This window comes from Pelophylax lessonae (genome assembly GCF_965119305.1).
Source record: "Pelophylax lessonae genome assembly, chromosome: 10".
In the NCBI taxonomy this organism is placed as follows: Eukaryota; Metazoa; Chordata; class Amphibia; order Anura; family Ranidae; genus Pelophylax; species Pelophylax lessonae.
In genome coordinates, this window is record NC_138777.1 from 174,438,334 (window position 1) to 174,510,422 (window position 72,089).

General features: G+C 44.9%; 2 protein-coding genes across 2 annotated transcripts; one reads left to right on the plus strand and one right to left on the minus strand.

Annotated features, from left to right (window-relative positions):
* Positions 1-4,223: 4,223 nt before the first annotated feature.
* Positions 4,224-43,042, plus strand: LOC309565342 (kelch domain-containing protein 1-like). The gene is made up of 11 exons (XM_082270257.1): positions 4,224-4,360; positions 12,303-12,488; positions 18,260-18,350; positions 21,377-21,566; positions 21,740-21,862; positions 22,246-22,433; positions 22,537-22,733; positions 24,965-25,056; positions 30,300-30,354; positions 39,899-39,996; positions 42,648-43,042. Exons 1-11 carry the CDS (start codon positions 4,296-4,298, stop codon positions 42,851-42,853), a joined length of 1,491 nt encoding a protein of 496 aa, XP_082126383.1. The 5' UTR covers positions 4,224-4,295; the 3' UTR covers positions 42,854-43,042.
* A 24,217-nt stretch (positions 43,043-67,259) lies between these two features.
* On the minus strand, positions 67,260-68,465 carry LOC309566012 (uncharacterized protein; the record flags this gene model as incomplete). Its single annotated transcript, XM_082271031.1, has 1 exon — positions 67,260-68,465. One exon carries the CDS (start codon positions 68,463-68,465, stop codon positions 67,260-67,262), a length of 1,206 nt encoding a protein of 401 aa, XP_082127157.1.
* Between the last annotated feature and the right edge of the window lie 3,624 nt (positions 68,466-72,089).

The window sequence follows — 72,089 nt, forward strand, 5'->3', positions numbered from 1 at the left end:
CTTTAATCACCTATCCGTATCTCTCAGCGTGTACGGATAGGAGGCAATGTAATTGGTCAGCACCGTCACATGGATGGAGCTGACCAGTCAGACTCTGTCTAGCCCATCCTGTCAGTGCTGGAGGAGAGAAATCCAGGAGGATTTGGAATCCTCGGACCGGTGACGCGGTGTCCAGGTGTCTGACAGCAGGGGAATGCGGGACTCTGGTACAGCGGGACTGGGGGGATTTTCTGTAAAGGTGAACTTACCCTTTAAACAATCTACAAAGTTGGCCAGAGCCAGTTCTTGAGGAAGTCTTTCCCACATTTCCACCTCTGTGAAGTAGCATTTCTGTGAAGGGTAAAGTGGTTTTAAAGGCACAAGGTGTTTTACCTTCATGTATTCTATGCATGAAGGTAAAAAACCTTCTGTATGCAGCAGCCCTCCCCCAAATACTTACCTGAACCCCCTCTCGATCCAGAGATGTCCACGAGAGCCTTGCTCCTCTGGGGACTCGCACTCCTGATTGGCTATTGTCAGCAGCGTTCAGTCACAGCCAGTGAGCCAATCAGGAGACGGGGGTGGGGGCCAAACAGCGGTTCTGTGTGTAAATGCACAAACAGAGCAGTGATTCGGCTCGGGTGCCCCCATAGCAAGCTGCTTGCTGTGGGGGCACCTGACAGGTGGGAGGAGCACCAGCGTGGGACCCAAGAAGAGGAGTATCCGGGCCATTCTGTGCAAAACCAACTGCACAGAGTAGGTAAGTACTCTATAACCTGTTTAATATTTTAATGAAATAAAAATGAAAGCTTTACAATCACTTTAAATCTCTTTTCCTCCAAATGTAATGAGTGCTCATTGTCCTCTGTAATGACCTGAAAGTTTTTAACTCTAGAGCAAGTTCACTTTATGGGCCACTTATATATTTATACATGCTGCCATTGGAAGATGTCCCCTATCCTGTTCTGGGGACAGCCCAAAATTTGAGATTTTCTTTTACCATGATCATTGATAAATAAGACAAACAGAGAGGGTGGATCTCCCTAACGGGGACACAGACAGCAATAAAAACTGACAGGTCCAATGATAAGGAAACACCGCTCAAGGTGTGAGTGCTGTAAGGCTCCTTTCACACGGGCTTTCCCATCCGGGCCGCCTGTCAGTTATTCAGGCGGACCTGATCGGATGCTCCATGCACCCCTATAGGGCAGCGGATGACATCTCTGCTGACACCCGCTGCTATCTGACCCGATCCTGTCCGTGAAATCCAGACGGATGGAAACCCTATTTTTCATCTGTCTGGAGGATCGGATGAAAATGGACAGGCGGTCTGTTTTCATCCAATCTCCCATAGAGGAGAGCGTGAATCTGACAGGTCTGTCTCTGCAAAGTAAGCTGAGACGGAGCTGTCGTCTGTCTGCTCAGCAGGGATCAGTGAATCGATCCCCGCTGAGCAAGATGGAGTCCGCGGGTGGGACCTTTCGCATGTGCTTTCCGCCCGGCGGACTCCGTTTTGCTCAGCGGGGATCGATCTGCAGATCCGCCGATCCCCACTGAGCAGGCAGATGACAGCTCCATCTCCCTGTCAGATCCCCGCTCTCCTCTGTGGGAGATCGGATGAAAAGGGACCGCCTGTCCGTTTTCATCCGATCCCACCTGTGACAGTACTCACCGTCACTGGAAGTTAAAGACAGAGGATTAATGGTTTGAATTGTTTCAGATGGGACGGTCATATTTGCCAGCCATATCTCCATATAGGAATATAAAGATTTATTCCCATTTGCCATGAAATCTGTTCTTCCTAAATGCTGTGTATATTACATATCTTTCAATGTCAGACAGGTTTTCCTTTTTTTGTGTATTGGGAGGGAATGTGGATTGCCCTTTCGCATTGTTAAGTGTTAATGACCTCCCATTGTTCTGTCTGTCTGCCTTAAGAGAAACTTATAGGTATGTTGATTGGATGCTAAGGGGTAGGGGGGATTGACCCACATTGTATATTTTTGTGTACACTGTATGAGAGTGTAAAGCTCTGTTCCTATTGGATTGTGAATATCACGTCCAGTCTTCTACAAGGTCCACCTGGGTGGTAACCTTGTGGGTGAAAACTTTATATAAGTCTGTTCAATAAAGAAGAAGGGAGTTAGTTCTTCACCCTCCATCTAGAGTCTTGTCTCTTATTGGGGGAATCTGCTGCAAGGGATTGCTATGGTCCTCCATACTCCCTTAGAGAATCACTAAGCTCTTGTAAGAGCTTGTGTAAGAGCTGCATGGAGCATCTAATCCGGTCCGCCTGAAAAACTGACAGACGGATCGGATCGGAAAGCCCGAGTGAAAGGGGCCTAAAGTCTAGTGTTGCTTCCAAAGCGGAGGAGCCCGCCCAGCTCACCCCTGAGATCAACAGGTAAAAATGGATGAATGGCTGCACACTCTGGAAGGATGCCAAAATCTTTATTGTAGTGATCAACAAATAAAAGCATATATAGCACAGCGAGCACCAGGAGATGAAAATGTTAACGCGTTTCACACGGATAACAGTGCTTCACCATATGATTAAGTGCTGGTGTTATGATTAAGCGGCTATCTGTGTGAAACGCGTTAACATTTTTATCTCCTGGTGCTCGCTGTGCTGTATATCCTTTTTTTTGTTGATCACTACAATAAAGATTTTGGCATCCTTCCAGACTGTGCAGCCATTCATCGATTTTTACCGGCTGCCCTTAAAAACTGACGGTGTTCTAACCCATCTCCCGTCTATCCAAAATAAATAAAAAAGTTTTGCCTTAAGGCCCCTTTCACACTTGTGCGACTTGGGACTACAAAGTCGCATGACAAGTCGTACTCCATGATTTTCAGTGAGCACCGTTCATATCTGTGCGACTTCAAAGTAGTCCCTGCACAACTCTGTTCCGACTTTGATGCCGTTTTGAGGTCCATAGACTTCAAGATTACACAGGCATTGCTTCAAGTCTAGTTGAAATTGCGTCAAAAAATTGCGGCAAAATCATTTGACTTTTAGGTCGCACAAGTGTGAAAGGGGCCTTATTTGTACCTTCAGTGAAAGCTGCACAAAAAAATTAGCAATAAAAAAACAAAATGAATGTTAGATGATATCAGGTGAGCACACAGAGCTGCATGCTGGTGATAATTGTATTAAAGCCTCACATAGGAGCGAATTGTCATGTGATTTGACAGGCCAAGTCGCATGACAAGTCGCAGCTTATTGCTGGCAATGGTCCCGTTAAAATCGGTGCGACGCCGACATTGTGAAGCCGCACCGATTTGCAAAAGTAGTTCCTGCACTACTTTGCCTTCATTCACATTAGAGGTGGGTTTGAAATTGTGCGAGTTCAGCTGAGCTCGCAGAATTTTAAACCTGCAATTCATTGTAAGTTCGGGGCGATTTGAAAAACATCTGTGTGGGGATCATGCACAGATGTCTGTTGAAATCGCTCCTAAATTTGCCAAAAGTAGTGCAGAAATGACTTTAGGAAATCGGTGCGACGCTGACAATGCCGGCAATAGGCTGCGATTTGACATGTCAAATCACCCTGATGTGAAGGGGGGCTTTTGCCGATTCCGGGTGCGACTTGGGCCCCTTTCACACTTGTACGACCTGAAAGTCGTGCAACTTTGACTTGAAGCAATGCCCGGGTAATCTTGAGGTCTTTGGACCTCAAATCGCATCAAAGTCAGACCAAAGTAGTGCAGGGACTACTTTGAAAATCACTGTGACTTTAAGTCCCACAGATATGAATGGTAGTCATTGGAAATCATGGGGTGCGATTTGTCATGCAACTTTGCAGTCCCAAGACAAGTCACACAAGTGTGAAAGAGGCCTCTGTGTGAACGAGGGCTCTGACATCTGTGCATGGAGTAGCAGCTGAAATTGCACTGACAAGCTACTTTGAAATCGCGCTACTTCAAGTAGCACAATTTTAAAGTAACATTAATTTGAACCAGGGCGGAAGGGATAGGGAGGGAGAAGTCCGCCGTGATTCCGATTTGCACCATTCCCATCCCTCTGACAGCCAACACACAGACTCCGTCCTCTTCCATTTCACTGTCAGGAAATCACACAGCGATCAGCTGACAAAGCGGACAGCCAACCACCGCTCTCCATTCCCCACATTACAAACAAGAGGCGTGCCTAAGAGGGAGCTCTGCGGGTGCTGATAGGGCAGCTGGGCGGAGACATGAAAATAATTAAACCATGTGGGCGTGGTCTGCGTGTGGCGGGTGTTTTGGGTGTTGGACAGTATGTAATCTGGCGGGAAGCTGTTTGCTGCACGGAGAGGCGGAACTATACGGAAGACATGGAGGGATTGCCGGAGTTCTACGTGCTGTGTAATACCTGCGACCCCCCCGTGAGGCTGCACCGGTAATAAGACATAATTGTTCCCGGGAGGGGGGAGGAGCCAAATATTCATAGCACCTGTGTGGGGGAATTATTCGTCTTGTGACGTCAGGAGGGGAGCAGGTGATGGCTCAGTATCATGAATCATTCTTATTAGGACATGGCTGCACCATGGATCAGTGTTACCGTAATGGGCACATGCTTGTTGTGCAGTTTGGGGCTCATTCACACAATCATGGGGCTGTACACTGCATAGATTAGGCTCGGTTTGCATCTCTGCGACTGGCATATGAATGCAAAATCATGCGCCTTTCTGACCGCTCTTTAGCAGAATCATACCATGCACCAGTTCAAAAAGGGTCAGCGAACCTTGGCACCCCAGATGTTTTGGAACTACATTTCCCAGAATGCTCAGCTGCACTACAGAGTGCAAGAGCCCCATGGGAAATGTAGTTCCAACACATCTGGGGTGCCAAGGTTCGCCGTCACCATGTTCGCACCCGCCTGAGCTATCACACCAAGAAGCGTTCATTGCAGACAGCCAATCATTACCACTTGACCTCTGGAAGATTTACCCCCCCCCCCCTCATCACTAGGCCATCTTTTGTCATATCGCACTTCGTTACTTAATTGCGCAGTCGTGCGATGATATACCCAAATAAGTCCCGGTTCACACTTCTGCGATGCGGGAATGCTGCGAATATGCAGCGTGTTCCCGCATCGCATCCGCACCCCTGGCAGTTCACACTGCCATATGTGATATGCAGGGGGTGTCAATTAAAAGTTAACGACACCCCCAGTTGCGATCGCATATCGCAGTGCGATCTAAGAGTTTGCACAGAATCTGATCACACTAGTGTGAACCACCATGCGATCCGATTCTGCTGCAGATAGAAAAAGAGTCAGGTGCGTGTTTAGTGCGATTGCAGTGCGAATTCAGCCATACAAACTGTATGGCTGAAATTTACACCACACAGACATCGCATGTAATTTAGGCGCAGTGTGCTCCCAAATCAAATTCGATCTCTGTGATCGCACTAATGGGAACCGGCACTAAATGTCCTTTTTTCCCAATAATAGGGCTTTTTTTTTTTTTTTTTTGGAGGAATTTGATCACCTCTGTTTTTTTTTTTGCACTATAAACAAAAAAAAGACCAATAATTAAAAACAAAACAATATTTTTTACTTTCTGCTATAAAACATCCAATAAAAATATTGAAAAAAAAATGCCTTCATCACTTTAGTCCCCTTTCACACCATCGGACCTATTGGGTCAACCTGTCTGTTTTTCAGGCGGACCCAATCCGGTCAACCATTGTCCTCTCTGGGGAGGCGGACTTGTGTCCGCTGACATCCAATCCGACAAAATCCGCTGAAAATGGACGTATAGCGATAAATTAGCCATCCGGCCAGCGGGTCGGATCGGATGAAAACACAGGATGTCTCCCCATAGAGGTCTGACAGGTCTATCTCTGCACAATGAATGGAGACGGACCTGTCATCCGCCTGCTCAGCGGGGAGCATCTGCCTGCTCAGCGGGGAGCAGCGGAGTCCATCAAAATGGATTTGTCCTGTGTGAAAGGGGCTTTAGGCCAATATGTATCCTGCTACAAAATTTTGTTAAAAATAAAAAATCCTAATGTATATTGACTGGTTTGCACAAAAGTTATAGTGTCTAAAAACACCAGGGTAGTTTTATTTATTTTTTTGACTAGTAATGGTGGCGATTATCGACTTATATTGGGACTGCGATGTTGCGGTGGACATTCTGACAGTAACTGACACTTCTGGGGGACCAGTGATGCTAAAAATATGCACTGTCACTTTATTAAAGACACTGGCTGGGAAGGGGTTAACATTAAGGTCGAGCAAAGGGTTAACTGTGTGCCTAGCCAGTGTTTTACTATACTGTGTGAGATGCTTTTACTGGGGGAAGACATGGAATTTATTCCCTGCTTTGGGACACAAATTCCATCCATTCCCTCCTGTCAGAACGGCGATCTATCTTGTTTATATAGGCAGATAGCCGTTCTGCCTAACTATTGGTGCTGTAGGGCATTGGGTACCACGCACCCGCCAATCAGCTTCTGCTGTGTGTAATCATAGCAGAAGCGAGCCCCCAGCAGTGCGCATTCGCACCCCCTACCCAGAAGGGTCCGATCACGTACAGTATTACCTTCGTTTGCATCCACAATTCGTTCCGGAAACATGCTTGTATATCAAAGCTAATTTCCCCATAAGAAATAATGGAAGCTCAGATGATTCGTTCCACAACTATTCATTCATATAAAAACTATTAAAGCAATACAAAATACAGTATAGTGTACTGTAAAAACAAAACAAATTAACCTGCACTTTGCAGCCCCCCTCCATGTACCATGATGACCAGGCTCCCAATCCACTGTTCCTTTTGTATAAAAAAAAAAAAAAAATTACAGTAAACTCAGAATGTGAAGAAATCTGGTGCAGTTCCAAAGCCGCTGGTGTATATGTACTGTACAGTAAAGCCGCTGGTGTATATGTACTGTACAGTAAAGCCGCTGGTGTATATGTACAGTAAAGCCGCTGGTGTATATGTACTGTACAGTAAAGCCGCTGGTGTATATGTACAGTAAAGCCGCTGGTGTATATGTACAGTAAAGCCGCTGGTGTATATGTACTGTACAGTAAAGCCGCTGGTGTATATGTACAGTAAAGCCGCTGGTGTATATGTACAGTAAAGCCGCTGGTGTATATGTACAGTAAAGCCGCTGGTGTATATGTACTGTACAGTAAAGCCGCTGGTGTATATGTACAGTAAAGCCGCTGGTGTATATGTACTGTATACGGGGGGGGGGGGCGGCTGGTGGCTCCCAGCGCTTCCTGCGGAACTCAGACACTCTGGAATTGTTGACTTCACTTCCGTGTGCTCCGAACGTGGGTTCAATCCGCTCACCCAGCTGGGACTGTCTCCGAGTTCTGCAGAAAGTGCTGGGAGCCACCAGCGCTCCCAGACCTCTGGCCACATACAGAACTGTAAACTGTACACCAGCGGCTTTACTGTACAGAAAACAACAATATCTCTCCTGCGCTCGAGTGGTATGCAAGAAGGTGAATCTTCTAGGCGGTTTTATGACACAAATGAAGTGGTCTTGCTGCCCCCCTCAGGACCAAGGGTATCCAAAAGGCACTACAAGAAAACAACAAGAGAAGGGCGCACCGACCTTGAGCATTACCACTTAAAAGTTTATTAAAATCAAAGAAGGGTAGCGTAGAGGGTCCTCCCTCGAAACGCGTAAGCCACATCAGGTTTTGAGGACGCCATCACGCTATCCAGCAGTAGAGAAGTGTCCTGGAAGCGAGCGGTGCCCATTTCCTATATGCTTGTTCATATGCTACGTTTGTGAGTATATTGTACGCTACCCTTCTTTGATTTTAATAAACTTTTAAGTGGTAATGCACAAGGTCGGTGCGCCCTTCTCTTGTTGTTTTCTTGCTTTACTGTACAGTACAGATACACCAGCGTATAGTGTGAGTGTAATTCTTTTTTTTTTAACATTTAAACTACTGCTCTTATATTGCTCGTATATCAAGACAGCGATCGCAAATCAAAGCAACATTGAAAAAAAAAATAAAAAAATTATTGAAAACCATGTTACTCTTAAACCAAGGTTTTGCTGTATTATGTGTGTGTGTGTATGTATGTATGTATGTATGTGTGTGTGTGTGTGTGTGTATATATATATGTATGTGTGATCTGGCGCACAGGTGCCACCCTGTAGGGGTAAAACTGCTATCCAAGACCGCAGACATCCAATACCTGTGGTTAGGAAAAGATAACCAGTCCTGGATGCATTCTGTCATTGCTTTGTACAGGCTGAGTGGCTGCAGCTGGTTGCACACACCTGTGATTTCTCTTGCAGGAAGTGGATGAATGACAGGCTGACAGCAGATGCATGTCATCGCACACATGGTGTGATTACAGATGAGTGGCCCTGAATGCAGACAGTTGGTATTCCAGGTAACTCATCTGTCCCTATCACACTATTTGGAAGTACATGTGGATAGGTGCGGCTGCTGTCAGCCTATCATTCACTTGTACATGATGAGCGACCAAAGGTACCTGCCAAAGAAGTATGCCTATCTGCATGGCCTCACGCATCCTTGTAAACGAGCCCCTACACCCATTGCAGTTATTTTATTTTTTTTTATTTTTCTTGTATAATAATTCTATGTGTAACACACTTGTAAAAATGCAACATGTCCTATTTTCATTCCCAGCACACCTTAACTCAGCGCACGAACTAAAACAATATAAAATTATCTGGTTAGCCTTCTCCTTGCATTAGGCATCATAGTCCAATGTTGCTGGTGTACACAAACACTTAAGTCAGTTTGGAAATATATTCACTGCCATTGCTGTCTTGGTTTTACCTGCTTCCTGTACGGCCATAGTACATAAACTGTAGGATGGGAGCAGTGCCGATGCTGGTGGACATACCCATACATCCTCCCACATCACCCCCCTCATGTGCACACTCTCTAGAGCAGGGCCTGACAAATTTGCTTTGAATCTAGGAGCAAGCTAAAATAGTTAGGAGCCAGTTTGTGTGCGATGTGTATCGCAATCGATGTTTTCATGCGTAGGTGCCCAATGCGCGCGTTTACATTTGTATGTGGTAGGCCTAAAAAAAAAATAAAAAAAATTTGGGCGGAGGATTTTATGTGCTTGGGTTAGAGCTGCACAATTAATCGTTAAAAAATCGCGATCTCGATTCTCCCCCCCTGACGATCTTAAACTGCATGTCCTCGATTCTTACTGAGCCGTTTTCTGCTCACTCACAGCTGTAAAAAAAAAAAAAAAAAGTCTTGGCAAATGTTTATCAACATTGTTAAAGCTGCTAGATAAGTATAAACAAAATGCTTTACAATGTATCTTTTCGTTCTTTAGATCAACGGAATGAACTTCCGGCTGTAAGGGAGAGCAGTTAAGGCCCTGTTCACATACGGGCGACGCGACCTGGAAGGTCGCGGTGCGAGCAGCGCGCCGCGACCTCGGAGCGGCCGCCACGGACTTCATAACATTGAAGTCTATGGCGGTCGCCTCCTGGTCGCCCCAAAGAAGCTCCGGACCCTTTTTCTAAGTCGGAGCGACTTGTGTCGCTCCTATTAGAACGGGTCCGAAGCTTCCCTATGGGAGGCGACCTGAGGCGACCAGGTCGCCTCACAGGTCGCCCTAGTGTGAACCGGGACTTAACCTCTTAAAGTATTTTTTGCTAGAAAATTACTTAGAACCTCCAAACATTGTATATACAAATCACCTGTCCAATACAGTCCCAACAGTGAAGCATGGTGGTGGCAGCATCATGCTGTGGGGGTGTTTTTCAGCTGCAGGGACAGGACGACTGGTTGCAATCGAGGGAAAGATGAATGCGGCCAAGTACAGGGATATTCTGGACAAAAACTCTCTCCAGAGTGCTCTGGACCTCAGACTGGGCCGAAGGTTTACCTTCCAACAAGACAATGACCCTAAGCACACAGCTAAAATAACGAAGGAGTGGCTTCACAACAACTCCGTGACTGTTCTTGAATGGCCCAGCCAGAGCCCTGACTTAAACCCAATTGAGCATCTCTGGAGAGACCTAAAAATGGCTGTCCACCAACGTTTACCATCCAACCTGACAGAACTGGAGAGGATCTGCAAGGAGGAATGGCAGAGGATCCCCAAATCCAGGTGTGAAAGACTTGTTGCATCTTTCCCAAAAAGACTCCTGGCTGTATTAGATCAAAAGGGGGCTTCTACTAAATACTGAGCAAAGGGTCTGAATACTTAGGACCATGTGATATTTCAGTTTTTCTTTTTTAATAAATCTGCAACAATGTCAACAATTCTGTGTTTTTCTGTCAGTATGGGGTGCTATGTGTACATTCATGAGGAAGAAGAATGAACTTAAATGATTTTAGCAAATGGCTGCAATATAACAAAGAGTGAAAAATGTAGGGGGTCTGAATACTTTCCGTACCCACTGTGTATATATATATATATTTGTAGCAGACTCTAGAGAATAAAATGGCGATCATTGCAATCTTTTATGTCACACGGTATTTGTGCAGAAGTCTTTCAAACGCAGTTTATATAATGTAAAAGATGATGTTGCGCCGAGAATCGTGATCTTTATTCTAAGCAAAAAAATCGTGATTCTCATTTTAGCCAGAATCGTGCAGCTCTAGCTTGGGTGTAACTTTCATTTTTCTGTTCACCAAATTATCTGTTTGGTGCGTGTGAGAAGGGTGACTGTATTGCTGGGTACACAGGATCCGAATATCAGCCGGTTCAGAAAGGGACCAGCTGACATTTGCACAGTGGGTACAGTTGCCTGTCCGACAAAAGACGGTCTCACGATCATCTGAACAGCACAGCCAATGGTTGATCAGTGTGTTCTTGGGGAGGTTGTGGTCATGAGATAGCTTGGAGAATCTCAGAAATTTGTGGGACTTAACCAACACTACACAACTATTAGAGTGCACCAGATTGTAGACGAGATTTACATCTGCCTGTCTGTATAGAGTCAGTAATATTTTTGTAAAATCCCACTCAACAGTATTGGCAGTAATGCAAGTCGTAATAATTGTTTCATGGCCTTGTTCTACCTCCAAATGGGAAGCTCTTTCCGCTTCCCTTCTCCACCAAACAAGGAGCTTGCTCTAGTTATCAAGTCACTGTGGGCATGATCTCTTGTTGTCTGGTGGATGCAGAAGGATACAAGTGTCTGCATAGTTTTTCAGTTGCTACATGTATCCTGATTGGGGAACTTTTAGTTTGTGTGATAATTTGCCAGCCTGCTGGTTGATTTCCTTTTCATCTTTATTTGGGTCACAATGGCAGAGAGAGTGACCAGTTACGTGAAGCAAAGGCAAGACAAGGTCAGAGACTTCAGGCTAGATGAAAAAGCAGCGGGTCTATGACCTGGATAAGCATGATCGGGCAAAGCAAGTGCCTGTTTTGGCATCACACATGACACTCTAAAGCAGTGGTCCTCAACTCCGGTCTTCAGGGCCCACTAACAGGCCAGATTTTAAGTATTACCTTGGGGAGATGTAGACTAGAATACTGCAATCACTGAGCAGCAAATTATATCACCTGGGATGTATTTCAGTTATCTTGCAAACCTGGTCTGTTAGTGGCCCCTGAGGACCACTGTTCTAGAGAAGGAGCGGTCTTAACCACCACAGGATGCGGATATGATATGATGTGATGTTCTGGGTGGCCAACCATACACCTACATGCCCTCCTTGTTGGCACCAGAAGCTCTTTCTGCCGCATCAGTACAAGGAGCAAAGGCCATGATAGCTCACACCTGGGCTAAGAGGAAAGGCCTTGGAAAAATGCATGAGTCTTCCAGAGCACCAAAGAGGAGGACTATGAAGGCATTGAGAAGGCCAAGCTAAATGGTACCACCTCACCCCAGACATGAGTGCCAGGACATAGGGATTCATTACTCTTGTTTGCTAGAAAACAGTCAAGCCTACTGATCAGTTAATGCAATTACTGTGTCCATTAGACCAGTGGTCCTCAACTCCGGTCCTCGGGGGCCCACTAACAGGCCAGGTTTGCAAGATAACTAAATTACATCACAGGTGATCTCATTTGCTGCTCAGTGATTGCAGTATTCTAGTCTGCATCTCCCCAAGGTAATACTTAAAATCTGGCCTGTTAGTGGGCCCCGAGGACCAGAGTTGAGGACCACTGCATTAGACTATAACAAGCATGCCCTATTGCAGTGATGGCAAACCTTGGCACCCCAGATATTTTGGAACTACATTTCCCATGATGTTCAACTACATTGCAGTGTGCATGAGCATCATGGGAAATATAGTTCCAAAACATCTGGGGTGCCAAGGTTCACCATCACTGCCCTATTGGGTAAAAAAATAAATAAGAATGCGTTTTTTGTTTTATTCTGTTTTTATCTTTCTATCTCTTCAGACTGCCATCTGATTCTCAAGAATCTTTCCAGCTTTCTGCACCAGTGTTGCCATCTATTTCTTCCCAGCTCTTGCTTTTCAGTGTTGGGGATTGGTCTGGATTGTCCCCTGATAGTAAATTTGAGGTCCAGCTGAAAGTACCTGGAGGTAAAAAGATCAGCTTGGGAACACTGTCCCGTGAATCTAGGTAAGTTGTACACCATTTAAATGTTTTCAGTGTTTGTTTTTTGTAATGTCCTGTATCAGATTAGCATTTATTACAAGAATTGTGTGAAAATATGTTAATGCAGGAAGAGAAGCAAAAAAGATTTTTAGATAGAAAAGCAGAATTTTATTTTAGCATGTTTTGTTTTCTACCTCTTCAGACTGTTATCTGCTTTTCAGACCTAGAGATAGGCTGTAGTAAATATAAAATGGTGCAGTTTGTTATTTGTGGAAAATGGTTATTGGTAAATTAGCGTGTGTTTTTTTTTTTTTTTTTTTTCCTTTTTTTATTTTGAAATCGTGTACTGCAGTTTTATTTAGTTTTTTTGCTATATTTACTGTCAAAATCGTTCACCTATACATACACAAGTATATGCAAACTAAGCTGGGATAGTTCTAAAGGTTTTGGCATTTACCATTGTGGAAGAGCTGTTTATGGAGTCATACAGTAGCCGTTAGACTACAAAATTATATACCACCATAATCTTCTCTGAGATCATTTAAATAGCATAAGTGTTTGCGTTTTATGATTTTGACATCCTTCAATACTCTTTTTGTAAAAATGAGCAGCATAGTATCTCCGTTTTTATGCTGCTTTGCTTGCAGAGCTGGGGACCTGAATTAAATTACCATCAATGACACTGGCGTTGGTTTACTAAAGGAAAATTGTCTGTGCACTTGCAAGTGCAGTTAGATCTGAGGAATTATGCAAAGAAAATAAAAAAAACAGCATTTTTGCTTGGATATGATTGGATGATAGAAATCAGCAGAGCTTCCCCTCTGATCTGGAGCAACTGCACTTGCAGTGCACAGTATATTTGCCTTACCAAAAGGCTTGCCTTTACTAAATCAATGTATGTTTGCCTTTACTAAAATTAACTCCATTGTCTGGCTGCAGTTTATACTTTTCCCTGGTTGGTTCAAAGGCAGCCGCAATCATTTCTATATAACCCATATGCTGATTGAATGCATTGGAAGCTCTGCAGAGGTATACTGGGATATATTTCAAATTTGTCTTGTTATAAATCTACACCAAATAATTTTATTATTTTTCTACATTGAATATTTTTGCTTCTACACTGAACAAAATTATAAACGCAACACTTTTGTTTTTGCCCCCATTTTTCATGAGCTGAACTCAAAGACCTAAGGCCCCTTTCACACATACATTCCCTTTGTCCGTTTTTCATCCATCCGTTGATGGATGAAAAATGGACATCAATGCATCTCTATGTAAAAACGAATGACAACGGATGATCATCCGTTAACATCTGTTTTCATCCGCTTCCGTCAAAAAAAAAAACGCATCGGACAAAAAACGGATGTAAACGGACAAACAGTCCGTTTTTCATCCCTTTTTGCTTTGGTAGTGGATGTAAAAAAAACGGGTGCAAAACGGATGAAAAACTGATACATTTTGATGTGACTGAACTGATGAACTGAACGGCCCTTATGTGCGAAAAGGGCCTTAGACTTTTTCTATGTAAAAAAAAGGCATATTTCTCTCAAATATTGTTTACAAATCTGTGAGCACTTCTCCTTTGCTGAGATAATCTATCCACCTCACAGGTGTGGCATATCAAGATGCTGATTAGACAGCATTATTATTGCACAGGTGTGCCCTAGGCTGGCCACAATGAAAGGCCACTCTAAAATGTGAAGTTTTATCACACAGCACAATGCCACAGATGTCGAAAGTTTTGAGGGAGCGTGCAATTGGCATGCTGATGGCAGGAATGTCCACCAGAGCGGTTGCCCGTGAATTTAATGTTCATTTCGCTACCATAAGCCGTCTCCAAAAGCGTTTCAGAGAATTTGGCAGTACATCCAACCGGTCTCACAACCACAGACCACGTGTAACCACATCAGCCCAGGACCTCCACATCCAGCATCTTCACCTCCAAGATCGTCTGAGACCCGCCACCCGGACAGCTGCTGCAACAATTGGTTTGCATAACCAAAGAATTACTGCACAAACTCAGAAACCGTCTCAGGGAAGCTCATCTGCATGCTCGTCATCCTCATCGGGGTCTCGACCTGACTTTGTAACCGACTTGAGTGGGCAAATGCTCACATTCAATGGCGTCTGACACTTTGGAGAGGTGTTCTCTTCACAGATGAATCTCAGATTTCTTTGATCTTTGAGTTCAGCTCATGAAAAATGGGGGCAAAAGCCCCCATTTATAATTTGCATTTATGATTTTGTTTTTGTTTGTTTGTGCCTTTATTCCCCATCCCGGGTGGATTTTCTGTAGGAGGGGTTAATGCTGTGGGACTGGGTCTTGATGTCCTCCACGGGGTGGGTTGGCGCAAACTTGGACTATGTGTTCTTTCTGTCCCACCATACAGCTTAAAGGAGGCATCTCACGGCTGTTGCTTCTGTTTGAAAAAAAGCCATGTAGAACTTTAATCTGTTCTTTCCCTACTAACAGCGACTTTGGTCATCTCTGGCCTTTAGACCCTTGCAACAGGGTTGCCACATGTCTGTGTTTTTTTTTAATCACTCTCTGATTTAAGACTTTTGTACAATGGATCTTTAATGTAGCTCCCTCTTACCCTTTCCCTGTGACTTTGCAGGATCTAAATTTCTCTGTGCTTCAGAAACTGCCTTTTGAATCCATTAGAGACATCCCTCTGTTCTCACCCTCAAAGATGTTTTAAGCCATTACCTCTGCAAGGTACATTTCAGAACTGCCATATCTTGTAAAGAGCCGTTTTATAGTTCTGCATAGGAACAAAGTGGTTGAGTTCCAGCACTACTTTCTTGCTCGTAAGATAGGTTCTGCCTTTCCCCTCAACTAGGACATCATTCGTCTATCCCTCTTTTTGGCTCCTGTCCACCAACAGAAAATTTTCTTCCATTGTCTTGATGTGGTGCAGGCTGTGAGAGTCTTTCAGACACTACTTCCTTTAGAAAATCGAACACCTTTTCCCCATTAGGGTGCAGCAGCTTTTTGTTCCACCATCTAGGTGGCTCAGGCAGGCCACCATCCAAGCTATTGGTTTCTAGGATTGGGTTTAAATTTTTCCTGCCAAGGCTTCCTAGATCTGTGAGTGTTCCTTGGCTTTCAACATCAAGCAACTATTTTCTAGATTTGCCAGGCTGCCACTTGGTCTTCTGTTCACCCATCTTATGCCAGCTTTGGGAATAAAGTTATTTCGGTGGATTTTGGAGCTGCAGGCAGTCCCAAGTTTTACGTTGTCGTCTTGGCGCTGTAGGCGTTTGCTTACTGTGTTGCCCACCCTTCAGTCAAACTGCTTTTTGAAGTCCTGAAGGTTAAAGACTTCCTGTGACCTTCAATGAACAAGGAAGTAAATAGGAGGATTGTTGTACTCCCAGTAAAGTCCTTTTCTTGAAGTCCATTAAGGGACACAGGTCCCACCACTCCATGTTTATAATCATGCTGTTAATACTGCTTTGCTACAAAAGTGAGGCATGCTGGTCTTCCAGGGCCGGAGCAGGGGGAGGTCCTCCCATTCCAAGTTCTTGAAGATCCTTTCATCAGAGAATTCTCATCTCTCCCATTTACATCCTGAATTCCCAGGCATTGCGATTCCTTCTGCATCTCTGAGATATTACCAAGGCAGGTACCTGTTCCGAATCAAATTGAATTATGCCATGGTGTGGTCATGCCTCCACCATTGAGAAGTAACAGGAGATCTTGCTGTGACAATGATGTTGGGATTCCGACCTGGGCAGAACTTTAATCGCTGAGCTTATCCCAGATGTGGACAGTTGGCAGGCAGACTTCTCTAACTGGTTAAATCTGGGCAGGGAGGAGCTGTCCTTATACCCAAGTGCTTTCTAGGACCTGTGTTGCAGGTGAAGGTTGCAAGATGTGAACCCCCTGCAGTCCTAGTTCAACTGCTTGTGAACCAGGTATGTTTCCAGGTGCAGGAATCCTTTAGTGGGAGCAGTAGTTGCTCTGGGGACCTCATTGAATCTGTATACCCAGATTTAGGCCCTTCCTCCTTTCATGCTTTCTCCTGGTCTGCTTTGCAGATTCGAGGTGGAGGATTCTCTGGTGGTCTTCTTGCTCAGGATTAAGTGAATTTACCTTGCCAACCTTTTGAGGTTCCTCACTGTTGCTCTGTGGGCTCTAACATAACTTTGGATTAGTAGTTTAGCCCAGGGATGTTCTTTTTTGCAGATAGGATTAGGCTGGAGCTCAGCTTTTGGCACTATGAAGTTTAATTCCTTTCTTGACCCATTTGGTTCGATTATTAACCTTTCCTTCTTTTAAGACCTTGTTTACGAAGTTCCCATTTACCTTCCCCAACCTGTCCCTTGTGACACCATGGGATCAAACTTTGGTTCTTTCTGCATTCTCAGGAACTGCCATTTTGACTTTGGAGGTAATTTGCCCTTTTATCCACAAGGGGTTCTTCCCAAGTAGTCATCACCTCTGTGGGGTGAGTGTCTAACCAATTAGCTTTGCATGCTGGGAACCCAGTTTCCTTTTAGGCTTGTTATTGGACTAGGTGAGTGAAGGTCTTTGGCATTTTTCTACCAAGGGCTATTTTTTTTTTTTTTTCCTTTTTCCAATTAGCACATCGTTCTTTGAACCTTCTGCCTGAGAAAAGGAGCCTCTCTTTCGATTGATGTTCGTTCAGGCTTGGAGTCACCATCTCTTAACTACTGACACTTGTTTTGTGGCATTCCAAATTATTCCATCAAAGAAAGCTGGCATTACTGTATCCTCTGAAAACACAAGCTTTATTCAGTAGGTATGTACAGTACCTTCCACAAAAGGTAAAAACGTTTTAGTCTATTATGGCCTTAATCACGATTCCATGATTAAGCCCATAATTGGTTAAAATGCATTGACATTTTGTGGCGGTTACCATGCATACCTACTGAAAAAAGCCCATGTTTACAGAGGATACACTGTAATACTGGGTTTCTTTGATGGATTATTTTGAACGAGGGTTCAGTTACCTCAGCCTGGATACCAGTGTAAAACAGTTGTAGGATACAGTGGGAGATAGAAGCACCAATGTGTTTTTTGCACATTCCATATTGAATCTGTAAGGAGATTGGAGTTTTTTCCACCTTCTGGGTGGATCAGCTAAACCAGCTTTTAAGCTTTGCAAATAGAAATAATATATACCTGCTGTAAAACCCTTTTACATATATGCTGTAAATATTATCCATCAAGTGCTGAAGGGGTGTAACCATATGGTAACACAAACATTTTTTAATGAGCCCTCTGCAAACTTTATACAAAACAGGGTTTTTTAGTTCACATGCATTGCAATACATGTTTAAACTGACCAACTGTGTCAAAGTATGTCCCTCTCTGGCCAGTCTCTACTCTGCTCTGCAAAATGCAAATGTTCTAATGGATATAGTGCCAATATGGGGCAGACACACATGTTGTAGGAGAGCTACAGGTAAAGGTCTGGTTTTTGACTTGGCGTATGCAATAGGAATAAGATCTACCTGTGCTCAAATCCCAATAGTATATAAAGATGAGTAGATATCGTAAATATATATATTTAAGCATGGTTTTATGGGTCAGTTCTCATCATTCTCTGTGACGACATATTTGTACATAAGCGACTCTCTTCCGAGCTGGCATACGTTTTTTTTTTTTTCTTTAGTTTGCCAGTGTCCAGTTCTTCTGTAGGCGGTAGTATAACCCAAGGGTGATTCCTTTGTACCTTAATAGACTTAAAGAAAAGGATTTTATGTGGAGTACAAAAATCCAATTTTTTGCTTTGATCTTGATAAATGTATATCTTGTACTGCAGGTGTTTTATCTGGGACTGTGATTCATGTAAAGATCTAACATGTATGTTGGAGGACTCCAGGGTGCATGTCACCATCCTTATACAAGGGCAGGTAAGAATATGATATTTGCACATTGCAGTCAAAGTGAGGCCCTAAGATTTTAGTTCTGGTACCTCACCAAGATGGCAGACCCTTGGCAGTTGTATTATCCTCAACTCTGCACTAGCTTAAAAGAGAAGTATGGGGTTTGGTGTTATTGCCCATGTATACTTACCTAGGTGGATGTAGCATTAGTGCTGCATCTGTGCCCCGGCGCCTCTGCAGTGAGAACCAAGCGATGGAACAACGCCGATCGCTCGGTTCTGACAGCTCCCTGAGCAGAGAGCTGCTGACTGTCAGTCAGCAGCTCTCTGCTCTGCCTCCTCCATGCTCATTGGAATGCTGAGCTGTTGAGGGGCAGGGAGTGGCTGGCTCAGGCTCTTAGAGGCTGGCTGAGAGGCTGAGCCGGGTGTTGGTCAAGGCACCTTGCGGATCCCCACTCTGTAGTGGTGATGACGCAGTGCCTAGACTGACATCCATGACGTCAGCAGAGGGTGGACTTTAGCCCGCTCTCTGCTGAAAACAGGTCACAGGAGTGCAGAACGAATTGCGCTCCTGTGATCCATAGGCGATGTACAGCCAAACAAGCTTTGGCTGTGCATCTCCTTTTAATCAATGAAGCTCATCTCATTGAGAACTTGATACAACTTTTAATTTCCCTTAACAACTATTTTTATGCAACACATCTAATGATTAACATATCTTAAGACTGTTACCTAATTATCTTTATGATCTGAACTAACACCTTACGGACCGCCCACTGTACTGTGTGTGTGTGTGTGTGTGTGTATATATATATATATAATATATATATATATATCTCTCGGTACTTTGACATTAAATACCGGGGTTATGGCAGCAGATAGCTGCCACAACCCCTGTCTTTTTTTTAAACGGCGGACGGTCCGCTTTAATAGAAGGGTGGTCCCAGTGGCGGATTCACCACGGGATCACCCTTATGGGAGGCGGGAGAGGTGTTTTCCCCGCTTTCCAGACCCGCTGGTAGCAGGGGAAATGATTCGGTCCGCTCTCCTCTCAGGCAGGAAGTCAAGTAAATTTTTTCCTTGACTATTCCCTCCATGCATGCTCATGGTAGCGTGTACTCCTGGCATCTATCAGATGCCGAACAGCAGAGCCTAGATAGTACTGGCTGATGTGGATTTGTGAGGGAGAGCTCGCCAAACTTTGTTGTTTGTGATAATGTGCAATTATAGTAACTTCCCAACGACCTGAGACAAGCCATAACTCTACCATTAAAGTAAGGCCCCTTTCAAATCTACAGGAAGATCACATACGAAAAACCCGCCAATGCACTGATCTCTTACTATGCGGTATGCTGGTAAAGAGTCGCTCATGATAAAAAATACTCAATGTGGCGCTGCTGCTCTCTGATAATTCAACAGGGAAATGGGAAGAGATCAGTAAAGAGAGCACAAATCAACCCTAGTGTAATAGTTTTATTAAGCGCAACACTAACAACTTCACTTTGATACATGTCGTTCCATAGTAAAGATGAGCATGTCTAAGACAACCCCTCTGGATGGCCGCTGCAAGATCTCGATAGGCGATCCCATCAGAGTGGACCAGCTGACAGCCCTAGGATAACCGAAAGCTGCTGATGCCGATCCCCGGCATACCTGTGCTACTGGTTATGCACCAGATCCAGCTGGCGACACACTGACAGGAAACCGCAACACAGAGGAGAGCAGATAGACAGAGACATGTTTCGGTTGCCACGACAATGCGTTTCGGAGGCGTGATCTCCTTTGTCAAGTCACACCCACCCCTCACACACAGTGTATTATATAGAAGATGGTGCTCCCAACATCTGTATGAGCCACCCTCTCCTGGTATGGTTCCTTTAGGATCGGGGCTGGGGAAGGTGTGGGGCTTCTTCTATATAATACACTGTGTGTGAGGGGTGGGTGTGACTTGACAAAGGAGGCTACAGCTGCTGCTCTTCTCTGTGTTGGGGTTTCCCCGTCTATGGAGCACGGCGCTGTCTGGACCAGGCGTATGCGTAGTAGCATGGGTACGCCGGGGGTTGACATCAGCAGCTTCCGGTTATCCTGGGCTGTCAGCTGGTCACTCAGAGGTAATTTCCTATCCGGACCTAGCAGCGGCCATCCAGGAGGGTTGTCTTGGACACAGCCATGCTCATCTTTACTATGGAACAATGTGAGTGTATGGAGTGAAGTTGTTAGTGTTTCTCCTAATACACTGTATTTCACTAGGGTGGATGTGTGCTCTCATTACTCTTGTGTTACAACTCTGCAGGAAAATACTGCACTACGGGAGGTCATCGCCGTTGGAAAAATGTAGTTGGGCACCTTGGTGAGGAGGTTTTACAGCACAGTAAGGAATTGTCATTTTCAGAACAATAGACGAAAGACCTAGCTGTTCAGTTCTAGGTTTAGCTATACTGACATGTCTGTTTTCGTTACACTCTATTACTGATGCAAACTCTAGTTTGTCTTGTAAGGCTCTAAAGGTTATTGGGTTACCGTTAAAGTGTTGGTAATCCCTGACAATGATTTTTTTTTTTTGTCCTCTAAATACACCATTTAAACTAACGTGCTATCTGATAAGTGCAAAAAAATCACATGTTGATCCTGCCAAGAATTCAGTGGGCTTGAAAGTTCCAGCCCACTTCGCAGTGTTCCCTAAAGCACTGGTATTCCTCTACCCAGTTCACCTCTGTGATCTAAGTTACATATGTAATTAAGATGGAGAAGGGGAGGTGTTCTGTAGCTCTAACACATGTCCTGTCCTAATGTGACAATGCTTATAATATATATATATATATATATATATATATATATATATATATATATATATATATATATATATATATATATATATATATATATATATATATATTATATCTCAGTGAGTGAATGTTGTCACCTTCCTACAGTGTGATATTAGCAGGATCACCAGGTGAAGGGAAAGAAATCCTGAAAAGGAAAAATGAATGTATCCACCACATTTAATGACCGGTATGCTGTAGTATGATTAATGTTTGTTCTTGGGTTTAGCTACATCATAAGAACAATGAACCAAAACAAGAAAGCCGAAAAAGAAAACGATTGAAGGAGGAAGAAGAGAACATTTGCCCTAACAAAGGGCTTGTTAAAGGTGATACAGCAAAACTGAAGAATAAGAACAGCAAAAGCGCTCCACTGCCCAAGCCAGTAGCAGTTGCAAAAACAGCTATTGGCGTTTCAGGTATGTAAGGTATCTTTTAAAGAGGGCATTTGGTTTTAAAAATTAAGAACTAAAACTGAGTTCTCCATTTTGCTTTTAGCCTTCTAGAACATGAAATAATATGGTTGTTAAGCTGTGGTCTGGCATATTAGAATTCGCTCAGCTAAACTGCTTCTGTTTTTTTATATACTTAGGTGTCCCATCAGGACGTTGGGGTCATACTTTATGCCCTGCTGATTCTGAAACTGTGATACTGCTAGGGGGACAAGGCACGCGCATGCAATTCTGTAAGGATTCCATGTGGAAGCTTAAAACAGGTACACATAATTTGGAATTCATTTTTTGCTCTAGAAGTGTGTGATTTACTATTCAGTGGGGGGCATTTACTAAAACTGGTGCACTCAGAATCTGGCACAGCTGTGCATAGTAGCCAATCGGCTTCTAACTTCAGCTTGTTCAATTAAGCTGGGAGCTGATTGGTTTCTATATAGAGACTCACCAGATTTTGCACTCTCCAGTTGTTGTTTTGCACCTTCTCACCTCAACTTTAAACATTTTTCATCAGAAGTTTTTTTCTTTGTGGTTTTCTTTTTTTTCCTTCTTTTTTTAGAGTCACTTTAAACTCTTCTTAAGATGTTTTCTGTTTTAGGCAGGTGGCTAGAATATTGATCTGGCTAATAAATTATTTTTATGAATTTAGAGAATAACACATGGTTTCCAGTGGAGGCAGTGGCTGATGGTTCTACTCCAGAAGCACGCACAGGTCACACTGCAGTCTTTGATCCAGAGAGCTGCCGGATTTATGTATTCGGAGGTTCCAAAAATAAGAAGTGGTTTAATGATGTTCATATCTTGGATGCAGAGGCCTGGAGATGGAGAAGTGTTGAGGTTAGTGAGCACGTGTTTCTTGCTTATATTATTGCTCTCATCTTTACCTGTTTTGGGCTCTTTTAAGCTGAAATTAATATTGCACTGTTGTTCTCTCCTCTAGGCCCAGGGAAAAGTTCCTCCCCTCTCTTATCATTCTTGTTCCCTGTTTCGGGGAGAATTATTTGTATACGGTGGGGTATTCCCTCGTCCTAACCCACAACCAGACGGCTGCAGTGACTCCTTATACATCTTTGATCCTCAGCATGAAATTTGGTACCAGCCCATTGTTTTAGGGAAAAAGCCTTTGGCTCGCTCAGGGTAAGAATTTTTTGCAGCAAATTAAGCATGTGTGTTCTGACACAAGAAATGTAGCAAGGGGTCTCCTATGTGCCTTCCGTGGTCAAATCCTTTCTATTTTTTACTTTCATTCCTTCAGAAACCCCTCTAGGTTTTTACCTTCCTCTGTCCCTTTTAATTGACTGGTTTACAGCTAGGTTATACTGCCACCTACATGATGGAAAGTTTTTTAGGTATATATTTTATAAATAGAAAAGCGAGTTTCTGCTGCTTACAGAAGGCCACTGATCAACAGAAAAAGTTTAACCACTTCAGCTCCGGAAGGTTTTACCCCCTTAATGACCAGGCCATTTTTTGTGATTCGGCACTGCGTTATTTTAACTTACAATTGCCCGGTCTTGCGCCGCTGTACTCAAATACAATTGATGTCCTTTTTTTCCCCACAAATAGCTTTCTTTTATAGGTATTTGATCACCTCTGCGGTTTTTAGATTTTGCACTATAAACAAAAAAAGTGACCATTTATAAAAAAAACTTAATATTTTTTACTTTTCTGCTATAAAACATTCCCAATAAAAAAATTTTGGGGACCAGTGACATTAATACAGTAATCAATACAGTAAAATTAATACAGTGACATTAATACAGTAAAATTAATAATGTGCACTGTTAGTGTATAAATGACACTGGCTTACTGACTGAGGGGGGCTCTGTGACAGGCACACCGAGATCGGTGTTTAGCTGAAACCACAGAGATCGGTGCCTTACTGACTGCTTTGTTTACATAGAAAGGCGGCTCTCCTGTCAGTTTCTGTGAAGATCGCGGGGGGCCGGCGGTGATCGTGCCCACTCCTCCTGCGGTCTGGCTTCCGCTGTGTCTAATCACAGCGGAAGCGAGGCGCGGGCGTCGCAGAGACCGCGTGCACATAATCACAGAGATCTACGTGATTATGCGCAGCCGAGATGCCCTGCCGCAGTAAATCTTCTGTAAACCGCTCAACTTACATTCTTTTGGTGCACGTTTAGGAGATATTTAAATTACCTATAGGTAATCCTTATAGGCTTACCTATAGGTAAAATTTAGAGATGGAAGTTTGCTTCCTCTTTAAGCCAGGCTCCATATAACTGCTCCTCCACCCAGCATACCGTAGTGTTTTGCTTGAGTCCTAGAAGGTAGGATGTCTGTCTTCAGGTCTGCTAATTTTTTGTTACCCTTCCTTACTTTGTGGAATTCTTTCCTTAGTGACTTCAGTCACTTTGCAGACACCATTGTTTGAGCTGGTGTCTGTAAAGCTATCTGGATCTGCATTTCCTCAGGCTAGCTTTAGAGGCTGTACTCCGACTTTGCTTGACTGGACATGCGGTGCTAGCCAAGAAATGTGAGTTTTGGGTACTGTGCTCTTCATTGGGCGCTTTCCAGACAAAGGTGTGCTACATTAACTGCAGAATGTACCTGTAAAATCTTTTTTTTTTTTTTTTTTTTGAGTCCTATTGAGGGACACAGGTCTAGCTCTGCATTTTTTTGCTTTGCTCTGGTGCTGCGTTTTCACAAAGCTGAAGCATGCTGGCTATAGCAGGGGCTATACAAGGTGAGCTTGCCAGTGTCCTAAACTGCATGCATCCGGAGTGAGTGCAAAAAATCCTCTCTTTTTTTTTTTTTTTACTTTATTATTTCGTCAGTGGATGTAAACCCTCACATATACCCAGTGAAGAGCCTCTGATGATACAGAGATGAAACCAATCTCCCTACATAAGTTTTACTTGTATATGTGCTGTCTTCAGCTTTTGATACTGTTTAGAAAGTGCACATCCTGTTATAATTTTCTCTTTCCTTGTTCACCTGTGGGAGGGAAATTTGGCCATACGCTGTGAGACAGCTGATTGGAAGAAAGGCACACAGCCCCTCTTCACATAGACAGAAACGTGAAGATCTGTGCTGTGTATAGACCAGCTCTCTTATAATCTATAGCACCCAACCAACACAAAATTCAGCCTGGTTTTTATCTCAGTTGATAGAGAAACTTGTCAGAAGTTATCTTGTTGATAACAGAAGATCAGAGCAGGAGAAAGCTACAGGACTTGGGGCTTTGAAGAGAGATAAGAAAACACTACAGATAGATGTGCCCATATTTCATGAATCAGGTTTACATCCACTTTAAGTAATTAAAGACATTACAGTGTATGATTGTTTGCCGCATAAAATTGTATATTAAGAAGAGAGTCCTGTATAAATACTTGTTTCCTTCTGTTCAGGCACACTGCCAGCTTATTAAACAGAGAGCTTTACATATTTGGAGGTTGGGACACACCAGTGTGTTATAATGATCTCTTTCTGCTCGATCTGGGTAAGTGACTTTTGTAAACATTGCAGAAAAGTTTAAAGATGCCTAAACACATATAGTTATAAAACATTTGTTGAATGAATGTCACAAGCATTTGTGCAGGTTGCACAAATTTCCCCATGTTTCCTGTAATGATCCTTCAGCTCCTTCTAGTGTGAGGAAACTGCATTGCATTTTGACCACTAGATGGCTCTGTAGATCTTAAGAATTCATATATTACAGGAAATTTTTTGCACCCTATGCAAATTACTTTATAATAAAATGTGGATCATAAACCATTAAAATCATTTTACTTTATTAATAGGATTTTATTGGTAAACTGCTTTAATATTCTTCCCTTTTTTCATTTACAGTTAGAAATTATTTTTAAAGCAGGGGTCTCCAAACTTTTTAAACAAAGTTGAAGGAATAGTACCCTATCATTAGTGTCAGTGCAAGAATAATCCCCCACTGTTTGGTGTCAGCTGGAGGAATAGTGCCTCATATCATTGGGAGAGAATAGTGCCCCAAAGGCCACCGTTTGGAGACCACGGTTTTAAAGGATGCATGAACTCTGAGGTATTATTGTGATTGTTTCTGTGAAAATTGCCTCAATCGTTTTTATTTTTACAGTCACAATAGGATTCCAAATTGGTAGTACTCAGTGTAATCTGCACACAGTACTCATCCTGACCTGCTACATTAATTACAAGTGGATCTTTCTAGGAAAGACTTTTAACCACTCTTGAAAGAAGCTAAAAAAAGTGAAAATTTACTTTGCAAAGAATGCACAACCATTTGCAAGGAAAATTGGAAAGGAGAAAAAAAATTTTTGTTTGCATCTGACTTGATGATTGTATTCAGTACAACTTCAACTCCTTCACAAAGCTAAATTAATTTTCACTTTGCAAGGAGAATTTTTACTTGGCTTAGTAGAGAAAGCAAAGTTGTGCTGACATGTCCAATTTTGTGCAAGAAACAATCCTATTTATTCATGTATCACTGCCGTGTAATAATTAGGAAATACCTTTTTTTTTTTTTTTTTTAATCCACTCTTGCCAGGTAATTATTTTCCTCCGCATTGCACAGTCTGATCTGTGGGAGGAGCTCAGCCACAGCCTGTCACATATTGCTGATGTCACTGCTGTGGATCTTTCATGCAATCACGTGACTGCAATGTTTAAAACCTGTGAAGATCTGGCGAACTCCATGCCCAAGAGGGTTAAGACAGTGCTGGAAAATAATGGTGGCCACACAAAATATTAACCCTTTGGGCCTAATTTCCACATTTTCACTTGGGTGTACTTACTTTTGTTGCCAGGGGTTTAGACATTAATGGCTATGTGTTGAGTTATTTTGAGGGGACAGCAAATTTACACTGTTATACAAGCTGTACACTCACTACTTTACATTGTAGCAAAGTGTCATTTCTTCAGTATTGTCACATGAAAAGATATAATAAAATATTTACAAAAATGTGAGGGGTGTACTCACTTTCGTGAGATACAGTGTGTACGTGTGTTTTTTATATTTATATAATCTTTTCCAATGTTAAAGTGGTTGTTACCACAACAATAAACAAAGACAGAAGAGCGGCACTCTTAAGTGCAGTATGCATAAAAGTCTATTTATTAGACAAATGGCAACTTAAGAGGATGAACAATGGAGCACATTGTATATGTGTGTGTGTGTGTGTATGTATGTATGTATAATATATATATATATATATATCTCTTCATACACACACACTGTATGCATACAGTGCATACCTACAAAACAGCGTACCCCCCCAGGCTACAGCAGGAGGGGCCGAGGTCTTCCTCTGAAGTCAGCGGGGGAGGGGGGGTGTATGTGTGTCATGTGGCCACTCAGCCCCTCCTGCTGTAGCTCTGGATCGTATTAGGAGATGGCTGGGAGTCACGTGACCGGACTGAAGATAGCTGTAAAAAGGTATTTACAAGCTTTGTTTTGGAAAAGAAACATTTATACAGTGTGGTATGCTTTGATATAATAGAGGGGCTGGCAGTGACAATTTGTTAATTTTTTATTCTCTACTAATAGAGGCGGGGGGGGGAGACAGAGACACAGCTGACAGGCAGAGAGGGAGGGGGTGAGGAGGACAGGAGAGCTTCAGATGACTGAGGTATGCGGGCGGACCATGGTGATCAGGGCTCAGCAGTCATGAATATTGTGGTCAAGGCACAGAGGGGGAGAGGGGGACGCAGGATCAGCCAGGTTTTATTCCGCTTAGAGAGGGACAGGTTAGACAGCACAAGCACTGTGCTGTTTAATCTGCTATAGGGGAACAGGATCTCTTCCTTTTTTTTTTTTTTTCTTGTGGGACTTTAAGCGATCCCACAAAGCAACGCTGGTGCTTGTTTTGTTTTACTTTTCTGAAAGTGAGGCTCCCTGATGGTGTTGCTGTCAAACACTCAGCAGGGCCCATCCTGCTAGGCATTGCAGCATGTCACATGGGGATGAGGGCATGTTTGATCACAATGAGATGAGTGGGAATGTGCGAGAAGAAGCTGTCAACCGTGGCAGTTTGAAGCATGCGCAGATGGGTGGCAACACTGCACCCAGCAATGGGACAGAAGGGTATTATAGGTTGCTGCCTTGCAAACATTCTTTGGCAACATCCCTTTACATGAGGGTACTGCTCTGGTCCAAAATGCCTTAGTTCCCACTGGATGGTTTACTCCTTTGGCGATGTAGGTCTTCTGAACTAACTTTATGGGCTATTTCTATGTGCTTTCTTGTGAAAGCAAGGTGCTGTTTCCCGGTGCCGAATGGAATGATACAGTTTGTCTTCAGAATGCTGTTCTGTCCATGTACTTGTAAAACCTTGCCTACATGCAGCTCATGCAGGATCTTGATTCGGTTTTTAGCTTTTAATGAACTACCACGGTGCTGTGAGGGCTGTGGTAGTTCATTGAGTCTTCCTGTCAGAATGTATCAGCTTCCTCGTACGAGGTACGAGTAAGCCAATACAATGACAGATCTGCAGGAGACCTGCATGGCATCAGCGCAAAGCTTTACAGGCCCCCAAAACAAAACAAAAATAAATTAACAACATTTCTCTTTCGTTCATTGACGGACACAGCTTCTGATCTTTTAACCATTGGGTTATACTACCCCCTACAGGAGTAGGACACTAGGCAGAAAAAAGTTTGGCTACACCTATGGGCAGTCCCAGGGGGTATACTCCCTCTCTGCTATAGGTACCATACTTAGTTTTTTTTTCCTGCCTAGTCAGGAGTAAGGGCCTAGTTCCTTGCTGGGATCTCTGGTCCTGGCAATTTTTTTTCTTTAGAATTTTTTTTCTCCTGGTTTTTTCCTGTGAGATCTACAATCCACTGCCGGACTGGGCGACGGGCTAGATAATCTAGATCCAATGGTCACTCTAGTCTGGCCAGTGAGTGTGTGCAGACCTTAGCTCAGCGCTAGGTTGGCCGCGACATAGCCCCACAGGACGGGAGCTGGCCTGCGAGTTAAACGCCTCGTGAGGTCGCATTCGACTGGGTCTCGCAGCGTTCCTCCTGGCTGACAGCCCCCCTATTTCGATAGCGAGGGGTTCTGTCTGGAGCTGCGCCCGCCTGGTTCCTGGTATGGTGGATAGCTGTCCCCTCTCTCCCCGTGGAGGGTTTTGGGGTGGATACGGGCCCTCCTTGGGAGGGTCGGACTCCTTCCCGTCAGGCACCCCTCTTTCATCTGTTTTGGTGGCTTTCACAATTGTGCGCAGGGTGTCTGAATTGGCGGCGTTATCCTGTCGTTCATCTTACTAGTGGTTCACAGTGATTAGGTGGTTCTTCGCCCCTGTCCATCGTTCCTTCCTCAGGTTGTCTCTGATTTTCATTTGAATGAAGACATTGTGTTGCCTTCCCTGTGTCCCAGGCAAACCCATCCGAAGGAAATTGCTTTGCGTGCCTTGGATGTACCTGGCAGGCAGCTATGGATTATTTTAGGAAGTCAGATTCACTATTTGTGCTCACGGATGGGCCTCGGAAAGGGTTGTCTGTTTCCTCTGCGACCATTTCCAGATGGATCAGACAGACAGTGGTTCAGGTCTATTCCATCAGGGGTCAAGGTGCATTCTACTTGGGCGCTCAGTGCCTCCTGGGCTTTCCGTCATCAGGCGTCAGTGACGCAGGTTTGCAAGGCGGCCTCCTGGTCGTCAGTGCACACTTTCATAATGTTCTATAAAGTGGATATGTTGGCATCTGGGGATGTTTCCTATGACCGCAAGGTTCTTGCAGGCTGCTGTTTAGAGGATCTGGTCCCCTTTGGGGGTGTATTGCGTTTTTTCTTTTTTTTTTTTTTTTTCAGGTTAGCTCAAGTTGTTTTGGTTGAGCTCCCGTTTACCTGGTTGGCTATAGTTAGCCTTGGGAATTTATTTTTTGCGGTTCCCTCCCTTCATGTTTTAGCACTGCTTTGGGACATCCCAATTGTATGAAGATCAGGAGCTGTATCCGTCAATGAACAAAAGAGAAAATGGGATTTTTGACTTACCGTAAAATCCATTTCTCTGATGTTCATTGACGGACACAGCACCCACCCCTCTGTGAAGTTGTAATTCTTCTGACCCTGCTTGTAACAAAACTGAGTGCCTATATCAGAGAGAGGGAATATAACCCCTGGGACTGCCCATAAGTGTAGCCAGACATTTTTTTTTTCTGCCTAGTGTCCTACTCCTGTAGGGGGCAATATAACCAAATGGTTAAGAAGATCAGGAGCTGTGTGTGTCAATGGACATCAGAGAAATAGGTTTTATGGCTTTCAGATCGCTCTACTGCAGGTCAGTCTTCACGGTCACGATTGCAGACTGACAGAGGTTAGATTTACCCTGGATGCCTGCATACTTAGATGTGCCTTTAATAATCAACCATGTGAGTTGCTAAATGTCGTACCTTCATTAAATGTAACCATATTGCTGCACTTAGAGGTGACTCTCTTCTCTGTAGCTCCTGCTGGATTTTGCTTCTAATCCCCTTGTGGAGTGCCATTTGTGGATAGATATTTTATGGTTACAATCACATTGCTATAATCTTTTTAATTGGACTATAAACTGAAGGACTTTTGAATAAATGGTTGTGGAATGAGTCATCGGAGTTTCCATTATTTCTTATGGGGAAATTTGCTTTGATTTGCTTTGGATTACAAGCATGTTTCCAGAACGAATTATGCTCGCAGTCCAAGGTTTTACTGTATATACGATCTGTGTTTTTTTTTCTTTTGCTCAAGCTTCTAATGTTTTTACTTTGTTGTAGGACTTATGGAATTCTCTCCAGTTGAGGTGAATGGTAGCTCCCCCAGTCCTCGAAGGTAAGGAAAACTTTGTAATACTGCCTGACCTTATCTGTCTAAGTGAGCCCCCATATGAAAATATGTCCAAGAGCTAACTGCCTTTCCACTTGGAATCACATTTGCATTTTTCAATTACATGCAATGAAGAAACTAATTGTTATGGGCAACATTTGAAGATTTATGCAAAAAAAAGTGAGCTTCTAGATGTTACATTCAGCAAGGAATATTTTAGGTTTCTGTGAATCTGCCCAATAGGGGTTTTTAGTACAGAATTCTCTATACTTGAGTTTCTCTGTATCACAGAACAAGCAAATATTTTTATCACAACTTTTCATGTATAATAATTACTTCATGATTGTAGCTGTCTGAAAAGAAAAAAGGGGCAAATGAAAAACAGACCGCTAAATCCAAACAAAAAATATCCATTCTGAATAGGTTTCTAGCTTATTTAGATCCTTTACCAGCTCATGTCTGTACTTTGCTATTGTTAAAGCGGAGTTCCGGCCACAAAAAAAAAATTTTCAATGAAAATACCCCCGGGACAGTCAGGGCTAGTACATTCCACAATGGATAGCCTGTGATCTGTCCTGGTTCGCACTTACCTTTTTAGAAGAAATACTTACCTTGAAAATTTCTTCTCCAGCGCTGCCATCTGGGCAGCTGAAGTCAGCACATCCTCTTCTGCGTCCTCTTCTCCCAGAATGCGCCTGCACCGGCCCCGCTCGTCACTTCCGGTGTGCGCGTCATCCCTCCACAGCTTCCTGTTTAGCAGGGAATGAGGCGCCGCACCGGAAGTGACGAGCGGGGCCGGTGTAGGCGCATTGATTCCTGGGGGCGATGACGTTCAGCTCCCAGAAATCAATGCAAAGAGGAAGTGACGACGCGGGCCGCAGCCGCAGAGGGAGGAAGTGGAAAAAATATTTTTCTGCAATAACAAGGTAAGTAAAAAAAATAAAAATCGTAATTATCCATTTCTTATTCAGGTGACTAGAAGCAAGCGGATGGCCCAAAATCGACTGTCGATTTTGTGGCCGGAACTCCGCTTTAATATGATTTTTCTGTTTCAAAGATTTTATTGGAGTTAACAAATGTAGTACAACGTTTAACATGCACTGGAGAATTACAGAGAAACAACTAATAACCCATAGGGTACAGAGAGCAAACAGTAAAGTAACAAACAGTCGTAACCTCAGGAAAACCTCAGTAAGTGACAACAAAGGCTATGAACCAATGGGGGATCTCGGGATGGAGAAGGGTAAAAGGAACCCATCCCCTAGGCACCCCGTAAAGGGAACAAGCTGTGCCCAGGAGGAGAGGCGCGGCCAACAAGCACTCACCAAGTTATGAGGCAACTGCAAGAGGGTAATCAGATCCCGGAGGAGGGAAGCGTGGGACAAATAGGGCTGTCCTGGGCAGGGACCAAGACAGCTGGAGCATGAGGTTACGAGTAGCAAACAGGGGGAAACATAGCTCTCCGTTACCACATGACCAGTGGTTGAACAATAGTAGTTGAACCAGACAAATACGTTGTCAAAAAAGAAAACGAAAAAGAGAAAAGAAAAAGAAGAGGGGTCAATAGATAGCAGTAATGGAAAAAAGAGAGGGGGGGAGGAGGGGAACAGAACAGGGAAGTAAAGAGGAGGGTGAGAGAGGGGTGGGTGGGAGAGAGAGAGAGGGAGGGGTGGGGGGGGGGGTAAGACAGGTCGCCGGGGGGGACACCAGAAATAAGCGGTGTGAGCTATGCAAAGCTTGAAAGCCGATTAAGGAAGCAGCAAGGCTTCGTCAAAGTTGGGGGGCAGATAATGGGTCACCCAGGGGTGCCAAAGTTTATCAAACTTCTCCACCTTGTCAGTTATGATCGCTTCTATTTTTGCATGGATCATCGCGTTGGTGACTCTATGTTTGAGTTCTGGCAAAGGCAAATGGGACGTCTTCCAAGCTTTCGCTATAGTTTGTTTGGCCGCTGTGGTGACCTGCAGGAATAACTTATGTCGAAATTTAGAAACATTGTCTGGTTTCAGGTTCAACAGGGCCAGCGAAGGATCCGGGGAGATGGGTACTTCCATGAGGGTGGAGAGGATTCGAAAGACCGCTTGCCAAAACTTTTGAACTGTAGGGCAAGTCCACCAGATGTGCATGTGCGTGCCTACAGCTGAGCAACCCCGGAAACATACGGAGGGGTACGTGGGTAAGAACTTAGCAATGCGCGCTGGCACAAGGTACCAGCGCATTAGAACCTTGTAATTCGTCTCGGATGCCACTACATTTTGCGAGGCAGCCTTCGTCGTCTGCCAAATTTGTGACCAGTCTGCGGGGTCAAGCGTAAGCCCCAAATCATGTTCCCATTTAGCAGTGTACGGGGGGGGGGGTTCGACTCGGGGGGTCTGAGAGCCTGGAATAGAGCATGGAAATCAGGCCACGGGTATGTGGGTCGTGAAGGCAAACGTGTTCGAAGGAGGTCAGGGTGGGCAAGGAAGTGTCGGTTTGAATGCACGGAGTTAGGAAGTGTTTAATCTGTAGATAGTGGAAGATTTCAGAGCTTGGGAGCCTATGTGCGTCTTTTAGTGTTTGGAAAGTCTTGAAGGCATTAAACAAGATTAAGGAGTGTGCCCTAACGAGGCCAGCAGAAGCCCATCTGTGGAACGAAGACGGAGAGTCCCAAGCTGGGGGAAAAGAAGGGTTATGTAAAAATGACAATAGAGGGTTGTGAGGTGACTGGAGTTTGTATTTGAATTTCAGTGTGTTCCAGAGACGAAGGGAATGGCACAAGATCGGGTTAGTTAGTGAACGACGGTCTGAGGGTGCCAGCCACAACAGATTAGCTACAGAAAGGGGATCACATTCCACTGCTTCAAGGGACACCCAAAGGGGGATTTCTTGGGTGGCGTGCCACTTGGGCAGCTGTGCCAACTGAGCCGCCTGGTAATATTTGGCAAATTGGGGAACACCCAAACCTCCCTGTAGCTTGTGAAGGTAGAGGACCCTACGGGGGATCCTGGGCCTGGATTTGCCCCAGATGAAAGAGAAGGTTCGGCACTGGAGTTGCCGAAGGTAATAAGAGGGGACAGGTACAGGCAAAACCCGGAACATGTACAGTATTTTAGGCAACAAGGCCATTTTAGCTACGGTGATCCGGCCTAACCAGGCTACAGGTAAAGGAGCCCAAGTTTTCATGAGTTTAGTGAGGTGACGCAACATGGGAGGGTAGTTGGCCGTGAAAAGTTCCGATGGATCCGCCGTGAGCTTAATTCCCAGGTAGGGAATGTGATGAGTAGCCCAGGTAAAGGGGAGTACAGACTGCAGTTGCTGAAGGAGTGGGGGGGGCAAGGAGATGTTAAGAGCCTTCGACTTTCGGGGGTTGCCGACTAGTCCAGAAAATGCAGCAAATCGTTGTAGGAGAACAAGGAGATTGGGGGTGGAGGTTAGCGGGGATGTGAGAAACAGGAGGATATCATCTGCAAATAAGCACAATTTGTGGTGATGTCCTCCTATTTCCAAGCCTTTAATATCAGGACTAGCACGAATTTTCTGGGCCAGAGGTTCGATAGCGAGGGCGAAGAGGAGAGGGGAAAGAGGACACCCTTGTCTGGTGCCGCAGCCTATAGGGAATGTGGGAGATCTAAATCCCGCATATCGAACAAAGGCTGATGGCGAAGAATAAAGTGAGGAGATCCAGGCTAAGAAGTGGGGCCCGAAACCCCACGTGCGGAGCACAGTGTGCAGGTACGACCAAGATAGGGTGTCGAAAGCTTTTCTAATGTCAAGGGAGACAAAGCACGTAGGGACTTTACGTTGGCGGGCCAGGTAAGCTAGGTGTATCGCTCTACGCACATTGTCACCAGCCTGACGGCAGGGGATAAAACCTGTTTGGTCCCTGTGCACTAAAGATCCCACTATCGGGTTTAGGCGGGCCGCTAGGATTTTGGCCATGATCTTAATGTCAATATTAAGGAGGGATATCGGGCGGTAATTAGCCCAGGAAGTGTCATCAGTCTGTGGTTTAGGGATCATCGAGATGGCAGCGGTGAGGGAATCAGGACCAAAGGAATGGCCCCTGAGTACGGAATTGTAAGCCTTGGTCAGCATAGGAGTCAGGAGGTCAGAGAAATGTTTGTAGTAAGAGGCTGTAAACCCATCTGGACCCGGTCGCTTATTGAGTTTAAGAGTTTTGATTGCATTACGAATTTCGAGGTCCGAGATGGGTGAGTCTAGAGCTTCACGTTGCGAAACTGATAAGGCGGGCAAGTCGAGGTCTGAGAGGAAGTCAGAAGTCTGCGCGTCGGGGGAGGGTTGAGGAGGAGAGTAGAGCTTGGACAGGTGGTGACGAAATGTCTCTAAGATCTTGACCGGATTGCTAGTGTGGGTTGTGGGGGAGGTTTTAAGGCGTATAGGTTTTCGGACGACATTGGCATTACGAAGGGACAGAGCTAAAAATGTATCAGGTTTATTGGCTTTAATGTAAAACCTGTGATGAGACCGTCGCAGTTGCTTTTCGGCCGAATCAGTGAGGAAGAGATCCAGCTCCAACGCGGCCTTGTCCAGGGCAAGTTTGCTGTCCGGGGTGGGTTGTGTTTGGTACTGGAGGTGGGCACTGGTGTAGGCTGAGTCTAGGGTGTGGTAGAGGTGTCGGCGTTCCTTTTTGCGACGAGAGGCCAGACTAATGAGGGCACCGCGGATGACTGACTTGTGCGCTTCCCAGAGCGTAAATGGCGTGACCTCAGTTGTGTCATTGTGGGCAATATAGTCTTTAAGCGCTCCGGCTATCTCCAGTCTGTGGGAAGGGTGGGTTAGGAGGGTGTCGTTCAACGACCGGGTGAAAGAACGCTGCTTGGGTATCAGGGAGTCGAAGGTGGAAACTACTGCGTCATGATCCGACCATGGGATTGGAAGGATCGAGGAAGCCAAGAGTGAGGGTGAAGTAGCTATGGAGGTGAGAATATGATCAATACGTGAGGATGTCTTGTGCGGGTTGGAATAAAAAGTATACTGCCGTTTCGACGGGTTATGTTCGCGCCACGTGTCGATTAGAGAGTGAGCGTGGAGTAGCTGCTGGAAGGTGAGTCTACTTGTGGACTGCAAAGGAGCGGCTGGGGATTTGTCCAGAAAAGGATATAAGACCTGATTGGAATCTCCACAGAGGATAACTGTGCCTTTTTTGTGTTCTTCAGTGATTCGGAGAAAGTGGGAGAGAAAGGCCTGGGGGTTTGCGTTAGGTGCATAGTAGGAAGCCAAGGTTACCTTCGTGTCTAATAAGGTGCCAATGAGTATAAGGTACCTACCTTCAGGGTCTGCAATGGATGAATGAAGTGTGAACGGTGCCGTTCTGTGGAAAGCTATCAAAACCCCCCTCTTCTTAACTGAGGCCGACGCTGTAAAAAATTGAGGGTAAGAGGAAGTTAAATATTTGGGGGTATGTGAGGCCGAAAAGTGCGTCTCCTGGAGGCAAGCTACATGCACATCAAGGGAGGCCAATGAGCGAAAGGCCTTGCGCCGCTTTTGTGGAGAATTGAGACCCTGCACATTGAGGGTCAACACATTTAAAGAGGCCATCGCGCAGGTGTGGGCTGGGAGCCTAGATTAAGGAACCAAGTTATAACAACCGGAGCCCCCCGGCGAGGAGGAGGGGAAAGGGGAGGGAGAGAAGGAGAGGCAGAGAGAAGGCTCAGACTAGGAAGATAAGAGGAGGAAAGGAGAGACACTGGGAGCAGCAGACATATCAGCTCAGGCAAAAGTACGAAAAACAAAAAACAAAAAACCAAGAACATCCTCCGTCAACGCAGTGGGAGAACACCTACGCTGAGGGAGGAGAGCCACCACCGTAAGTCTCCCGAGGGAGGGTTTCAGAGGTGGGTGGAGGCAGCAGTGTCAGCCGACGGGTGACAGACCCGCCCGTGGGCGAGATATGGTGATAAAGTCCATGTTGGTGACCAGGAGAGACAATAGGTTACAAAAGGAGGAGTAACCGTGTCAGGGTGTAGCATAACCAGTAGGTACAAGCACAATGTTAAAGAACATTAAAAAAAAAAAAAAAAAAAAAAAAATGGGGGGGAAGGGAGATAGGGTCCATCAATGTCCCCAGCGGGGGGGATTCTTTGGGTAGAAGAGGAAAAGAAGTTCCCGGCAGGATTAGAGTTACCGTGAGTACAGTCCAGACTGTGCAGTCGTTGCTAGGATGGTCAAGCGTGGAGATGAGATGGTGATCCGTGATGCATAGCTACCTGACGAGAGATCCAGGGTCCGCCGAAGGAAGCCCGTGGGGTTGGCCTAGTGAACAAACTCAGTCTAGGGGACAACAAAAAACAAAAAAAAAACAAAAAAAAGGGGTGGGGGAGAGAAAAAAAAACAAAAACAACAAAAAACTTCAAAGTTAGCATATGAAGAACATTGTGGCGGGAGTCGCTCAAAAGCAGGTGGTACGAAATAAGCAAGGACTTGTGTAGATGGGGCTCTCAGTCCATCGAGTCCATAAATGCAGGCAAGGGGGAGATGTGCCGGCTCCGCTTAGGGGTAGTGGGTGTAGTGGCTGCAGGTTTCAGGGGGGAGCGTGAGGCAGAGCGCCTGCGCTGTTGTTGAGCTGTGGGTGTCACAGGGGCTGTAGTCAGGTGCAAGTCCTGGAGGAGCTGCTGGAGGTCATCAGTGGTTTTGCAAGTGTGCTTGCGGCCCTGGTAGGTGAAGCGCAGAGAAAAGGGGAAGCCCCAGGAGTAAATGATATGGTGTTGTTGGAGAACTTGTAAAAGAGGTTTGAATGCCCTACGCTTGGTAATGGTAGCCTTGCAGAGATCAGTAAAGAGCTGGTACGTGTAGCCCTGGAAATGTAGGGTATCTTTTTGCCTTGCAGCTTGAAGGAGTTGTTCCTTAGTTTTGTAAAAATGGAGCTTGGCTATGATATCCCTGGGAGGTCCCTCAGATTTACGGGGAGCTAAAGCCCTGTGTATGCGGTCCATTTCCAGGCGCTCAATAGGGATGGATGGGGAGAGTTCCTGGAAGAGAGCTGTTACCGTGGATTGCAAGTCCACCACAGTTTCAGGGATCCCCCTTATCCTGATATTAGAGCGTCTAGCTCTGTTCTCCTGGTCCTCTAAGTGGTCCTGTAAGAGCTGGTTTTCCTCCCTGAGGGCCTCTAGCTCGACTGAATGGTGAGAGACACTGATTTCAAGCTCGTCAGCCCTGAGTTCTAGGTCAGCAGTACGTTGGCCCAGTTCTCTAATTTCCTTAGTAAGCTTGTCAGTAATTTGGTCTGAGGTGGTTTTTAGGGCCTTATGGAGGATACGCTCAAAATTCTGCAGCATCTCAGTAGGTGAGGAGCCGTAAGCTGCAGTAGCCCTCTGGGTGAGTGGATAGTCGGAGTCAGACTCACCTTCATCGGGGTGAGGTAAAATGTTCCTGGGGGTCCTGGGTGTGCTGGGGCCGGCGCGGGAGACAAGCGGCGGCGCCATCTTGGAAGATGCCCTGACCAGGACATCGCGGATATTGCGGCTCTTGATCTTCGCTTTGGCGCCTCCCGAGACCATGGCGGGGCGGAGGAGGGTTGCGGGAGTCAGCGGGGTATGATCGGTATGCTCGGAATGCGGCTGGTCACCGTGGAGAGTGGCGGGCTGTCACCAATCGGAGCGGAGCTCAGTCAGACATGTCTGACTCGGCGAGTTCCGCGCATGCGCCTCGGCACAGATTGTTCTATTGGGAAGGGGGTCAGATGGCCGTGCAGGGGTGCCACACCTTCATGTGCGCCGCTGAGTAAGGCAGTATGGGAGATGAAGAGAAAGGTGTAGTCTTACTGGTGTCCGGATGCCGCTATTCAGGCAAGACCGCGGCTTTTGGGCCTACCTAGGCCTCGATGTGTACGTTTCTCCCGGAGCTCTATTTCAGCAAATGACGGGTAGAAATGGTCCCCCACGGCTTCAGGAAGCCGATCCTGGTGTGGATTGTCCGTTAAATTGTAGGATGGAGGAGGATTGAGACGGATTTAGTTTCCGTTCGACGGAGCTTCTCACTCGTCCGTCCGCTGTCTTATTCTCAAAATAAGGCACTGGGAGGGTACTCCATGGTCCAAGAAGGCTGATTAGTGGACGGATGGTATGTTAGGAGTTGTAATTCGGGCGGATTGCTGTAGATTAATCTTGTAAATGGCAGAGCTCTTCACACAGCAATCCACCTCGGTCCGCCTGAGAAATCCTCTTTTCTTTCAGCTTCGCCCTGCAAAATATAGGCATCCACCGAAGCCCAAGCTTCTGCAGGGTAGCTGGGGAGAATGATGTGGTTCCGGATGGTACCCTGCACTCAGATTGTGCCGGATTGAGGTTAGGCCGCAATGGCGCCGGGCTCTGTAGTAGGCCGCGATCCCGCCGCTCCGGTCCGCGGAGCTCTGGGGATAAACTGCGGGTAGCGGCCGATACCTCGTCCTCCGCTGAGGTGGGGGAGATAGTTTTTGGGGTGATCAGCGGTGTTAATAGGCTAGATGGGGGATCTTTTAGTTCACTGAATGCGGAGCTCTGTATCCCTGCGTCCTGCTCCGTCCGCTTCCGGCCACGCCCCCGCTTTAATATGATTTTAAATATTTATACCACCTTTTTAAAATGCACATTTAAAGTATGTGTCCATACCTAAGATGGGACTATCTAAATGTCATTCTATTTTGAAGTCATAGTTGAAAGAATTCTGGTGTACCTGTCAGTGTTCCTGTTCTTCATGCATCATACAGAAAGTGGTAGACACAATGCATAAAAGGATTTTGCAGTAACCTGCTTTAGTGTTTATCTTTGCTTTTTGTATAGACCTTAAGAGTGTATTCCAGTCTAGATCTAACTCTTCCTCCCTTCCGTTTAACTCCTATTGTAACAATTCTGTAGAATAAAGATACTTATCCTTGCCTATTCTCGAAGCACTCTGGTCTGGTCACATGATCTCCTCAGCGGGTGGCTTCAGGGGAAGAGGACGCTGACAATTGATGGAATTCCTGGGCTATAAAGTCACTCATAGACTTACTACGGGGGGACATCCATTGTCTGCTGTCCTTCCTCTACTCTGATGCTGGCTGCTGCGAGCCGATCACATGACTGGACTGGAGCGTCCTGAGAAAAAGTAAGTATTAGCGTCTTCCTTCTACCGGTTAGTTAGTAGGGGGCTGGAACCTGTTTTTAAAGCTTTGTTATATCTAGCCTGGACTTGCACTTTAATGCCCCTTGTATTGGAGCTTGTGCATTCTTACGGTTCATAAGTACTGTATGCCTCTGTGTGTATGTTATATCAGCTAGCTGCTTTGCAATTGACTATTTAAATTGCTGTCCCTGAAAAATTATAAGTTATCTAGGTTTTCCACTGCTTGTTCAGTAAAGTGAATACTGAGAATATATGCATAATATTTTAATTCCTGCAAACTGCAAATTTTTACATCTAATAATGCCTTGTGCCAGAACTGATGGTAGAAGCACAAGTAAATTTAGGCATGTAGGTTTTAAATGGTCATGTTTACTAAGCGAAGGTTTTTTTTTTTAAATAAGTTACTTTAGTTGTAAAAATATTTATATATCTGTATAAATTGATCAAATCACTTTTTTTTTTTCAGTTGGCATTCAGCTGCCTCCCTGTCTGACACTTCTTTCCTAATCCATGGAGGCTATGATGGAAATCAGGCCTTAAGTGACACCCATATGTTTAATACAGGTACAAATGTGACTGGTTTTACTTTTAAGCCCTTTAGCCATTTTAAACTTTTAAAAGTTGCCTACCAGCGCATACTGTTATTGTAAGTTGGAAAAATCTCTTCTGTGTGCCTACACTTTGCTGGTGGCCTGACTTCAGGCATAAAGATCATCAACTGCTGTTTCCCTGTCTGATGAGAGTGTGTGCTTTTAAGCAACTGAAATATTTGCATTGGGCATGGGAAATGAAAGGTAACATAAGGATGGTTTCCCATCTAACCGTTATCATGTGGTGCTTCCTCATCATAAAAAAAAAAAAAAGTGACGTGTGGCGCCAACAAAATCCTTATTATACATAAAGTGCAGCTGTCCTTTTAAGTGGTAGACCCACTCTCAATACAGTGAAGATAACAAAAGTAAGGTGCTACTGTATTCCTTATAGTGAGCCATAGATTAGTTCATACAGAATAATGGTAAAAGGTGAAAATAAAAAAATATATAAAAAATGTTAGATAAGTCCTATCAATGTAAATCAAAACTTCTTGAAAAGATTCCAATCACCATGATGAAAGATGTGCACCACTCAAAATGTCCTCCTTGTAGTACTCCACCACTTCCTGATGACGCAGAGTTGCAAAATGCATTGAGGCTGTGCGTCTGCCATCGCTGACTTCACTTCCGGGTTATCCTCGGTCACTGTTTCCAGTCTTTGGAACGCATGCTGGCTCAGAGTATTCGGGTGGGAAACATACTGTTGCTGTTTATGTTGGTGCTGACATGAGCACCACAAAATACAAGTGTGCATTTGTGCTTTTATGTACTGTAAAAATTTAAATAAACTACTACACTACTCTTTTTCATAATACTATACGAGAACGAGGTATCTGGAGGGCGGGGCTGGTGAACCCTTAATGCTGCAATATCTTCTAGTTCCAGTTTGTGGTTGAAGAAAGAGGAGCTGATAATATCTGAAGACTGGTTTTATATTGATGGTTAATGAGTGTGCATTTTATATACACGTTTGGTGGAGCAAGAAGGAGGTATTGAGCGGTGCACATCTTTAATTTCGATGATTGGAGTCTTTTCAAGAAGTTTTGATTTACATTAATGGGACTACTCTAACATTTTTAATATTTTTTTGTTTTCATTGTTCGCCATTATGTGGTGCTTCCTGTCAGACAGGATTTTTGCAAGTTAAAAATGGCTGATATGGTCACTTCCAGTTTGAAAAAAAGATTTTTATTGAGATCAATACAAATGCAGCATAATATAGCCTAACCGAACAAGCCAATCGTTCATGACATATTCTCAAAGAACATAAAAAGGAGAAGAAAAATATTAAGTACACTGCCTTAATGAGGAGCAAAACATGGTAGACATATCTAGCATTTTTTGAAACATATGGAGGCACGTAGGTCAAAGTTATATACAGTTTTCAATGATGGGCTGCAGGAAAAGAGGCCACTAGATAGGGGTCGCCCTAATGCAGCAGGTCCGCCGGTAGCCCTTTTTTTAACCTGCAGTGTGGAACATTTTAGGAACTCTTAAACGATTAAATCAAATTCTCAATATACCAATATGGCAACCTTAAATGTGCGTATTGGGCTATGCCAGCCATTGGTCCTAAATTTTGTTGTATTTGGAGGAACAGCCTCTATGTAAACGTAATAACTTTTTATATAGCAGGGTGGAGTTCACCTCCACCAACCATGGTTCAAAAAATGGAGGAGTTGCCTGCATCCAGGTCTGCTCATAGGGGCTCTTCATCTACTTTTTTGCTTTTAGTTCATTTGCAACACATTGGAAAAAAATGTAAGGCAAATTAGATGATTGAAAATTAGATTAAAGAGACCTAGTCATTGGGAAAAACAAACTGCTGCAGGTTTAAAGTGCACCTTATCTGTAGTAACTTTCCACACCCTTCTGTCACAAATGAATTTTGGACCTCTTTGACAAGCAAAGCTCCAACATGTCCAAGTAGAGTTGGAGTTTTCCTTCTGCCTCCACAGTTTTTTTGGCCCATTATGAGCAGCCTCACTGGGCAAAAGTAATGTACAGAAGGCAGGAAGAGGCTTGCAAGCTCTGACACTATCGAAGTATGAGAGCTTTGCCTGCATGTTATATCTGTAGCAGTTTTTTTTCCCCCATGACAGTAACGTTGGGTAACTCCCTAAAATAAGGTTATAATTACTGACGTACTTCAGCCCATTGTTTTTAGTTCTCCGTGTTCTGTCCTTTCTGCAAACGACAAATTTAATTTTGGTGGGAGAACCCTTTGATAAAAGCTGAACAATCATCTGCTTACAACTACTGCATCACATTTCTAAAGTACATTGTACATGAAAATGATTTAACTGCTGCAACTCTGTCCTGTAATAACTAGCTACACATTACATTTTTTTTTTGATGGTAAGAAACAGGCAGCACGGTTTATATCTGCTGCTCACAACTCTTTGAGCTTCTGCATGAAACCTTAGGTCATGTGACACCTCACCAAAAAGTTTGTCGCCATTAACTGAAACCTTAGCGTTTTTGTACTACTGTGGGCAGTGAATGCATATCTTCACCCTATTTTCAAATTGGATTTTGTACAGTGGAAAAGTAAAATAAATAGATTTGGGAAATATGACCTAATGAAAGTTTTTTTTTTTTTTTTTTTTTTCCCTCTTACAGTGACAAAGACTTGGACTGCTTTGGTTAACAAATCATTACCTCGTTCACCCCGTGCGGGTTACTGTATGCTGACCCTCCCTGCTGTGCAAGAGGAAAGTAAGGATTGCAATCCTCAGGAATTACTGATCTTTGGTGGAGGGGACAACGAGGGGCAGTTCTACTGCGATACTGTCAGACTGCAGATAACAGATATTGTGGATCTGTAAAGTCCTGACTTCTCTTCTGTTTATAAATCTTTTATTTTGTATATAAACATGTATTGTGATTGTATAGAATTTTAATAAAGGCTGACTTGCTTAAAGCGGTAGTAAATGGCCACTGAAATAAAAATTAAATGGGCCCCCCTGCAGGGTTAAGTCATAATTGTATTAGTATGCACTGCATACTAGCTTAATATGACAGACTTACCTGTAAAGGGGATCCCTTCCGCGCTGCCATCTTCACCCAGTCTTCCAGGTTCATGTGCTTTGGCTGCATGCGCAGGAGCACTTGGCTTCGACATTGAGCTCTAAAGGGAGGGCAATGGTATGCTGTCCCTTCAGAGCGCATGCGCCGGTGACGTCAATTTCTCCTAAATTGTAAGTTTAGGTGATATTCACTGTATCTACAGGGAAGCCTTATTATTGACTTATCTGTAGGTGCAAGTTCAAAAGTGGAGTTTACTTCCACTTTAAAAAGAATTTACTGTAGGTAGTCATATTTAATAGAAAATGTATGTATACAGCAAAAAGTTCAAATGGAGATAAAAAGCGACTTTTAAATGTGTTAACAGAGCTTGTTTCATTGGGTTGTAAATTTGAAATATACATGCCTGTTCCACTGTAAAGGAAGTTTTATACAATTATAAGTAGTAAGAAAGCAGTTTTACATATTCCTTTAAAATTTGTTCTTTGTGTCTCAAAAGTGCGTATTTGTTATTTCTGTCATACGAATGCTATTAAATCCTGGTATTGGTTAATAGGCTAGCAATGCTGTTTTTCTTTGTCTCTTTTTTTTCTGGATCATGCTATTTTGGTGCAGGTATGTCTGTACTAAAAATGTTGTGCGTTGTACTTAAAGCGGAGTTCCAGCCATTTACTCACCTGTCCAACGGTCCAGCGATGCGGCCGCCGGAAGCCTCGATCCTCTCCCTCGGCGCCGGCATCACTGCTGTGGGCACCCGGCTGTTACAGTTTGCGGCTTCACAGCCGGGTACCCACTGCGCATGCGCGAGTCGCGCTGCGCACCGTGATTGGCCGGCAATCTTCTGGGACCTCTGACGTGTCCCAGAAGATTGCAGGGAGGGAGGGGGAGAGGAGAACTTCCACTCAGGGCGCCGCGGCGCTCCGAGCGGAAGTGGGAGCGGGTACCTGTCAAAACTAGGTACCCGCTCCCCCCCCCCCAAAAAATGACATGCCAAATGTGGCATGTCGGGGGGGTCAGGACTCCCTAAAGCGGAAGTTCCACTTTTGGGTGAAACTCCGCTTTAAAGTGGAAGTAAACCCATCGATTTAACAGTTTTAAAACAACGTTACATTCCCAACACGTGTTGGGAAAGTAACTGTCACATTAGTTGTGCTCTCAACCAAACTGTAAAACTGTCCAATGTCTGGTGTCATAACTGATCACATGTACAGCACCATGGCAGTTGAAGGTTAAACAGAGGCCAAGATGTGAGCTTCCTTGGCTGAAAATGATAGGAGGGTTTACTTCCACTTTTAACAAAAGAGCATACATTCCACATTATTAATTACGCTGCCAAAACTAGTGTGTGCTGTAAATTGACTTCAGCATTGCTCCTGTTTCTTCTTGCAATGATTTGGCAGAAAAACCGCTGACAGTTCCTAAACTCTGCTAAATGCCAGTGTCCAGTGTTAAGCATTTTTTTTTTTTTTTTCTGTTTTTAAGGCCACCGGCATCCTAAACAACCGGTGATTAGCTGGCTGTTAAAGCGGAGTTCTGGCCACAAAATCAACATAATCGATTTTGTGGCCATCCGCTTCCTATTTGTCACCTGAAAAAGAAATGGATAGTTACGATTTTTTTTTTTTTTTACTTACCTTGTTATTGTAGAAAAATATACTCGCCTTTCTTCCACTTCCTCCCTCTGCGGCCGCGGCCCGCACCGTCACTTCCGGTTTGCAATGATTCCTGGGAGCTGAACGTCATCGCTCCCAGGAATCAATGCGCTGGCACCGGCCCTGCTTGTCACTTCCGGTGCAGCACCGCATTCCCTGCTAAACAGCTTCTGGGCATGCCCAGAAGCTGTGGAGGAATGCGGCGCCGCACCGGAAGTGATGAATGGGGCCGATGCAGGCACATTCTGGGAGAAGAGGACGCAGAAGAGGATCGTGCTGGCCTCAGCTGCCCACATCCGAGATGGCAACGCTGGAGAAGAAATTTTAAATGTAAGTATTTCTTCTTGCAGGTAAGTGTGACCCGGGACAGTTCAGAGGCTATCCATTGTGAAATGTACTAGCCCTGACTGTCCTGGGGGTATTTTTATTGAAACCTTTTTTTCGTGGCCGGAACTCTGCTTTAAGGAGCAGGCCAGGGAGCCAACCACCCAGTCCTTAAAACAGATGAGTCAACAGCTGAATGAAACAGCAGAAAAAAACCAAAAACAAAAAAAAACATGGCGGCATGAGACTGGTATGAATGTTATAGAGAAACCCATGCCAAAATGAAAAAAAATAGCGCGGGGTCCCCCCAAATCCATACCAGACCCTTAAGGTCTGCACATTTTTAACTGTCAGTGGCAGTAAGTGTAAGGTTGCCCACTGCGCCCCCATCCCAGTCCTATTATAGGTCGCTGATCACCGCCATTTATTGGTTTAAAAAAAAAATAGTATATATACCATAGTTTGTAGGCACTATAACTTTTACGCAAACCAATCAATATACACTTATTAGGATTTTTTTTTTTTACCAAAGACATGTAGCAGAAGACATTTTGGCCTAAATATAATTTTTTTTTTTTTTTTTTTACTGGATATGTTTTATAGCAGAAAGTAAAAAAGATTGCTTTTTTTTTTTTTTTTTTTGTTTTCATAATAAACCCAGTGTTAAGCAAACTAGAGTAGTTCTAAATCTTAGAATCTGGATGCAGCCTTGAAACATTCAGCATCGATGCTGAGAACGGCCGCATCGATTGCATGATGATGTCATCCCTCCTCCCCCTGGCTTTCCTGGGACAGCCCTGCCAGCGCACTCTAAAGTTAAAACAAATCATTGTCAGTCCCTCTGTTTCATGGATTCCTATCTACAGTGTGCAAGGATTAATGTACACCGATGTCTCTACCTTATTAGCTCAGATCTTTCATCGCCAGTCATGGTCACATGCCCTCCGGCTGGGAGGAGAAGAACGGCCGGCCAGAGGGCACGTGACCGACGATGAAAGATCGCAGATAATATGGTAAAGGCATTGGTTTACTGTAACCCTTACACACTGTAGGAAGGAATCCATGAAACTGAAGGACTGGCAGTGATTTTTTTTAACCTTAGGGGGCGGGGGTCTGTGTAATGTAAATGGCCTGTATCATAGAAAGGGGGGGGGGCTGTGTAATGTAAATGGCCTGTATCATGTAAATGGGGTGGGGGGGGGGCTGTGTAATGTAAAGGGGCTGTACCATTTAGTATTTACTGTTCTAAAAAAGTACTGTTGTTTTCTGTTGTGTTCAGACTTTGGTACTTGCAGGGAGTGTCCTCTTCTTTTTTTTTTTTTTTTTTTAAATATAAGCACACACCTATACGATACATTCAATATATACTACATCAGGCAGGGCCTTGCACTACATAGATGATGGTAGAGCTAAAGGAGATTGTACAATCCGATTGTATAGTATATGGCTAACTTTGTTTTTGTTTAAATATTTTTATTAAATTTCTTTATATACATGACAAATAAAAATATGACATTGCAAAACAAAAACATCAATTTACACAAAACCATAAAATGTTGGTGTCACCAGCATATATGTTACCCTTCAACTATTTTTCTTTTCATTTCCCCTCCCTTCCTTCCCACCCAATCTCTCCATCCCCACCCCAAGACAAAAAATGTGTTTAATGAAAACCACAGGCAGTAATTGTAATGCAAAATTGTGCAAAAAGGTAAATCAGCGCAATTAAATATAAAGTGGTGTAGTGTTAAGACCCAATAATTTGGACACATAAAGAAAATACAGCAGCTATATAAAACCTCCTTCACTAACGGGAGAAATAAACAATAAACAAATATGTATACAGCGCTATATAAAATCAAATAAAGTGACAATGTGCATCATATAAATCAATAAACTCGCTTGAAGTGCAATATATATTCCTCTTAAGTGCAATATATAATGTCCACAAGTGCATTCAAAGTAAAGTGCATAAGAGTCCACTAAAATATACATATAACCGTGGATTAGAATTCAATAAAGTGCTTGATAGATGTTTCATTTAAAAGTGCAAGTGACACCACCACCGTTTAGCCACCAGATGGCCTCTCACCTCACTGAATCATTAAACCAGCATTGAATCCTCAATAAGACCAATATAGGGAATGCCACTTCCTGAATCGATCTCTCACCATCCCATCGACATGATATGTGAATAAAGATAATGAGGCATCTAAAGCCCCGTACACACGTACCGATCGTCGGCCGACAGAACGTCCTACAAATGTTCGCGGCTGGTGTGTTTGTTGTTTGTCTGTTGAAAAGTGCTCAAAACTTGCCCAGGACATTTGTCTGCCGACAGAAAATGACGTCACTACGTTCCACGCACGTTCGCCGCTACAAAAGAGGAAGTGAGTGTTTGGCCGTGACCCTTCTGGGCATCTCGCGCTGATTTCGGTAGCATTTGTTTGGTTGACGACATTTCGCTATTTTCCGAGACATCGTTCGAGAATTTATTATGGCGACCGTGAATTCGTCCGTTGCTGTCGTTAGTGTTGGAGTTTTGGCTCTGAGACGACGTACGAGCAATAGGAAGAAGAAGCGGACCTCCTGGACGAAAAATTGGTTGCTTAACCGTGATCAATTTTCTCATATGTCCTTGCTGAGGGAGCTCCAGGAAAATAATCCTGATGACTTCAGGAATTATTTGAGGATGACGGATCCCATCTTTTACCGTCTTCTTGCCCTGGTGTCCCCCTATATTCTGAAGCAGGATACTTGTATGCGGCTTGCAATTACTCCTGAGCAAAGGTTAATTGCGACGTTGAGGTATCTTGCAACAGGGAGAAGCCTGCAGGATCTGAAGTTCACCACAGGCATCTCCCCCCAAGCTCTTGGTATCATCATCCCTGAGACCTGCTCTGCCATCATCAAGGTCTTGCAGAAGGACTATATCAAGGTATGTTTGATTTTTTACATTACATTACATGTATTACTAGTTTCACCCGAATTATGATGTTTTTGGATGTACAGCAATTGACACAGGCCATTATTTGTAAACTACCCTCTGTCCGCATGCACATAGTAGTAAAGATGTAGATTATCTTTAACCATTTGTAAAATTACCCACTAACCACCCCACCATTCTCTCCTATGTGTCCCTAAACGCATTGCCTGTTAACAGTATGTCGAATTTATCTAATTTTATTGCTTTCCCTCAAACAATTATTCCTTGGCCAATGTTTTAGTACCTAGTTAATGATTTATCTAAAATACATCAGTCCATCCATTCCCACCTATGATTCTGTATGTTTATGTAATGATGTTAAAACCTTCACTGACCACAAGCCCTTATTGATGTATAAATGCCCAGTTTTACTTACCCATCCCCCACCCACATGCTAAATCTCAAAGTCAGCATATACCAAAGCTCAAGTTCAGAGGTCTTCAAACTATGGCCCACCAGTTGTTCACAAACTTCAATTTCCATCATGCCTAGTCATGTCTGTGAATGTCAGAGAATTACAAGGCCTCATGGGATGTGTAGTTCTGCAACAGCTGGATGGCCGTAGTTTGTAAATCTCAGCTCTAGCTGGTGAGTATAATGGGCCATACACACTAGAAGATTGTCAGAACAATTTATCCTTCCGATTTACCAAAACCAAATAATATGAGGTCCAACAAACACTTTCAAATCCTATGCAATCTGGTAGGCCCTTGCACTACATAGAAAAGGTAAATCTGCACGAAAAAGTCTTCAGAGAATCTTCTAGTGTGTATGGCCCTTTACAATATAAGAACAATAGGAGGTTGAAAATAAATGTATGTAGATATTACATCCCCATATCCAAACCTTTGCCTTCCTGTTGTTTATTTTTTTAGCAAGTTGCATAAGCATTTAACAGACAACTGTGTGTGTAATTAATAATGTGATGTGCTCAAGCACTAATTTTTTTTTTTTTTTTTTTCCCCACAGTTTCCTTCAAACGCAGAGCAATGGCTGGAGATTTCTGATCAATTTCTGGAGAAGTGGAATTTTCCCAATTGTGGGGGTGCTATTGATGGGAAGCACGTCCGCATTGTCCCCCCTCCGAATTCCGGCACATTTTATTATAATTATAAAGGTTTTTTTAGTATAGTCATGCTAGCCATAGTTAATGCAAACTATGAGTTTATTTATTTGGATATTGGCAAAAATGGCCGCAATTCGGATGGGGGAGTTATTGATCAGACGGAGTTCGCTCGTCGTCTAAAGAACGGCACTCTGAACCTGCCATCCAGGGAGCAAACTGTTGAGGGTATGAGCTTTGTGTTTATCGCAGATGAGGCTTTTGCGCTTGGGGAGCATCTCATGAAGCCCTACCCTCAGAGGAACCTCACCCCCGACCAAAGGATTTACAACTACCGGTTGTCCAGAGCTCGCAGAGTTGTGGAGAATGCCTTCGGGATAATGGCCAACCGGTTCCGGATATTCCTGACGTCCATAAACCTGGCACTGTACAAAGTGGATAATGTGGTCTTGTGTTGCTGCATTTTGCACAACTTCCTACGCAGGAATGCACAAAATTATGTATTGCAGCAACTGGATACTGACCCTGCTATGCCAGGTACAAGTGGAGAGGCCCAACCTTCTAACCAAGTGGAGTCCATGACGTCAATGGAAGTTGGACGGTCAGCATTGGCATCACACAGGGCCCGTCAGATCTGCCAGGAATATCTGGACTATTTCGTGGGGAGAGGAGCTGTGTCCTGGCAGCAATCACTGTCACACACCCATTAATCTTGTTAAAGATTGGACACACAAGATAAATGTCAGAGATATCTTATTTTTCCACACATTAAAAAAAAATTGCAATGATTCTGTATTGTGGATTCTAATCATTTGGGCACATATGCCAAACACAATTATTAGGGTTAATCATGTGTTATATATGTGTGACTTTGGAAGGGTTAATACATTCATCAGTGTGTTTCTTGACTGTAGTCTCTCACCAGCTGATCCAAAGTGATGATGGCCATGTGTTATTTTTGAGCCAGTGGTGTAAATACAAGGGCCTTCTGCACCCCACAAAATGTACACAAACCCTGTCACATTGAGAACTAGGTCACACCCAAGGTTCATCTAATGTCACCTTACATTGGTGGTTCTTGTCCAGAAGTTGCCCATACTATATATTTAATATAATACATTAGGGTATTAACAACGTACCTACACCTGTTATGTTGTGTTCATTTATTACATCCTTCTCACTGCCCACCAATGTTAGGATATGTCAGTGTTATGTGAAACTTGATCATTGTTCATCTCAAAGTGTTATATATATATATAAGTAATGGAAAGTGAACTAGAGCAATGAAAAAGCAATACACTATAGATTACACTGATCTCCCTACACTGATTTCTACTGCCAATATCAATGCCATATTGAATACTAGGACTGCTAGTACCTTGAGTGTTGAGTCAAACTTATGCAATGCGGGAAGTCTGCGACTTTGCATCCTTCCTGCATCGCATAAGGGTGACCCGACACTTACTTTTTCCACAGGATTGTATTACACAAGTCTGAAGAACTGTGCCATCCAATCCTGATACATCAGAAATAAAGGGTCATGTGCGACTTGTGTGCGTGTTCAGTGTGAATGTAGCCATACAAAGTGTATGTCTCAATTCGCACAACACTCGCACAAAAGTCGCACATGATGCATTTATTCAGCTGCATCAGGATAGGATTGCACAGTCGTTCACACTTGTATGATCCAATCCTGTATGAAATGTCAGATCGCACTGTGATATGCGTATAAACGGTTGGGATCTTTAACATTTCATTGCCACCTCCAGCAACTCGCATATGGCAGTGTCCAAAATGCTGTCATTAACATGTAAATATGGGAATAGGACAGCCATCATACATGTAATGCTTCTTTACACAGCTTTAGATCTCGACCCCCCAAGGAAAGTCAAATAAAGAATGGAACACACATTGTTGAATGTACAAAATTTTTTTTTTTAAAACATTCACAGGGTTAGGGTTAGTGTGTTTTCAATTTTTTTTCCCAAACGTGGGTACACTCTTAACAACTGAGTGCCATCAAAATATCATAAAATATTACAAAACTTTTGTAAGAAAAGGAACCAATAAAAACATAAAAAATGTCTTTAAAACTTTTTAAAATTTGGCAATCATGTCGACAAAATCTCGCATTTTTGATTGCAATGCCGTTGCTGTTTCCTTGATTTGCTCGAGGTCTGAGCAACATTGGAGTGCCTCACGGGTTAGTTTTGCTAAAGTGCAAGTAGGTAAATCATGATCTGTAAAAAAATATACAACTGAGTCAATGTGAATCACCTACATGAGGTCATAATAGAGAAACATTTGGTGTCCAGGTTATTTTTAATTACTCTCGAGTTAATACCTACCCTGTTCTTATGCTCTTTTGCCCTAGGCTCTTCTTCTTCCTCCTGTCCTCCTCTGATCCTGTTGCTGATGATTCTGCCGGTCTCCTGAGCTTACTATATATTCATTAGGGGTGTGAACGCATGATGACGTCATTGTGAGGGCATGGTCGTAATGTATATATATTAAGCTGCAGAGACCAGAGACGGGCAGAATGCACGGCAACAGCATCAGATGAGGACAGGAGGAAGAAGCAGAACCTAAGGCATAAGAGCAGAAGATTGCACAGCAGAAGAGTGGAGAGGAGAAGATCCAAAGAGCAGAGTGGAGAAGACCGGATGAAGATATTTAAGAACATTTCATAAACGTCTCCTGTCGTTATTCACATACACTTCCATTTATGTGGTTAATGTGTAGGGGTACTATGTACCCCATACCCATTCACACAGTGATTGGTGTCCGGGATCTGGGGGCCACCCTTTGTTGAAGGTTGCTTCCAAAGTCCTAGGAACCCCCTGGCCGCATGACCCCCCAAAACCACCAGACAGGGTTGTGGGGATGAGGCTCTTGTCCTCCTCTACATGGGAGTAAGGTGCTTTTGGGTGTGCGGTGCAGAGGCCCCCTGGCCCAAAGCAACAAAACCCCCCCATGTTGAGGGCATGTGGTCCAGGGGGTGTTTGTTCCGCTTGCTCGTTCTCTTTCCTGGCCTGACAAGCTGCATGCTTGTATAAGGGTCTGGTAGGGGTTTTGGGGGTAACCCACGCTGTCTTTTTGTTGTGGGCATACCCTCAAACTCAATACCACACACAAAAGGCCTGGTTGTGAACTTGGGGGGACACCCACGGTGGGTTCTTCAATTTTTTGGTGTAGTTCCCCCTCAAAAATCTTCACAACGCAAGTGGCCCCGCAAGTCAGAGCATCCTGATCCGACTTACGGTGCGACTTCCATTCAAATAAAGAGGCTCCCATAGGGAACTAGTGTTGTAAATTGGAGGCTAAAAATAACACTGATAAAAATCATTCTGAAAAAACCTACGTGGGCACACAATTGGCTCTTGGACACTTGGTCCTGGTTCCTCCACAGTTTCGGAAGTGGCTTCCACGCTGCTTGCCAAGTTGCCAGGAGATCGGGGTTCTGACATGGCTGGGGATGCCACATCCTGGCATGATGCAACATCTGCAATGTAAATTTGTAAGGGAATACAAGAATATAAGGTTAAACAATCATTGCAAATACACATATTTCTATGATCCCACTACACAAAAATCTGTGACTACCAACCTTCTTGTTGCTCTGGTGTCTGGTCACTTGTTGGCTCCACCAGAATCACCTCAGGCATAATGTCTTCATCTACATAATACAAAACATTGGCCATATCATAAAAGTCACAAGAGGTACATTTGTTAGGACATGGTGCCCTGCTTGATAGCTCTTTTAGTAACAAATATGAAGACATGTACATGGTTATCTACGAAAAATATGGTACATTAATGTTTGACAGTGCATAGGAACCAATTACCTTTAGTCGAATCTGTGCCACCATCTGGGCCCATGTCCTCCTCTTCTTCCACAACTGCCGATGGAGCTGCCAAACCTCTCCTCCTCCTTTCCCATTGTTTGGCACGGAGTTTACGTTTTTCTACTATTTAAAGGTTTGAATAATAATCTGTGATTAATAGGAATGTTTGCTGAGAAGATTCGTGCAGGAAAGAACGTTCGTTGCAACACAATACATATATTTTTAACTATGGCTTCCTGACTTTTAATGTCATATACTAAAACATCAACAATAGATCGATCAAATCACGACATGACAACTAAAATGAGTAATCTAACTTTTTACATAGACATTATAATCTAGACATGTTAATACAACATACACAAAATTATAAAAAACATATTGCATGATTAAAAAAAAAAAAAAAAACTTACTTTTTTTCAAAATCCGATGGATTTGGGAAAGCTGATCCTGCTCACGGTGTTTCAGGTCAGACCACCGTTTCCGAATCTGATCTTTCGATCGCTCCACACCGAATTTTTTTACCAAACAGGCCACCACCTTATCCATGATGCCATCTTTCCTGGCATTGGGCCGATCGTAATTTGCCAACTTGCCATCATAGTCCATTTTTTCTAAAATGGAGACCATCTCCACCATTTCTGGCTTTGACATGGGTGTAGCCCTTGATTTTCTGGTGACCCAATCACTTCGGCCCACACTAATTGAGCTCCCAGATTGTTGAGACATTATTCTTGATTACAAGATTTTTCCACTGCTTCAGGTGTGAGTGTCGCATGTAGGCCTGATCTTCGGCACGTACACACCCCTGCACAAGCCCGCCACTGGAGGAGGAGTTGACGCCTGCGCTGTATTTAAAGGACGCCAGATCGTTCGGCCGACGATTCGCTAGCGGACATATCGAGAGTTGGAGCACGATCGAGCGGCGAATCACGACTTTTCCCCACAAACAAAGGTACGACTCTTTTAATAGAAAGTGTGTGTTTTGGGCCCTATACAGCTTTTATTAGGAATATCTTTATTATGTGCCAAAATACATGCTATTTTAATATGTTTTGTGTTGTTTTGTGTCTTGCAGGCATATACTGTCCTGCAATATGGTGGACAATTACACCAGCCACAACTTTCTAATAAGTTTTATTGATGAGTTCAGGCAACTGCCGTGTTTGTGGCAAGTGAAGTCCGCAGATTATAAAAATAAAAAACTCAAAAAACAGGCCATGGAACATTTGGTGGCCTTCTACAAGCCCGTCTGTCCTGGGGCAAATTTTGAGTATATACGCAAAAAAATAAACAGTATTCGCACTGCCTACAGGCGGGAGTTAAAAAAAATAGAGGAGTCCACCCAGTCTGGAGCAGGTGCACGGAATGTATATGTACCACGGCTGTGGTACTATGATAACATGCGATTCCTGGCAGACACCATGGAATCCAGGCCGTCAATTTCAACACTGCCTTCTACTTCGGCAGAGGGCTCAGTGTTGGTTGATCCAAGCCAGGATGAGGATTTCCTGGAGGAGAGTTTTACTCAGGTATGGCATTTCACAATATATTGTCTGCTAAAATGTAATCATGTAACAAAATTATAAGCTAAACCATAATTGACCCTTTATGTAAACGGGCATAGCAAGGGGTTGGCATGACAGGCAACCGCCAGGGGCGCAGGCCAAGAGGGGTGGGTCACAAAAACATTGGCATTGTTTATTTTAACAATCCACTCAGCCTGCACACCCCAGAACCCCCAGTTTGCAGGCGGATTCATGCAGGTGTAAAACATTGAGAGCTGCTTCATGCAGGTGTAAAACATTGAGAGCAGCTGAGCCAAAAGACCAGGAGACTGAGACTGCCTCTCACTGCATCCCCAGCACACCTCTGGTCTTACAAACACTGCTGCATCCCCAGCACACCTCTGGTCTTACAAACACTGCTGCATCCCCAGCACACCTCTGGTCCTAACAAACACTGCTGTAGCCTCAGCATTCCTCTGGCTCAACCTTTTTTAATACAAAACTAACAGCTCCTGCAAATGATACATCCATCCTTGCTTCCATGTCTCTGGTCTCTCACTCTGGGTCAGCAAGGCAGGTGGCTTCCTTATTCCTGTTTCCCTGCACTGCTTCACCCTCAATGCCCTACATCAAGCCCTCTGCAAGTTCAGGCCCCTCTCTCTCTGCAACCCCCTCCTCTCTCTCTCACACCCCCTCTTTCTCTCCCTCTCTCTAGCTCTCAACCCTCTCTTTCTTTTTCACACCTGAGACAATGATTGCCCACTAGAGAGCTCTACACTGGGCAAACAAGGGGCAAATTAGAAACTTTTAATGCCCTTTAATTTTTTTTTGGGGGGGTGGGTTACAGTTTTACATTGATCTTGGGGGGGGGGGGGTTGTTGCCAAATACAGCTCCTCAACAAGGGCACTGGAGACCCTAGATACGCCACTGTATGTAAAGTCTGCTATTTGTTCACAATAATATAACAAACATGCATTTTTATATACACTATAACATTCTAATCAATTGTTCATTTCATCAACAGGGAAGTGTCACTGAGGAGGAGCCAGGTTGCAGCCAGGAGCCTGGGGAGCCTGCGGAGCCTGAGGAGCCTGTGGAACTATTTCCACCACCACCTCCTCCTGCCAAACGGAGGCAAAAGAGGAAGCACGTGGATGACATAACCGATGAATTTATCCAGGAGGCCACCATAGCCCTACGTCGGAAACCGGAGGCCAATGAGTCCTTCGGCAACATGACGGCAAAAATTTTGGATAAGGTGGACCTCAGGCAGTGTCAGTATGCCAGAAAAATTATCCTCGATGTGCTGCAAAAGGCTGAAAACGGGATCCTTAATGAGCACAGCCATGCATGCCAGGAGCACCCGTGCCCTCCACCTCCACCTCCACCTCCACAACACCCACCACCTCGCCAAATGCCACATGGCCAGTGGCAATATGGCCAGCAGGATCCAAACCTGCCCTCATGGCAACCTGATTTCAGTTACCAGCAACTTTAATTTTTGTAACCCCCTATTATTTATTTTACCCCTGTTTGCCAGTTTCTAGTTTAATTTTGTCCAAATGGAACTTTTTTATGTTTAGTTATACGGAAAGTATTGATGTTTTCTTTGGTTTTTTTTGCTGAGATACAAAAAATAAAGAAAATGAAAATAAAAAATGGCCTATCTGAATTTGTTAACATGTTTAATATTGTGCATAACCTGAAAAATATGTTTTAGACATTAATTCATACAAGAATAAAGGGTCATATCAATAGTTAGATCTTTGGTGTGAAAATACAAAAATAATGGTGAAGAGTTCAAATTATTTAATTATAAAATTTGATAGAACAGATAGAATAGACAAACATTATCTTCATCATAACAGAACACATGCCTTTTTATTAGAAAAGTATGGCATTATGAGCAGCATCTTCCTTCTTCTCACATTTATCAAGATGAGCATGTGCTCCGCATTTCACCTATTTCTTGGACTTCCGCGAGCCGAAAGTTCTTTCTGAATAAAATGTTGAGTTTACTAGAGAAAATTATTCCGGGAACTCATTTGGTTTGATCATGCGTGTTGGGATTTGTAGCTGTGTGTCGGCCGAATTGTGTACTGACAGGCGAACAATCGTCCGTTCTGGTGTCCGCAGACAAAAATTTTCATGTTTGCAAGAAAGACTTTTGTCCGCGGATTGTGCGCAGACATCTGTCGGAGGCACCATACTAACACGCGTACAATCGGCAGATCTTTCGTCCGCCAACGTTTGTATGCCGACGATCGGTACGTGTGTACGGGCCTTTAGTGTACACTGCTATTATCCTTTAATTGATTCTACTTTGAATGTGATCGATTCAGGAAGTGGAATTTCCCTATATTGGTCTTATTGAGGATTCAATGCTGGTTTAATGCTTCAGTGAGGTGAAAGGCCATCTGGTGGCTAAACGGTGGTGGTGTCACTTGCACTTTTCTATGAAACATCTATCAAGCACTTTATTGAATTCTAATCCACGGTTATATGTATATTTTAGTGGACTCTTATGCACTTTACTTTGAATGCACTTTATGGACATTATATATTGCACTTAAGAGGAATATATATTGCACTTCAAGCGAGTTTATTGATTTATATGATGCACATTGTCACTTTATTTGATTTTATATAGCGCTGTATACATATTTGTTTATAGTAATTGTAATGCATCATCGAATCGTGAGACCAGTGAAAATGCGCACCTCTAGCAAATACCACCAAAGTATAGCTCTATTTGTGTAAAAAAAAAAAAATATATATATATATATATATATATATATATATATATATATATATATATATATAAAACACACTTCATATTTGATACATCACTATAAATATACATGAAGTGTTTGAAGCACGTTAAATTGGAATGTCAAGCACATTGATTAGGATTCATTTAGGACACCTATGAATTCTTATGTTTAATTGCACTTTAATACTGGTGGCACTGTACTGGTATTTCACCAATAGTTGCAAAATGTCTGTTATTAATGTGATGTGTATGGACAGATCTTGAAAACCTAGTGCTTGTTCATTTTGGTAAATGAAGGGGGTAAAACCTTCCAGAGCTGAGATGGTTAAAAGCTTTCCAGACTTCTGTTTACAAGCTGAAGCCCATGTGTAATGGAACAAAGATTAACTACAATTTATGTGTTTGTTACCTCTGCCTAAAATGTAGGATGGATGACTGCTTTGGAAAACATTTGCAGCAGGTTTATCATGGTATTGGATAGTATACTCTTGAAACATGCTAGAGGTGATGAGTGCCATGGTTTATGCTGATGCATTATTACTTTTGTGCATGCAGCAATTTGACTGTAGCTGCGATCTAACAGTAAATGTACCTCCTAGCCTGTATCACTGCTACTCAATATGTGATTTTCATGACTGGAACCTGTGGGAACACAATCTTCAGCGCCAAGAGCAACATCTCTTTAGATAGGATCATTTCTTTGATATAAAAAATTTTCTCATTTTACTGGTTCTGATTAGATTTTGAAAAAGTGCAAAAAAAGCTTACAGTACTTTAGATGTCTATCTCTAAACTTGAGAGAAAATGCTGACTGATGCTTATTCAGTTGCCCTCAGACTAGGTTCACACTGATGCAATCTAATTTGGATCCAACTTTCAGTGAGATTGTGTAGTGTTAGTTGGATGTGGTTTTCATATTCAAAGGCCAAAATTGCACCAAAGTAATGCAGGAACCGTTTCCAAAATCACTATGTGCGGAGTCGCATTCATGTGATGGTAGGGCACTCAGCCAGATTAGGTGAAAGCCTTTTACAGGCAAGGACCTGTGGGCCCCTTTGGTTGTGTAGAGAAAAATCCAGTGTCCAGCTACATTCTTGTGGCTACTAATCCCTGCGCCACCTCTTCAGACCCTGCCAGTCCACGTGGCTGCAGCTTCTTCTCTCACTAGCCCTACTGGCTACTTCCTCACAGACTGCCGCACTCACCAGCTGACTTCACATGGAGATCTCCCGGATGTGCTAGCTGGCTCCCTTTGTCTTCACTCTTTCTCCCGTGCCCCTGGACAAGACTCCTCCACTATCATAAGTGGAATCCTCCAGGACCTGAGACCCCCCCCCAGACTAGGGGGCTACCCTCAAAGCCTACAGCCAGCCTCCTTAGCATTCCATCTTCCACCCAAACGCTCCTGTCCCTGATGGTCAGACCCTGAGTATTTAGGGGGGGCCTACCCCCTATGAGCCTATTTGCAGGTGATTGGCTGGGTCCCTCCTTAATACTCCAGGCAGCTCCTCCTAACCTCCCTCCCATTCTTGTTAAAGCTGCTTCAAGGTTCCAGCAAGTAGTGGGAGGTACCAGAGGTGCTGCCTGATAAGTCATCCAGCCTCCCGGAGTAGTCACTCACCCTGACCCAGATTCAACACAGGCTTTGCTGCTATCCAAGCCTAAATTTACCTACACTATCAAAAACCCTATTTACACTAGGATAGTTATTTGGCCACGGTAACATAAGACATGTTTGGTGTAAACTGATGGCAGCGTTACAGTAGAAAAAGCTGAAGCAAACTGTGTAACTAACTTATGGTGGAAGTGTTATAGTTTGGGCTTGATTTGCTGCTTCAGTTCCTGGGCAGCTTGAAGTAATTAAGCCGGATATGAAATTTGCATCACATCAAAGAACGCTTCATGCGGAATGCGAGTCCATCTGGTAAAAAGTCCCCCCCAAGAGTCTCTGATAGGAGGAGCCCCCTTCAAATTTAGCAAACAGCAGTAGGCCTTACCCAAAGTTCTTTTTGGGAATGGGACATCCGTCTGGAACAAGCAGGGTGTTTGGCCGGCCTAGTTCGTGAAGAACAAAAATAACAGACCGCAATCCTCACAGCTGTCCATGTGAAGTTTACCTGCAAGCTGAACTCTCCCATCAATCCTTCACAGGTAAAAGGTAGGGTTCGGCAATCTCTTTAGGTTGCTGTCAGCTCCTCCGACAGTGACAGAGTGGCTCTTGGTGGGTTGTCCTACTTTCACAATTACCACCCTGTCTTTGTAGATTCACGCTCACCAGCCTCCATTCCTGTTGATTGTCCTGAAACTGGGCCCAGATCAGCTCACATTCAGGCACTCGTAGAGGCTTGGGGATATGCATGTACTCCCACAACAGATCAACTTCCCACTCTCCCCAGGAGTCCTAAATGATGTCCATGATGTCAGGAGGGACATAGGGATAGTCCAGACCCCACTCCAGAGCTGTTTTGCACTGCACTTCCCATTGGAGTCTGGGAAACCTGGGCAGTTCTCTTTGCTTTCCCCTCCCAGGAAGGATACAGGCTTTGGGCGACCTCACTACCCACTGCATGTACTCAGCTGCTCTGGTCTGGGTAGTACAGGGTCTGTTTAGGTCTGTCTGACACGGGGGACACATGGGGTCTGCATGGCTCCTCCGGCCCCTTCAGCTGGATCTGGCACATTCAACACCTCGGACAACACTTTCACATGTTCCTGGAAGTCTTCCCACTCCTAGCTACTATTTGACGAACAATCTGCAAACCCACTATCCAAGGGCCTGAATTCTGGACAACCCCATTCTATGCACACACAGCTACCACTCCCCACTGGCTCACTTGAAGACGAGTTGTCTTCCTGCAAAGGCTCCTTCCTAGTGTGGCTGGCAACTTCAGGGATGTCATCTATCTCCCGATTGACAGTACTCACGGGTCCCTGACTGGGCTGCAGGCAATGGCAGGCTTCCAACTCTCTCCCCAAAGTCACTTCTCTTTGCAGGGAAATCACCAGCTTCAGACCCAACCCCACCTTAAGCAGAGATTTCAAGGCCCACTCTGGCCTTCTGGGACGTCCGTTGTTGTATAGTTGAAATTCATGACTGCAGGTGCATGTCCACATTGTAGTTCAGTGGTTCCTGTTCATTGGGTGCCAGCCTGGCAAGCTGCTCATCCCAGTACCCGCACTGGATCCAGGCACTGACCACTCGTTCAGTATTCTGCATAGTAAGCACAGTCACTCATTCTCTTTGATCATCCGGAGGGTGAATCCCCTGCGATGCTCCAGCTGGGGACAGGGGTGGGTACACGTGCACCTTCCGCCATCTTGCTCCTCTCTCTCACTGTTAGCAGGGCACGCTGGGTCTCCTCTGGGGTGTTGCTCCACCCCCAAGCTTCCAGACTGGTTTGCACCTGTAGCTCTGATAAGCAGGTCTTTTCCCATGCGCTCTGCTGTAACCCCTTGCTAACTGTACTGAAGTTTGCAGGCACAATGATGATGGAACTTGCAGAACTTGTCTGAACACGCTGCTTGCATTGATTGTGCCCGAGCAACTGGGAGCAGGTGGCAGCAAGCATTTACTGTGATTGACATGAGTAACAGCAAAGTCTGTAGCACAGATCTCACTGTTGTTAGCAAGGTTAAGACAGTCTTTCGCATCAGCTGTGGTTAGGCAACTGACAGACCCCCTCCTGCAGGCACCCACTGGCTTAACCTAATCACCATGGGCAACAGCGGACATCTTTGTGCACACTTTCACTGTTTTTAGCAGGACATTGCAGCATACAGTCACTCTTTCCAGCTTGCGATAGCCCATTGTGGTTGCCACGGGTGACAGCACATATCACAACTCACACTCATTAGCAGGTTCTCAACACAAGTGTCCATCCCAGCTGTGGTTGGGGCAACTGGGTAAGCAGTTCCAGCAGCAGCTCCAGCTAGTTACTGAGGGCAACGGCGCTTGGTTACAGCATACAGTCACAAATAGGCAGGGCACATAAATCCGTTTCCCCGTTTTAACCCCAACAGTGGTCCTGGAACACAGTGCAGTATCTGGCTCGATGAAGCTTTGGTTGCTAGGAGCAACGGCTGTGCAGGTTACCCTGGGCTATAGCCAGGATGACACCCCCAAATGTAGCGCACCCCTTGTAGGAGCTGGTGAATAGGGACCCTCTTCCCTGCACAGCCAGGCTCACCAAATTTCCACAGGCACACTTGAGACAGGAAACAGTCCAGCAACTTTGTTTTTCTTGTTTTATGTAGGGGTTAATAAACGTCAATGGGGATGGGATGATAATGGGATGCCCACTTGACTGGAACAAACTTCTTTAGGGACACTTCGACTATATACACTCCTCTTCCTCCAGCACATCACTTGCTTGCAGAAAGCAACACAAACCCAGCTGAAATACTGTTTGATGAACCTGGCAGAGCACTCAGATTAAGCGAAAGTCCTTTACAGGTAAGTACCGTGGGCCCCTTTGGTTGTGTAGAGAAAAATCCAGTGTCCAGCTAGATTCCTGTAGCTTTTGATTACCACCTCTTTAGGCACTGCCAGTCCACCTGGCTGCAGCTGCCTCTCTCACTAGCCCTCCTGGCTGCTTCCCACAATCCTCCCAGACTTTCACACTCACCAGCCACACGGCTGACTTCTCCTGGAGATCTTCTGGTTGTGCTAGCTGGCTCCTGCTGTCCTCACTCTTGCTTCTGTGCCTCTAGGCAGAACTCCTTAATGTGTCATAGGAGAATCCCTCCAGCACCCGAGCCCCAGGCCTGAGGTCACCCCCACAGACTAGGGGGCTGCCCTCAAAGGCCATGGACAGCCTCCTCAGCACTCCATCTTCTACCAAAACTCTCCTGCCCCTGCCCCATAGTATTTAGGAAGGGCCTACCCCCTGCCAGCCCATTAGGTAGGGTGCTCCTCAATACTCCAGGCAGCTCTTCCTAACCTCCTTCCCATTCCTCTGGAAGCTTCTCCAAGGTTCCAGCAAGTAGAGGGAGGTACCAGAGGTGCTGCCTTATGAGTCATCCAGCCTCCCTGAGTCACTTGCCCTGACCCAGATTTAACACAGGCTTGGCTCTTAGCCAAGCCTAAATTTACCTACACTATCAAAAACCCTATTTACACTACCACTATACACTAGAGGGTTCTACACTAGGATAGTTTTTTTTACCACAGTAACAATAGATATGTTTGGTGCAAACTGATGGCAGCATTACAGTAGAAAAAGCTTAAACCAACCGTGCAACTAACTGATGGTGGAAGTGTTATAGTTTGGGCTTGATTTGCTGTTTCAGTCCCTGGGCAGCTTGAAGTAATTGAGCTGGGTATGAATTCTGCATCACATCAAGGTGTACTTTGTGGGGAATGTGAGCTCACCTGTCCAAAAGTTAAACTGAACTGGAAATGTTTTATTTTACCAATTAATTTTGTTTTATTTTTACAATGATGATCAGAAGCACACTAGCAAATCCACCAAGGATTTAGATACGTAAACAAATTTCAGATGACCTCCAGCTAACACTGGGGTTACAGCAACAGTTTTGTGTGTGTGTGTGTGGGGGGGGGGAAATAAAGGTTTTACATGAATAAATGAATGTTGATCATTGTAGGCACCCGTTAGTACTAAATGGTTTGTCTCATCCTTGTAAATTGATACATCTAGAAGAATGCTTGTTCTTTTAAAAAAGCAACAGACTTTTTGGCTGGATCACCATATGAAAACAGAAGAAAGAAAGGCTAAAAAAGAAAACTAATGCAGATTTGGTAAACTGCAATATATTAAGTACTTGCTTTTGGGTTTAATACTGATTTAAATAACCAAAGGCTAATACTGGAAAAAAATGGGCCAAATGGGGAGTAAATTAACTATATACTGTAGACTCTAAGGCCCCGTTCACATTGCCGCGATCCGACTTGGGGGGGCGACCTCCGAGGTCGCTGTGCGAGCAGCGCGCCGCGACCTCGGAGCGGCCGCCACGGACTTCATAGCATTGAAGTCTATGGCGGTCGCCCCAATGAAGCTCCGGACCCTTTTTCTAAGTCGGAGCGACTTGTGTCGCTCCTATTAGAACGGGTCCACAGCTTCCCTATGGAAGGCGACCTGTGAGGCGACCAGGTCGCCTCACAGGTCGCCTTAGTGTGAACGGGGACTTATTAAGATTGCAAGAGAAAAAAATACTTGCAACAGCAACAATATATAAACAGAATCTTGATACTTATTTGACCAGTCTACATTACGAGCACATATTCACTTGATATGTGAATCATGCTGACATCTAGTGACCAAATTCAGTAATGCAGAACAATGTCACTACATACTGTAGTGTACACAAAAAATAAAAATATGAAAGAGTACAGAAAATTTGTAATGCAAACAACGTAAAATACTGGAAAACACAGAATTTTGCATTTACTCCCTTAAGCTTCTCAAGATTTTGTAGTTTTTTGGCTTGAAATCCTGATGTCGGAAAGGTGTCTCTTGAGAAGCACACACCAGGGCCTGAAGCGGTGATAAAGTGAGTGCTGCTATGCTAGACTGCCTGTTTCCTATATATATATATATATATATATATATATATATATATATATAGCCCTAAACTGATCCAGTGTGTGTTACAAAGTCCTGCTCTGTAGCAGTGGGGAAGGGGATATGGATTGGGGCTGTGTCTGCTGGACTAGGGCTTTCCTCTCTGCTGGTTAGGTCTGTCTCTTTGCTGGACTGGGCTATCTCTTTTCTGGTCTGGGGACGTCTCTCCGTCCCTTTGCTGGTCTGGGGTGGTCTCTTTACTGGCCTGGGGATGTCTCTTTGCTGAACAGGTCTGTCTCTTTGTTGGACTAGGGATGTCTCTTTGCTTGATTGGACTCTTCTTGCTATGGGGGATGTCTGCTGGACTGGGGGTGTCTCTTTGCTGGATGGAGCTCTTTCTTTGCTATATGGGGCTGTCTTTTTGCTGGATCGGGCTGTCTCTTTGCTATATGGGGATGTCCCTCGGGATGAATATCCAGTCCCCAGCCACTGCCGCAAACGCCTGGCCCCCATCCCCGCCCCCCCCCCAGGGACTGGGCTGCCCAGTCTAAAATGCTCGGATCTATTTTTTTTGTCCTAGTCCGGGCCTGGCCTCAGATGATATACGGGGAGTAAACAAATCCCCCCATATAAGTTTGATTTTTATATCTGCTGTCCTTATAAAGAAAGTTGTGGTCGGGGAATAACTGAGTGAAATACCATTTAAAGAAGTACGGTTGAGGCGTGCCGAAACCGTGGTTCGGGCAGGCCTGTAAATAAAGAGGGCCCACCAAGATGGAATTGTTGAAAAAAGGGGAGTGGAGGGAGGGGTACCCGAATACGTCAGCCCAGTGAGGAGGGCGGCCTGACGTTAAATAGGCTGGCCCCTCCCACAACTGCAGGCTCCGCCTGCCCATTTGTGGTCGGGGAATAACTGAGTGAAATACCATTTCGGGCAGGCCTGTAAATAAAGAGGGCAAAAAGGTATAACTTAACCAAAACGACCTTTAATACACACATATCCCAAAACAAAAGCAAGACCTGTAGTGCTATGTGGCCAGATCTCTAAAAGCCAGTCTGAGTTCATTCTCCGGCTGGGGAATGTACCGGCTGTAAGCAGAGGACTTCCAACGGCCCATCCTTTTGATAATATGCACTGGTATGTTGTGGCTAGATGCTGCCGAAGCTGCCCCTATACGGAAGGAATGACCCGAGAAAGCTGCAGGGTCACAACCTATTTTGGAGAGCAGGGTTCTCACGTATTGCATAAACTTCGAGGTGGTGAGTGGCAAGCCGTGGAGACTCAGAAGGGGGGCATCTGGGCCACGACCCGTCAAGGATGGGAGAAGATGATCCAACAACCGGACCGGGCACCACTGATTGCCTGTAGGGTACAGGGGAACGTCAACCGGCGGTCCCACCTGGTTGGTTTTGGAGTGACGTAGTGTCAGGAGGAAATGATCCCCTACTTTGGTCAAATCTGCCACCCTCAGCGGGTTGGAGGCCCCGTTTAACCTACCCGCGGTGAACTCGCTGGGGCGCAAGAATCCATAGAAGGCCAGGTATATGGCAAACTTGATAACATGATTTGTTCCTGCCTCAAACGGCCGTGTGGCCAACACGTCAGACAAGGCCCTAAACCTGCAGCTGTTGATCGGTTGACGTCTCGCGGGCTTGCAGCCCTCCAAGCGAAGGATGCCTTTTAAGATGTTTTTAATTGGCCTGGAAGACATGAAAGCACTGTGACTGGGGTGTGTGTTGATCACATGAAACTGCACCCCTGCGAGATAAAGCTTGACCGTGCTGTGGGCGAGTTTCAGATTTAAGTGGCAAAAGGAGGTGATCGCCACCATGGTGTCTAAGGAAAAAGGATCCGAGATGCTGTACTCCGTGATGAATCTGGAGAAGATGGTCAGAGCCCGATCGTACGAGCGCCTAGTGTTGACGGAGAGTGCCGATTGAGCCAGCGTGCTCCCATGGGCCATGAGTTTGGCTAGTCCAGGATGAGATCTTGAAACCGAGGTGGCGTGTCTGGGATACTCACGGCTGTGCGGTGCAACTGGAAAAAGACCTGCAATTTGCAACGAGAAAGGGCGTCAGCTGCTGAGTTGTGGGAACCTGGCACATGCTCGCAAATTAAGTGGAACTGTAGGGTGGCAGCGAGCCAAGTGAGTCTCCTAACTAGGCTCATGATGGTGAGGGATGAGGAACGGTCCTTGTTGATTATGTCGCAGGCCGCCATGTTGTCCGTGAAACATTTTACTGTCTGACCTCCCCACCGGTGTCCCCACACCCGGGCTGCTGCCACTATGGGATAAATTTCAAAAAGGGCGGAAGTGCGGTTAAAAGATGGTAGACTGGCAGTCTCGGGTGGCCAAAAGTCTCTGAACCAATTGACCCCGCAAATGGCTGCAAATCCTGAATGTGCTGCCGCGTCGGGGAGTGGTCGGAAAAAGGCGGGATGAACATATTCACCCCGTTCCAATGTGCCAGAAACTGCCTCCACATGGTCAAGTCCGCCTTGGCCTGCCCGTCCAACGAGACAGTACTCCCGTCGTGCGGGAGGCCAGGGAGCAGACAGAGGAGCCTGGAGACAAAAGCTTGGCCTTGGGGAATAATCCTCATGGCGTAGTTCAGGGAACCTAGAAGAGACAGTAGGTCTTTCCGGGATGCGGAACCTTTAACGAGGAACCCCTCGATTTCTGCCTTGATCCTCTGAACTTTGTCCGGGGGCAGGCTTGCCTGCAAGGCGACCAAATCCAGGCAAATGCCTAGGAAGGTCAGTTTGGTGGAGGGACCTATTGTTTTCTCTTCGGCTACCGGAACCCCTAGGGCCGAAAAGAGTGCCACCGTTTTTACCAGGCTGAGTGGAGTGGCTGTGGGACTTTCCACTGTGAGGAAATCATCTAAGTAATGGATGATGACTGGACAGCAACCGATATTTAATAGGAGCCAGCACAGAGCCTCTGCAAATAAATCAAAAATCTTGGGGCTGCTTTTGGCCCCGAAGGTCAGGCGGATGGCGAAATAGTAAAACCCCCTCCATTTCGCACCATGCAGATGCCACAGTGATGGGTGTATAGGCAGCAGCTTGAAAGCATTGGAAATGTCTGTCTTCCCAAGCCAAGCTGATTTCCTGGCTTTTAGGATAGCCTGAATGGCGTGATCCACTGTAGTGTACTGTAGTGAAATAAGAGAATTGAGGCTTGGCGTGGCGATGGAATGAGGAGCCAAGAGGTCTATGATCAATCGTTTTTTATTATTGTACTTCCCCGTGGCTACCCCCAATGGGTTGGTTCGCCAGCAGGAAAAAGGAGGGGTACAGAAAGGCCCTAACATGAAACCCTTGTCTACCTCTGTTTGCAAAAGAGTGTCGACTACAGCCGGGTCAGCCAAGGCTGACTGTAGGTTTTTACACTCGAATGTGCCTGACGGGAGTGCCACCAGACCAGTGTGGAACCCTGTCGTGAAGCCTGAAACTAAAAAGTCGACTAGGTCTGGAGAGGGATGGGATTTCAAAAAGAAGGCCAGGGAATCGACCTGTACCTCGGTCAGTCAGCTCTTGGGAAAAAGGTGACTGGGGCACATGGACTTGGCGTGGGCCCGGAAGCAGGTGGAGCAGATATGCAACAACCTACAGGCACTGAAGCTGCAGCCCCCCGCGTTGAAGTTGTTGCATACCTGTGCCTTGCCCAAGAACACTATCGGTCTCCCCAGTTTGTCTTTGGCGGACTTCTGATCAGACCTGCTGGGGCCCGGGGTGACCTCGCTGGTGGCAGAAGAACTGGGCTCGACGGCACACAAGTTGGTGGAGTGGGAGTTTGCAGCACAAGTGGCGCATGCAGGTGGCACAAGCCCGGCAAAGTGGCGACAGAACAATTCGGTGTCCAGCTGGCCCCAATCTATCCTGATGTTAAACTGGGCAAAGGTGGCCGCTGCCTTGGCTGAGAATGAGCGGTGATAATCGTAGAAGGTGGTGCCGCCGTACTTGTGCCCCAGGTCGACCAACTTGTGTAGATACAAGTCCAGCTCTTCTCTGCGATGAGGGAAGTTAAAGCAGACCACGTCCCTGAACAGACCGAAGGCCAAGACAAACTCGGGAATGGACAGCTTCCTGTTTAGTCTGGGGTCCTTGGCCTTCAGAACCACAGACAGGTCCCCGTAATTGTAAGTCTTGCTCTCGACTATGTCTTGAGAGGCAATTAACAGCGACATGAGATTCACATCCTTCCCCTCCAGAATGTCTTTCCTGATATTGGGCGGGACCATGTGCGCTGGTGTAATGATGTGAGGAATGGGGCCTGAAGGAGTTGGCATACCTGCGAAGGTGCCCTGAGGGGCTGGCAAGCCAAAGACCTGAGAGGGCAGGGAACCTGGGGAAGCTGCGGAGGCCGGTACAGGGGTTTCTAATTTTTCCAGCCTCTGACTTAGGCTACTAATGGAAGCCAGAACAGACGCCATGGTGGCCTGGATTTCGGCTAAAGCGTCCTTGACACTGTCCCGTGCGTCAGTCCCTGGTTGCGGGTTGCCGGTATTGGATACCGAGATCCTGTACAACTCCGCCTTCCTGGCTGTGGCCGGAAATGGTATCCCCCTCCGTCTCAACTCGGCGGCAATCTTAGGAATGGTCCATGTCCTCATGGAACCAGGACTTGACGGAACCTGGCTACCTCCTGCGACGGGAACGGAAACCGGAGTGGGTGGCCTGGCTGGCGTGCTAGGCAGGGAGAGGTCGTCTCCTTGGTCTGATGCGCGAGACATGCTGAGATGACATGAAAGGAAAAAGAGGAGATGAAAAACTCAAACGACAGGGCGTTAACCGGCGCTTTATTTATTTTTTTTGGAAACGGGGGACGTGAGGCCCTGCTAAACCCCAGGGGCTGGTGGAGGCACTAACTATGATTTGGACCTAAGCTGTGCCATTGATGATGGCGGGGTGTAGGCCTCTGGGAAGGTGAAGCCCTGACTACTCTGACCAAATAGCGAGACGCTAGCTATGATTTGGGCCGATGGGCGAAAGTACCTCTGTGTGAGGATGGGTGTTGGTCTTGCGATAACTACGAAGTGACCTGCCTAAGCTCCTGACCCCCCACCCCTGCCCCCCCCCCCCTTTGGGCCAGTTAACGAAGAGGGGGAACTCTTGGTAACGGAACAGCATACCTTAGATGACTCTTGAGGGGTCTTAACTTGGTTGAACGTCTGGTAATGTTCAAGCAGACTACCTGTGGGTAAGCAAAACTGTGGTTGACGCTATGGATGTGAGATGACATGAGAACTGACTCAAACGAAGTAATGCCCTACGAGCGCCAACCCTAGTGTGCGAGGGGGGCCGGCCTGCGTAGGTGCCCCCCCTGGACCTACCACTAAGGGGGGTGACCAGACTGAGGTATGAACCAGGAGATGTCATGACCTGGCAGCTGCGTGAGCCAGTTGTGCGTCCGTGCAGTGATGGACGAGTGACCGTGGATGCGTAAGAAGGTGGGTCTCAAAGGTCGAAGACCCATGGCGTGGAGACCGGAAAAGGACGGGGACGGCAAGGCTTGTGGGAGCGTGAGTCCTGTGAGACCCCCCCCTTCTTGCCTGCAGTTGGACGACCCCCAACCCCCCCCCTTTCCCACCTGCGGTTTGATGTGTGTGGAATACCGATCCGCCCCCCCCATGGAATAAAGCATGGGTACCCAATTGTGACAGCTCCCCTGCCTGAAGGCTGGTTTTAGAGGCCAGCTGCATGTCCCAGATGCGGAAACGCGCCCCCCCTCCCCCCCGGAGATCAGCGCTGCTGCATGAACGTACACTTGCTTTTCCCTCTCCTCCGGCCGGGGGAGGAGAGACCATGGAGGAGGGACGAGGTGCGGTGCATGTGTGAGGCTGGGGCGAGCGGATGGAGCCTAGTGACCTGTGTGAGGTGGGGGGGGGGGGCGCGGCGCCGCTCCCCCCCGGAGGAGGCGGTGTTGGGTGCGAGTGGAGCCGGGGGAGAGCGGGGTGAAAGCAGGGGTGTCCGCGTGGTGCCGACCGTTAGCGTGCGGCTGGCACAGGACATTCCCCGCATACTCACGGCTTCCTGAGGGCTCCTGTGGGTAGCTGACGGCGGTATGACGATCAATGGCTGCGTCGGATAGGCGTGGTCCGGTACCCGAATACGTCAGCCCAGTGAGGAGGGCGGCCTGACGTTAAATAGGCCGGCCCCTCCCCTCCCACAACTGCAGGCTCCGCCTGCCCATTTATCATGTTAGATTATTTTCTTCCTGTTTTCAGCTGTGGGAGTGTAGTCTTGGCATACACTATTTGACAGCTGATTGGAGGAACCCCCATTCCACATAGTCAGAGGAAGGAAGGAATGTGCAGAGCTGTGCTGTGAATAGACCAGCTCTCTGCTAATCTATTTATAGCACCCACCCCGACACAAATTTCCAGCTGTTTTTATCTCCTGTGTTGGAGAAATTGTCAGAAGTTATCATGCTGATAACAAAAGAAGGAAGCAGCATAAAGACACTGGGCTTTGGAGAGAGATAAGTAAACACAACTGAACTACAGTTAGGTCCATATATATTTGGACACAGGCACAATTTTAGTTTTTTTTCAGGTATTTACCAAAACATATTCAAGCTATAGTTATATAATGTATATGGGCTGAAATGGCACACTCTCAGGTCAGGTTTAATTTGAGGGTATGTACATCCAAATCGGAGAAAGCGTTTAGGAATTACAGCTCTTAAGAATAGCTTTCCCTCTTTTTCAAGGGACCAAATATAATTGGACACAGGCCGATCACAGCAACATTAGGAGTGGCCAAATCAACAGTTTGGTATAATCTGGGGAAAGAAGAACGCAATGGTAAGGGTCACTGATGACGTCCATGTTAGACAACAGTGGTGGATGACCACAGGATCCTCTCTATGGTAGAGAAAAAAAACATTTACAACATCCAGACATGTGAAGGACACTCACCAGGATGTGGACGTAACATTGTCAATGTCTACAATCAAGAGAAGACTTCACGATAGCACATACAGAGGGTTCACCACAAGGTGCAAACCATTCATAAGCCTGAAGAATAGAAAAGCCAGATTAGACTTTGCCAAAAAAACATCTAAAAAAGCCAGACCGGTTCTGGAAAAGCATTCTTTGGACGGATGAAACTAAGATTAATCTTAAATAACAATAGACCTGCTCTTACAGTATTAGGATAATGTATAGAAAAGCAGCTGACACAATTCACTGGTAGCGAACAATGGCATAAAAACATACAAAGGTGCAGCGCTAAAAACTAACAGAAAGTCCTTGAGTCAAGGACTTTCTGTTCGTTTTTAGCGCTACACCTTTGTATGTTTTTTTGTTTGTAGATTAACATTTTTATTCCAATTTTGAAAAAGGATTTAGAAAAAAAATCAAATCGTTACACAGGTTTAACAATCCAATATAAGCCAATCAATTCAATCCAGAATAAAATATCAGTTCATATAGAAGTCATGAATGGTAACATTCCATCAAAATAAAGTGGCATATATAGAGTATATATATATATATATATATATATATATATCTATATCAGGGCTTGACAAATTTGCCTGAAATCTAGGAGCCAGCTAAAAAAGTTAGGAGCCAGTTTTTTTTTTTTTTTTTTTAAACTAACAACCAAGCTTTATTTAATAAAACGGATACTAAATTTACACATAAATACGACTAGAACCCCACTCTCCTCTATAGCACAATTGGATGGAAACAGACTGTCTGTCTCTTTCCATCCGATGCCATCTGATCCGATCCACGAGATGGATAGAAAATAGAACCACCATCCGTCTGTTTTTGGCGGACAGGATCAGATGGTGGCAGATTACTGCTCCATAGAGGAGAATGAAGGGTCCGATCAGGTCTGCCTGAAAAACTTACAGGCGGACCTGATCAGACAGCCCGTGTGAAAGGGGCCTTCGGCTGTGGCATAGCGATGAGGAAAAAAAAAAAGGATATATCTATCTATCTATATAATTTTTTTTTCATAATAATAATTGGAAAAAAAAAAAGAAAATTACTTTTTATTTTTTTTTAATAATTAAAAAAAAGAAAAAAAATTATTATTTATTTTTTTAAATGTAAAAAATAAATTAATAATAACAACCACACTCCCTGTCCACTCTCCTTTAAGCAAAGGTAAGTGGACAGGGAGATGAAGCCTGCAAAATCTTCCCTCTCATTTCCTCTTGGGAAGGAGATGAGAATGCATTGAGAACAGGCAGTGGAAAGTCATTACTCCCGGCCACCACAGTTCCCCATTGGAAGCCTCTCTCATCTCACAGAAGAAGGCCGAAAAGCCGGGGCCTCAATTTTCGGACGGCGCAGAAGTCCGTGCACTCGGGAGGAGGTGGGGGCGCAAAAGGGACAGGACAC

Bases quoted from the DNA above. Each gene is read 5' to 3' on its own strand.
- LOC309565342 (XM_082270257.1), top strand. From the start codon at position 4,296: ATGGAGGGATTGCCGGAGTTCTACGTGCTGTGTAATACCTGCGACCCC. The intron at 4,361-12,302 runs GTAATAAGACAT...CTATCTCTTCAG, and splicing joins CCCCCCGTGAGGCTGCACCG to ACTGCCATCTGATTCTCAAG. The intron at 22,434-22,536 runs GTTAGTGAGCAC...TCTCTCCTCTAG, and splicing joins GGAGATGGAGAAGTGTTGAG to GCCCAGGGAAAAGTTCCTCC.